The 67,847-nt window shown below is 43.8% G+C and overlaps 1 protein-coding gene across 6 annotated transcripts; it reads left to right on the plus strand.

Annotated features, from left to right (window-relative positions):
• The first annotated feature begins 22,069 nt into the window (after positions 1-22,069).
• On the plus strand, positions 22,070-60,676 carry FGF5 (fibroblast growth factor 5). Of its 6 annotated transcripts, none has more exons than XM_073340481.1 (5): positions 22,070-22,777; positions 40,689-40,792; positions 51,905-52,008; positions 57,894-58,055; positions 58,190-60,291. In XM_073340481.1, the coding sequence occupies exons 1-5, from the start codon at positions 22,468-22,470 to the stop codon at positions 58,329-58,331; spliced, it is 822 nt and encodes a 273-aa protein (XP_073196582.1). In that variant the 5' UTR covers positions 22,070-22,467; the 3' UTR covers positions 58,332-60,291. The 6 variants fall into 6 exon arrangements, 4 of the variants coding, with proteins under 4 accessions (XP_073196582.1, XP_073196584.1, XP_073196586.1 ...); XM_073340482.1 differs by lacking the exon at positions 58,190-60,291 and adding an exon at positions 60,298-60,676 and having other exon boundaries at positions 22,074-22,777; XR_012158440.1 differs by lacking the exons at positions 51,905-52,008; positions 58,190-60,291 and adding an exon at positions 60,298-60,676 and having other exon boundaries at positions 22,074-22,777.
• Positions 60,677-67,847: the final 7,171 nt, after the last annotated feature.

A 67,847-nucleotide genomic window follows, 5' to 3' on the forward strand; every position in this document is an offset into this window, starting at 1 on the left:
TCTCTTGTGTGGACTGGACCGGGCTGAGGTTGATGGTGGGATGGAAATTGTTGAAATCATGGTGGAATTCCTCAAGGGCTTCTTTTCCATGGGTCCAGATGATGAAGATGTCATCAATATAGCACAAGTAGAGTAGGGGCGTTAGGGGACGAGAGCTGAGGAAGCGTTGTTCTAAGTCAGCCATAAAAATGTTGGCATACTGTGGGGCCATGCGGCAGTGCCGCTGATCTGAAGGTATACTTTGTCCCCAAATGTAAAATAGTTATGGGTAAGGACATAGTCACAAAGTTCAGCCACCAGGTTAGCCGTGACATTATTGGGGATAGTGTTCTTGACGGCTTGTAGTCCATCTTTGTGTGGAATGTTGGTGTAGAGGGCTTCTACATCCATAGTGGCCAGGATGGTGTTATCAGGAAGATCACCGATGGACTGTAGTTTCCTCAGGAGGTCAGTGGTGTCTCGAAGGTAGCTGGGAGTGCTGGTGGCGTAGGGCCTGAGGAGGGAGTCTGCATAGCCAGACAATCCTGCTGTCAGGGTGCCAATGCCTGAGATGATGGGATGCCCAGGATTTCCAGGTTTATGGATCTTGGGTAGTAGATAGAATATCCCAGGTCGGGCTTCCAGGGGTGTGTCTGTGCGGATTTGATCTTGTGCTTTTTCAGGAAGTTTCTTGAGCAAATGCTGTAGTTTCTTTTGGTAAGTCTCAGTGGGATCAGAGGGTAATGGCTTGTAGAAAGTGGTGTTGGAGAGCTGCTGAGCAGCCTCTTGTTCATATTCCGACCTATTCATGATGACAACAGCACCTCCTTTGTCAGCCTTTTTGATTATGATGTCAGAGTTGTTTCTGAGCTGTGGATGGCATTGTGTTCTGCACGGCTGAGGTTGTGGGGCAAGTGATGCTGCTTTTCCACAATTTCAGCCCGTGCACGTCGGCGGAAGCATTCTATGTAGAAGTCCAGTCTGCTGTCTCGACCTTCAGGAGGAGTCCACCTAGAATCCTTCTTTTTGTAGTGTTGGTAAGGAGGTCTCTGTGGATTAGTATGTTGTTCAGAGGTGTGTTGGAAATATTCCTTGAGTCAGAGACGTCGAAAATAGGATTCTAGATCACCACAGAACTGTATCATGTTCGTGGGGGTGGAGGGGCAGAAGGAGAGGCCCCGAGATAGGCCAGCTGCTTCTGCTGGGCTAAGAGTATAGTTGGATAGGTTAACAATATTGCTGGGTGGGTTGAGGGAACCATTGCTGTGGCCCCTTGTGGCATGTAATAGTTTAGAAAGCTTAGTGTCCTTTTTCTTTTGTAGAGAAGCAAAGTGTGTGTTGTAAATGGCTTGTCCAGTTTTAGTAAAGTCCAGTCATGAGGAATTTTGTGTGGAAGGTTGGTTTTTTTATGAGAGTATCCAGTTTTGAGAGCTCATTCTTAATCTTTCCCTGTTTGCTGTAGAGGATGTTGATCAGGTGGTTCCGCAGTTTCTTTGAGAGCCTGTGGCACAAGCTGTCAGCATAGTCTGTGTGGTATGTAGATTGTAATGGATTTTGTACCTTCAGTCCTTTTGGAACGATGTCCATCTGTTTGCATTTGGAAAGGAAGATGATGTCTGTCTGTATCTGTACAAGTTTTTTCATGCAGTTGATAGATTTCCACTCCATACGGCTAAATGCAGTGCCTTGCATAATGACAGGTTTCAGAGTAGCAGCCGTGTTAGTCTGTATTCGCAAAAAGAAAAGGAGTACTTGTGGCACCTTAGAGACTAACCAATTTATTTGAGCATGAGCTTTCGTGAGCTACAGCTCACTTCATCGGATGCATACTGTGGAAAGTGTAGAAGATCGTTTTATACACACAAAGCATGAAAAAATGGGTTTTTACCACTACAAAAGGTTTTCTCTCCCCCAACCCCACTCTCCTGCTGGTAATAGCTTGTGGGCAATGTGGCCTATGACAAAGGTTCCGAGCTGATAGTTCTATAAAATAACAAGGGCAGCAGTGCAGGGCTAGAAACAAAGCCAGGGTGAACAGCATCATCCAAGGAGGGAAGACAGGAGCCCACTATTGAAGAAACCACACCATAGACTCATAGAAATGTAGCTCTGGAAGGGACCTTGAGAGGTCAAGTCCAGCCCCTCAAGCTGAGACAGGGGCTGGACCATTCCTGACAGGTGTTTGTATAACCTGTTTTTAAAAGCCTCCAATGACAGGGGTTCCACAACCTCCCTTGGAAGCCTATTCCAGGACTTAACCATCCTTAGTGATAGAAATTTTTTCCTAATATCTAACCCATATCTCCTTTGCTGCAGATTAAGCCCATTTTGTCCTAGCTTCAGTGGATATGGAGAACAGCTGATCACCGTCCTCTTTATAACAGCACTTAATATATATGAAGACTGTTATCAGGTCACTCCTCTGTCTACTTTTCTCAAGACTAAACATACCTAGTTTTTATAAATGAGAGATCAGGGCCCCAGACCTTCCCTCCCAAACCCACCAACGGATCTGGGTAAAACTTCTTGTAACTAAAACATGCAGATTCAAATGACCCAAAACAAAACGTTTTGCTAACTTGTGTTGATTCCACTGAATTGTGTTGGGGAGAGAGGACAGGAGAAGGGGGGGATGGACAAAACAAATTCTCCCCAAATCAAAACATTTCATTGTAACACTGTATAGATGAAACATTTTGATTTTTTCAATTCAAACCAGCTTTTTGTTTTGAAATTTCCTTCCATTTCATTTTCAAACTGGTATAAAAAGCTTGAAATCCAAATGAAGCATTTTGTTCAACCTGAAACATTTGCATGTGTGTGTGTGTGGGTGTGTGTACTTTTTGGTTTGCTGAAATTTTAAAAAATGTTCATTTTTAGCTGATTTGAAATGATGTTTTTTATTATTATTTTTCAGAACAGTCAACAAAGTGAAAAATCAGTTATTTCACAGCTCTACCCACAACTCCATCACGGTGTCCTACTGGGGACTAGCGCTGCTCAGACTACATTTGATTAAATGTATTTTTGTTGAAAAATGCTGTTGTGTCAAAGCCAAAATGTTTCATGGAGATGTATCAATTTCAACAACGTTATCAATGCGAAGGTTTCTGAGATCCAGTACCCTCTGTCTCTTCTGAGGCGCTATCGAGTAAACATTTAAATGGTCCAAGAGAGCTCTTTAAACTTTTCCTTTTTTATTATTTTTATTAAGAGAGGAATTTACAGCAGAAAAAAAAGTGATGTTCTTGTAATATTGATGACCTAACCTGAAACCAAACAGAGCAAAAATACAAACAAGAAAATTAAAGTTACAGCTCAAATTCCATTCTTAGACCTTCCCATTATTCCTAGGTGTTGCTGGCAGTCGATTCTGATCTTTCTTACGTTGATTCAACAAAGTTACTCCTTATTTATGCCAATGTAAGATGATAATCAGATCCAATGTCTTCAACTATGAAGGGTTCCATGCAGCAGAAAATAGCTTCAACAGCTGCTGGCCCATGGAAGCTCCACAAGGCTAATTGTTTTGTGTTTCTTCCAAGTAAATCCTCTGTATTGTGGCTAGTTGGCTGCAGAATGTCTGATTATGCATTCCACATTGCCTCCTTCTCTAGAGCACAATCTCTGGCGTGACCTGTTTGAGTGCAATTAATAGATGACACGTTGGGCTCTTGAGAATGACCTGGAACATGTTTAGGAGTCCTCTAGATGTCCTCTGATGTCCAGTCAGCTGAGAAAGACCTTAAAATTGGAAGTTTGGAGCTGGGCTTTTCCCTTACTGAAGAGAACATGATCCTTGGTTTAGTCAATAGATCACTTTAGGTATCATTGAGCTCAGTAGCAATACATGGATTACATTTTTCATACAACAAAACAGTCCTTGACCAGATTTCCCATTGTATTAACCAGAACCTGTCTAGTCATAGGAATGATAGACTACAACATCTTGATCCCCATTTAGAACTTTTTTTTGTGATTCTACTTCAGACTCTTAGTGTCATAAAACGGCTGTGATATCACTCACTAAGAGCAGCTCCGTTTTCCTGTGCAAGACTGATTGGGATGATCCACCCTTGAACATGTGAATATCCATTGCCCCTGTTCAATATGAAAAGGATATGCAATAAAAAAAACAAGAACAGAGGATGAAGAGGGGGTAACTGAAATCATCAACATGGGAAGACTTTGCTGACAGTTATTTCACTCATTTCCAAACTGTCCAGGCATTATCCATGCACTGCTCACGTCTGTACAATCCACTCCATGCAGAAAATACTTTGTGGCTGAACACCACATAAAGTGTACATTGCACATTAAAGTGCACCTTTTTGTCCATTTTAAAGTGTAATGGTCCCTTTAATGGTAATGGTCATAATGCACATGCCTCTGAAGGAGAAATTATTATCATTTATTCATATCACAGTAGCACCTAGGGGGTTCAGCTGAGATTGAAGCCCCATTGTGCTAGACACTGCACTAACAGACAGAAAGAGAGAGTCTCTGGCTTGAAAAATTTACAATCTAACTAGAGAAGATGGGGACACAGTTTTCAGGAAGGGAAGGAAAATTGTCTCCATTTTACAGATGGGTAACTGAGGCACAGAGAGATCAAGTGACTTTCCTGAGGTCGCACCAGAAGTCTATGACAGAGGTGAGAAATGAATCTAGATGTCCCATCTAGTGCCTTAACTACAACAATAGCCTTCCTCTCATCTGAAAAGCTTAAACCATCTCTATTCTTTGTAAAGCAAAGAGGTTTATAATGGCAACATTCTTGTACCTTTCCTTTTGTTTATAAAAAGAACCTCAATGAAAAGTGTATATTAAAATCACTAAAAAGCTCTAGTTAGCTATTGAAATAATTCAACAATTCTTCCTTTCCTGTATCATCTTGTGTGCCAAATAACAAGGTTGTTACAAAATATTGTGGTTTATTAATCTGTAGACATAGAGTAGATCCCAAAGATATATGCTGTTCCATTTCAAAGGGGAGGGGCTCCATCTGCTTGTATTTGCTTTCAGAAATATAAGAGTATAATGCACGGATGTGAACTTGGGATCTTCCTTGAGCAGAACAGCAGCCAGCCAATACACATCCCACCAGGCACGAGTGCTGTGGGGAACAGAAAGAGGAAAATGTGCATACAATAATCTTAAAAACAAAGTAAACCAGAGTGCTCAGCTGGAACGATAGTTGCTTCAGTCAAACCTAATGAATTCTTGTATAGATGTTTGTCAGGCCCCATGCTAACATGGCATTCAGACTCCTTACCAAAGCATGGCATTTGGGAATTGGATATTTAAAACATATATATGTATTTTATATTAACTAGAGTTGACATTTTTAGTGTGAAATGGCCTCGAGTATTAAAATTGTGACCTTCAGAGGAACATCATGCCCCAAATCACAAAATGAAAGGACTTCCATTAACTTCAGTTTGACATTGGATTAGGCCCAAGCTGACTTCTGCCTCTTTGAGTCCTGTCCCAGTTACAATCAGGGGAAGAGCTCAAGCTAGAGCCACCTGGATTTAAAAGGGAGGCTGGCTGGGTATTCTCCATGATGGCCTCTACATTTTGGAATTCTTTGTTTCTTGGTTCAAAATAGCCACAGTCATTTGACCTTTAAGGCACACTGCAGGGCACATCTGTTTCTCTTGTTGCCAACTCCTGTAATATATTGCAAGTCTCACAATATTGGCTGTTTTCCTTAAAGTCCCAGCTCCTGGAGTCATGTGATTATCTGAATACTTTGGCTATCATATTAAAAAAAAAGTAAGTTTCTATCCCTCATGTTTGCAAAGAAAAGCTAAAAAATGTAAATTTCATAGGCTCAAAAACCAGAAGACAAATAAAAAGAACTCTTTTTTAAAAAAAATCACATGATTTTTAAGCCATTCTGATTATTTGGGGGGGCGGGGGGGCTTAGCTAATGATTTTTTAATGTGGGGTTGATATTCTTGGGTGGTAGAGTGGGTGAATGGGGTAGATGGGCTTTAGAACAGGGCAAGAATTTTTGTTGGATTTTCATTGGCTGCCTGGTTCTTTGTGGTCCTATGGGGATTGAGTTGTTCAGGCTCCCTTCTTTTGTGCATATTCTTTTTACAACCTGCTGTGTTTTCAATGTTATGTATGTAACATTTCAATGTTAAGATATGTATCTCTGATCAAGATATCAGGTGGTAAAGCAGGACATAGGTTTTGTAATATTTCAGTATAGTGCTGTCCTCATAAAAGAATTTTTAGTATGCTATTACTAATCGACAGAATTAGGTCATTTAAAATTGATTTTATATTTATTAATATTAAGGGTGTTACAGTGTTTCACAAGTATGCTGAGGCAGTTTTGCAACTGGAATGAATATTCCCATATGTAATCATTCCTTTAAATGCCAATGGTTAGTGCTGTGTCAGTTCCAAATCCACGTTTAATCCAAAACTCTTTCTCCACTCTGTCCCAAATGCCAGTAATTCTAGACAGTTACCAACCCCGACACCTGTTGAGTGAAACCTCAGGAATTCATTACTCATGGTTTGATTTCTCTGGTGAACTGTTAGTGCGAAGTTTTGAACATTGTCTTACAAAGCGATACCTTTTAAATACTAGCCGCCGATGGATTTTGCATGTACTCAAACAGAAGGACATTTTGTCATTTTCCCTTCTCCCCTGTGGTTTTGACTGGTATAAATATGTTCACAAGCATGCTATTGCATTGTTAATATCATAAGATAAATCTAGTTGTACATAAAAAAATAAAGGAATAAGTAACATTTAAAATGCAGCGTACCTTCTCTGCAAGACCATCTGTTGTAAGATTACCGTATCCTGGCTTCCATTTGAACTGCGGCCCATAATAACATTATAAACACATATACTAGAATCCAGTTGTTTTTGCTATAAGCAGAAATTGTACAGTGAGTGCATGGTGGCTGATACAAATTAAAGTCTACAACATTTCACTAACACTGTTTGAATAGAGCTGTGTTTCTTTTATTTTGATTATTAACTGGATAATTTGTGTCTTGTGACATTTTGTATTTTCTATTATTTTAATAGACTGTCCGGTTTGGCCAATGTACATGGCAGAGATAGCATTGACACCAGTGGCCATCACGTACAGCCCCCAGCTGAAACCTCTCCAGCACATTATTAACGATCTACAACCTATCCTGGAAAATGATCCCTCACTCTCCCAGACCTTGGGAGGCAGGCCAGTCCTCGCTTACAGACAGCCCCCCAACCTGAAGCAAATACTCACCAGCAACTACACACCACACCACAGAAACACTAACCCAGGAACCAATCCTTGTAGCAAACCTCATTGCCTACTCTGTCCTCATATCTATTCTAGCGACACCATCAGAGGACCCAACCACATTATCCACATCATCAGAGGCTCATTCACCTGCACATCTACTAATGTTATATATGCCATCATGTTCCAGCAATTCCCCTCTGCCAGGTACATTGGCCAAACTGGACAGTCCCTACATAAAAGAATAAATGGACACAAATCAGACATCGGGAATGGTAACATACAAAAGCCAGCGGGAGAACACTTCAATCTTCGTGGACATTCTATAACAGATTTGAACGTCGCTATACTTGAACAAAAAAAAAAACTTTAGAAACAGACTTCAAAGAGAAACAGCAGAACTAAAATTCATTTGCAAATTTAACACCTTTAATTTGGGCTTGAACAGGGACTGGGAGTGGCTGGCTCATTACAAAAGCAGCTTTGTTTCTCTTGGAATTGACACCTCCTCATCTATTATTGGGAGTGGACTACATCCACCCTAATCGAATTGGCCCTGTCAGCACTGGTTCTCCACTTGTGAGGTAACTCCCTTCTCTTCATGTGTCAGTATATTTATTTCTGCATCTGTAATTTTTACTTCACGCATCTGCAGAAGTGGGGTTTTTACCCATGAAAGCTTATGCTCAAATAAATCTGTTAGTCTCTAAGGTGCCACTGGACCCTTTGTTGTTTTTGTGGATACAGACTAACACGGCTACCTCCTGCTACTTGAGCAATGGAGTGTTATTTACTAATTTAGGCTACGGGTTTTTTTTTCTACAGTGTGTTCCATCATATGTGCATCTGAAAGGTTTTACGTTAAGTTGAAATACTGGAGTAGCTGACGAATTCAAATGAAAACAAATATAGATTGTAGTTTTATTGTCTGAATGACACTTTAAAAATGTACTTCCTTAACATTTCATTGTGAAGGTGAACATATGTAGTGCACCTTGGCTACAGTTTGGTCATGTTGTCTAAGTTCAGCAGGTGTGGGACATGGCCCCACAGAGAGGGATGACCCTCAAGGGAAACCTTGAGTGCTATAGAAATTGGTCTTCATGATTCAGTAGATGTCATTCTTTCTTCTGAGATATAGTACTGAGAAAATACCCCAGCAGGTTGTTGGGATACTCTGTGGTGGTAAAGGGGCCGTCTTCTAAATGACATGTAAAGTTGAGACCCTGAAAGATTCCATGGCATTTTGATCAAGAACAGGGAAGTTAATCCACGTGTCCTATATAAATTCAAATTCAGGTAACTAAAATCTGCCCATCTAAATTCATTCTGCAGTTTCAGCTAGATACATTATTCTTTTCCACTTATTACCCTAAACTATTGCATAGTATCTCCATGTGATGCTAAACCGTTGTGGCCATCTGCTCCAGGAGTGGCTATATTTTAGAACTCAGTGGTTTCTCTCTCAATAGGAAATCACGTATGCCTAAGTGCCCTTCCAGAATAGGGATGTTTTTCTGAATTGGGTCCCCCTGCATTCTCTCCGAAGGTTAGAACAACCAGAAAAGAAAAGTTCTCAATAAATATTGTTGAAAAGCTCAAGGGCAAAGAAAACGGAGAGACTAAAAGATCTTATAATGGAAAATAATAGAAGATGTTGTAGGGAAAAACTCAGAGTTAAGTTATTTTTCTTAACAGGGGGTTTTTGATCCCAAATCCTAAAGCAAACATATGCCAGTATTATTGTCTTGCCTTTACTATTATATGTGTTTTAATGTAAGTTCTATCTCCCTCAGAGCCTAGCCTGCCCTTCTGCTGATCCTGCAATGAAGTCAGGAGCCTGTGCTCATGACATTACTGTCTTTTGCTTTGAAAGTGATTATGATTTATTTATTCAGGGCCAGATTCTGCCCCAGGCATTCTGGAGGGGGAAAGAGGACCCCCCTGAGGTTGAAATCTCAGGAGGAATTCTGGCTGAATCCACCAGAACTCCTGCTAGAGGCATGTAGATTGCAAATTACTAGCTCTGCCACCCAGACAGCTCTGTGACCCAGATGGACAGGGTCATGTCTCCACCCTTATCCTGCCTCTTCTCAGCTATCTTAGGTGGTTAGCTCTGATAGGGACACTGGATCAAGCCCCAGTGGAGGGACTGACAACAACCTTCATGCTTATTTATTAATCTGATGGCATTCTTCCATTTTCTAAAGAAGTGACTTGGTGGCCAAGGCTTCCATCACTGGTGGGTCTTAACTGACCTGATACCATCATTGGCAGAGAAAAGGAGAGGTCTGGTGGGGTGGTGCATGTTCTGTTTTGAGATGTCGTCTTACCTTTTGGCTGTTCCCCTTCTTTCCTTTCCTTTGGGGCATGTAGCAAAGAAATATGGGCCAGCCCCTCAGTGGGTGTAAATTGGTGTAGTCCCATTGACAGCTATGGTATCAATGGCATCAATGGAGCTATGCTGATTTACCCCAGATGATGGGCTGGGCTTTCGTGTCTTCCAGTTTTGAGAGTTAGTGGAAGGCAGGAAAGTTGGCCTAGAGTCCACCACTTGGACCACTACATTCCTAGGCAACAATCCCTTTCTAGGGGAATCTGGAAATGGGGAAATTCTCCTCTAATTAGCCATTTGGCCTGGGAATTAGCTACAGTGTAATATGTGCTGAAACAAGGGAGAGAAGGAAGGTGGCTATTTTCACTTGGGAAGTGATCCTTTGGTGATCTATTCCATCAGTTGGCTTGATACAGTCATGGAGTGAGGTTTAAACTAAAGTGGGGATGAATATACTTCTTTGGTATTTGACCTAAATGCAAGTACTAACCAGTAGTCTTTGTCAAGTACTTGATATAAATATGAGCAGGAGGAATATGAAAAATGAGAGAAAACAATGGGGTTGTGTACATTTGTTTTCAAATATGCTGTACTACTGGTATAAATCAATTTCTGATAAAAATAATAATTTACAGCATTTCTACAGCAACAATAATGAAGCATATGAATCTCATTTACAGATGCACTAATCTTAAAATACATTCTTCTAATATGTAAAGAATAAAATTTGATTCAAAAGTGTGTGGCTTGCCATGCAAATTCAAATGGATTAATACATTTTGTGATGTGACCGTGATTATTTTTATGACTACTAATAAAAAGCATTCAGTTTGCAGCTAATACAGAATACACCTGCAGTACTTGTTCTTAATTACAGGCAAATTGCATTTTAGAAAAAACAGGCCCCTCTGTATTATCCGGCAGAAGTCAGCAATAATGCTTGGTGACAACTATATCTTCAGCAGAACTGAACAGTTATTCTGCTGGAATGCTGCTTGGTAGAACTCCAAGTAACACCTTCTTGATCAATGCAAGATTTCAGAGCCTGTTTGTATTCTGCTTCCTCCATTCGTCAGTGTTCATGGACCTGACAAGAAATTACTTTGATAGATCTCAGTTCGCACATGCATAGAAGCGGAGGAACCATGGACAAAAGTTCCATTACAATTTCATCCAAGCAGCTCCAGAGACTTTCACAGGCCAGGAAGGGGTTCTTGATGGAGCACTTAACGTCTCTTTCTTTGTTTTTCTGTGGGAGATTGTTTTGGTTTTTTTCAGAGTATGAACACTGAAGTCTGTGACGCTAGCGTAATTTACACCAACTGAGGATCAGGCTCAGTATTTCCATTTTTTTGTTGGATTTATCCCGAAAGGTTTAGAATAAAATCTTGGGTCAAAATTTTCAAATCTGGGTGCCTAAAATTAGGGTCTTAAATCCATATTTAGGTTCCCTAATAAAAATGGCCTATTTTTCAGAGATGCTGAGATCCTAGAACTCCCATTGAAGTTGATGATCAGCAACTTTGAAAGTCAGGTCGCTGTTAAATATTGATTAGGAGTTTCACTTTAAACACTCAGCTTTGAATATTGTTGGCCCTTGGCATCAAACCATTGGATATTGCAGTTCAATTTAGAGGGCACAATTTAAACCATAGAGAAGGGATATACATCAATGTAAATATTGTTCTAAAAATAATATTAGACCCCCCCTCACATTAATAAGGCATCCTTTGTTCTGATTTACTTTGGCTGAAGCATGAAGAACTAGCATTTGATATTTTTGTCATAATTCTGATCTCATAGGCTCCAGTCCTACAAAGATCTGAAGTTAGAGGGATTATTCACAATAAGGTTACTCACATGTTTAAAACTTGGCAGAATCAGGTCCTAAATCTGAAACATCCATGATTCCTCCTCTTGCAACCCTAACTCATACAAGAAGTCTCCATGAAATCATACTGTGCTCTTTGCAGTCAATGGAATTACTGGTAAGAGTCAGAGCCTGAATGAATAAGGGTTGCAAGATTGATCTCCTTAGCCCAGAGTCCTTAAAAACGTGCATTGCAGACAGAACAACAGGATACAGGGTGTGTTATGGTTTACTGCTTTTGTTAACTATTCAAATTCTTTTCATAACTCCCTCTTAGTTTCTGACATATCCCGTTCTGATGGAGACCACAAGGTAGCATTTAACTCCTGGGGCGGGGGGGGGGGGGAAGTCACTCATTTTTGATGGCTCATTTTAATAACCTGAGTTGTGTCTTGTGACATCTTAAACTAGCTCAGTTACAAGCATGCCTGAATCTCTTTGTAACTGTGGAATTTAGAGAGGGTGGAGGATGAGTCTTTAAAATAGATGGCTGGCTTCCAGTACATCCTGTATAATAATTTCATCAGTGGATTGTTGTATTTTAATAAATCATTATTAGTCCAATGCATGTGTATTGTGTGCAATGCAAACTGTGAACACAGCAATCTCGGAAAGCTTTATAACTGTGTATGGTGTTATCTCAAAGAATATGCAAAGATCTATGCCAATCTGCAAGTTCTTGATTGTTTAAAAAAATCTCTCAGAGATGGTTGCTCCTCTGGGCTTGCTGTCAAAATCCTCACACTAAATGAAACTAGCTCTTCTAGGAAACTTGCTAATCAAGTGAGCAGTTAAGACTGAATAGTTATTTTATCCTGCATTGGAATGGATCCACATATCAGCAATAAGTAAAATAGAGTGGTTGGCAGAATCATTCAGCACTTCACATCACACTCTTTTCACACGTCAGGAATCACTGTTTCCAAAAACCTTCTGGATTGTATCTGAGAGTGGTTTTAGAGCACTGAACTGCTGGATACACCACCTTCTCCTGCACGAGGAGAATGGCTTCATATCTGCTACAAACATCTTCCCTTTAACATTAGTTACAAAAATCCTCAATCTGTGGAAATTCAGTTTTTTAGGGCCTCTTCTGGGAAACACATTCATCCACATTTCTTTGGACTTTGAGTGCAGCATTTTGCCCCAAGATACATCCATGCAAGTCCATTTGAAGTCAATGGAAATTATGGATTCATAGCTTCGGGCAGAATTTGGCTCTTTGTGTTGATATCCTGAAAACGGGATGTCAGCTTAGGTTGGTTGCTTGCGCACAGTTGATGGCTTGCCTTGCAAATGTTCCATCTTGACCCTTGTGCTGTAACTTGGAGTTGTGTTGCTACAAGTGATTGGGGCTTTGCAAATTTTTAACTCAGCTCTTGTGGAAGTTGAGTTAAACAATTCCCCCTTGAACGTGGAAAAAGAATAAAGAATTCCCACTCAGAGATTTCTTTTAAATTGATATCCTTCATAGGCTGGCTCAATAGAGAAGATTCTCACCAAGTGTTCTGGGCCTGATTCTAATCTCTTTCCTACTTATTTTACACCATTGATGTCACATAACTATTTCTATTAGTGTTTGTTCACTGATCAACAGTCAAACCCCATTAAAAAGGCATTCCACCACAGTTATGTGTATCTGTGTATATATTTACATACACAGTGGATGCATGCATACATATATCAGCTTATATACAAACAATCTCATCTATGTATACGGGCATGGAGAGCATTTTAATCACAACACACTCGAGAATGTACCCTGTACTAGGATATTGTCACTTGTCAGGTGGCTGCCACTTCTCAGGCGCTTGGCTTTCAACTTCCTGTTTAAACCATGGTTATAGTCCAAGGTGACACACTCTGTGGTCTTACTGTTGAAATAATTCATGGTCAATGTACAGTACCTCTGGCCATCTTACCTAGAAATCAGGTAGCTATCGTAAAACTCAGGGGTAATTAATCAAAGGGCCTTGTTAAAGACAAAGAATCTTGGCTTTGAATCAGGCCACAAAAGATGAGTATGAGAGAAACAATAAAGTTCTACATTCAATCAATCGAAGACGAAGTCTCTTAAATCAAAGCTCGGATCTTAATTATATCTGGCATGATTCTTCATCTTTAAATTCCACCCCAGCCCTTCGGTACAGACCACATCACAACTGCAGCAAGAGCAAGGCTGTTCCCAGTCTGTGTATAAGGGCTGTTGCTTGCTTGGGAAACAGGGAGAGTTTGAGATGAGTTATTATAAGGAACTGCTGCTTGTGACTGAGGTCTTGCAGTTGAGGATTTCCTAGTGTGAGAGCAACTTTCCCATTAGGCTTTAGCAGCTGTGAAAGGACCAGCGAACAACCCTGGCGGGGGAAGAATATGTTTTGTGCTCTACCAGGTTGATGAATGGGTTGTCACTCCGAGGTCTCCTTCTGCACCGTGGCATTACATGACAGTTGCCTTTGTTATCTGGAAGAAATATGGCTGCTATCACTGGTGAAGCACATGGTGTGAGTGTCTGAGGGTTATTACTCCAGTAATGGGAGGACAAGGGGGATCATTATGTCAGAGCCTGCAGAACGTCAGTGCCATTGTGTTCAGACAAGACCTGTCACTTCCCCACGTGTCAGCAGAGGCAATCACCTCTGATAATTTATGGCTGGGCCTGTGGCTGTCCCTAGAGAGATTTGGGGGCCAGTCCAAAGCCAATTCAAGTTAATGGGAGTCTTTCCATTGACTGGGATTTGGATCAGGCCCTTGATTCTCAGGTAAAAGAGACGTTTTATATTTAAAGGGATATCTTTTTTTCTTCCCACACTGGCACTGAAATAACCATTTGCCTCTTGCCCAGCCCAATGTACCTTGGTGAATTATGACCAGAAAGGGAGCAAGCTCCCTTTGCAGCTGCTGGCTGTCATCTCCCCAGAAGCTCACGTCCCCACAGCCTATAGATGTGCAATACAATATCTTCCTCCTCTGCTAAATGTTTTGTTTAGGATCTACAGAGTCCTGGTGGTAGTTAAGACCAAATAGTTCCTAATGCGACAGCAGCGGTAAGGCCAATAAATAGGTAGTTTGCAATGGTAACCTGAAGCCAAGACATGGCTAATTTGTTTCAAAAGGATGGGACAAGTTAATTCTCCAGATTTATACACCCTGAAAGCCCCAGCACCTGTTGCAGGACTTTTCGAGTCAGAGAAGATGACACTCCAGTGACTCCTGATGTCTTTAAATACTCTCAGCAATGACAAGAATCACTTGGTTGGAGAAAACAGTTGATAATGCAAACCTGGGTCTGGCATTTCGAAGCGTGGCTTCCCTTAGGGACCCGATCCTGCCGGCTAACTTGCCACGTGACCCGTTCCAATTAACAGGACTTTTCCCTGCGTCAGGGCAGTAAGATTTGATCATTAAATGGGTTTGCTTGCTCTCCCGCTTTCTGTGTTCTCCTACCCCTTGGTGATAACTGCTAAATCACGGTACTAATGGTATCCGATTCGGGATTCCCCTTCCAGGCCCAGAGATCCCTGTAGGTGTGCAAATCTTAACATGATTTGCAAATCGGGTTTCCTTCACTGCTGCCAGTTTGTTCTCTACCTGGCAATTTTGGCAGGAGAAAGAAATATGCATTCAAGAGCGATCTCTGGCTCAGAAGCTCCTGGTTCTTGTTTTGTTTGAGGAACAGAGTGTAACTCTGCGTAAATTTCCATCTTGCCACGTCTGCTCTGTTTTTCTGTAACTGGGGGACATACATACATGTACCGCTGTAAAACTGCCTCGAGCACTGTAAATTGCTGCTTAGTTTGCCATAAATGTACGGGTGACTTTGTGTGGCCCATTTCCCTCCTCCGGGGTTGATGGCAACGCCTGGCCATGGCCAGTCCTCACCCTGAGATGTTTTTATGCCTCCCCAGTCCTACGCCGAGCAAGGCAGGGATTAGGGGTATGGGGAAAGGCAGGCTGTCCGGAGATGGGATTTACAGAGGGATTTGCAGCTCCCCTTCCTTAAAGCAGCAGCAGCTGCAGCGGGGGGCGGGAAGGTGGGCTTCCCAGGCTGTGCAACTTGATCCACTTTCTTGCATCTTTAAAGACATAACTCTGCGAGTCCGACCTTCAGCGGAGTCAAAGGTCCGAGGGGTGTTCTTCAGAGAGCAGAATGTCACCGTTCGCGGCCAGCTGGTCAACGAGCAGCGCTGGTCCGAGTCAGCTCTAAACTGCCCCCAAAGCGCTGTAAATAATTAGGTCTCCTCGGCGGTACTGTTCACGGGGTGCTGGTTTGTGTATTTTGATCAGAAACACATGTGTGGTTAGATAGATAGATAGATAGATAGATAGATAGATAGATAGATAGATAGATAGATAGAGTGTATGGGGAGAGAGAGAGAGAGAGAGAGAGTGTATGGGGATAGATAGATAGATAGATAGATAGATAGATAGATAGATAGATAGATAGATAGATAGATAGATAGATAGATAGATAGATAGATAGATAGATAGATAGATAGAAAGGTAGTAGCTAGGTCAGACAGACAAACAGGCAGCTAGGCAGATTATATAAAGAGGCAAGTAAATAGATTGGGTGGGAGAGGTGGATGGACAGAAGGAAGGCTAGACAGATAAATCAGATCAACAAACAAGTAGGTAGACAGGCAGAAAGACAGATTAGGTGGAGAGACAGACAGGGTGATGCATCGTATTATTTGATATTTTCTTAATCATGTGAGGTAAATTACAGTAGCGGCTAAGGGCCGGTCAGGAGCTGGCCCGCATTGTGCTAGGCACTTACAAACTCAGTAACACGCAGCCCCGCTGAAGCGCAACGAGATCATTATTTGAATATCTAAGTATTAGTGGACCGGGATACTTTTAATGGCAAAAGCAGTAATAAACCACCTCTGACAACCAGGCTATTATCGGGGGTGGGGGGCGGGGAGGGTTGCTATTAAACTAAATATTCATCTTTCTAATCCGGGTACCCGTTAGCCCCTCTCCGGCGCACGGAACTGAAACCACACGGTGAATAATCCGCGAGACACGGGAACAGCGAGAGGACTTGCAATCGGTTCCGCTCCGTTCTTTCCGAAAGGAATGCCTCAAATCTGGTGCCACTCCTGCGCTCATTAACAGATGTTGTGGCTCTGGGCTCTGTCTCAGAGGGGGTCATTTATTGACTTCTTCTGTCAGAAGTCAATAAGCTGTCATTCAGTCTTCAATAGCCCCGAACAGGTGTCTGCTCCTTTCTGCTGTCAATAGGAAAGTCTCCCAAGATTTGCCCACTGACAGCCCCCAAGTCGCTACTTAGTGCTTCCATTGACAGGTGTTTCTCTCTGTAACCAGACAACAGGTGCTTCCCTGTGTATCCTGCCAAGTGAGAGGGAACCACAGTGGAAAACAAAGCGCATTTGCCAGCGCTGATGACTGTAATTAAGGGCTGTAGAAACCCATATTGCGGAGGGAAGGGGAAAAATAAGCAGGAGAAATTATAGCCAACAAATCATCCTGGGGCACACTGCTTTGAAAGGCGGAGACCGTTCAGCCGCTAATATTTCCTGATGGTTGGGTAGCTGCCCTTTTAAAAGGCCGATCTAACAAAGGGATTTGGGGAGCGGGGGACTTTTCTCTTTTAAAAATGATCAGGACTCAGTGTCGGCGTGTTCCCAGCTTTCTGTGTGTGGCGTCAGAAATCACACTGTCAACAAGACTTTTCCATGGTCCTAGCAAAGCTAATTGTCAGGCCAACGGTTTATAAAACCAGCGTGTCCGTAACAATGAACTGGAATGGGGGGGGGGGGGCGGGGGGGCGGCTCGATCTTGCACCCCTTGGCTTTAAAGGGAGCCGGATCGCTGGGACCAAACCACCTCTGGCTTAAGTCACCCTAGAGACCGTTGTGGCCCCGATCCAGTTCCCACTGAAGTCTATAGGAGTCAATCAGTTGACTTCAGTGGGAGGTATATATAATGAGTGACATCCTGGTCCCAGTCAAGTCGATGGCAAACTTCCCATTGATTTTGGAGCTAGGATTTCACTAATGAGCTTACCTGGGATTAAAAGTGACGGGTTTGAAGTTAGCTGGAGGGCAAGGAAAGTATTCTTGTTTCATTATATGCCGCGTCAAACTGCCTTCTCCAGAGATAACAAACGCGGATCTGGGAAGAGGAAACAGAGTGAAAACAATTCGGAGACGTGTTCTAACAAACGGGTACATGTCTGGGGTGTGAATCCAGACATTATCAATATTTGTCAGCCACCAGTTATTTTAATGGACCCAAGAGCACCTTGTAAAATACATCATTCCAGGCCCCCCCCCAATAGAAAATAACCCCCTGGCCCTCTCCCAAAGAATCCAGATGGTCATTTACTACTGGGATACGGATACTGATGACTAAAGATTAGTCATCAGTAATCTAGTAATGATTACTTAGAGATATTGATCCAAATCCTCAGCCGGCGGAGGTGGGCTATTGAAGCTAGAGGGACTCTGCTAATTTACACCAGGGGAGAATCTGGCCCCGTGGCTACTTTAAAAGGGGCTGGACGTGTATTCTGGTGAATGTACAGCAAGCGCTTTCCTGGCACACTGCGGGGTGGGGGTGCTGCTGCTCCCCTGCTTTAGCGACAGCTCTCTGGCTGCGTGTGCGTGGGCACCGAATGCGTGATGTCTCCTACGGGCCCAGCCCGAATTATTCCCTCTGCTCCCTGAAATACCCCCCCCACCAAGGTGCAAGGCACCGGCCGGGGTGGCTGGCTGGCTGGTGGGGGGCCACGGGGAAGCCGTGTGCCTGTATCCCCCCAGGAATCAGTAGGGTGTCTCTAGCCTGGACTTAGCTCTCCCTCCAATGCTTTCGCTCCCCCTCTCTTTGTGTCTGAATTCCCCCTCCCCCTGGGTGGGTGCCCTCATGCTGCTGCCAGGGTGGTGGAACCCAGGCATCGGGCTCGACCGGCCGCCCCCAGCTGCTTCTTTCTCCGGTTCCCGTTAGAGGCGGACCCGGATTAAAAAGACCTCCCTGCTCCGGCCGGGCCGAGACACACGCAGCCACGCGAATTCGGAAACGCGTAGCGTGCTTGTGAATCGCCTATTTGGGGGGGGGGGGTCAGCGGTATTTCTGGGGGGTTGGATCGGGGCATCCTTCACCAGCTGGAGCCGAGATGGGGGCGAACGAGGTCTGGTTTATCCCAGTGAGAAGCAGAAGGTAACTGGTTGGTGTGGATCACCTCCCACGGATGATTTCATTGTGACTTCTGTTCTCAAGGCTAGAGATGGGCCAACAGAACAGGGTTAAACATAGGCTGGAAAACATTCCGGATGAGGATAATGGCAGTTCATTGATCCAATAGCGGGTAACAGTAAGGGGCTTGTTTTGCAGCTGCTAATAGTCTTTTACATTTTAAATTTTTCAGGTTGGGGTCTTGAGAAAACTGCCCCTGTGGGTTAATCCTTTCCTCTTTTCAGGAATGCATTTCCAAGGCTACTTTTATATTCCAATGAAGTTGCAATTTGTAGACACTTGTTTAACACAGTTCCGATTTGAGATCAACATTATTACCTTTCGGGGGATCTATAGAATAATCTCTGGAAGAATTGAATTGCATTCCTAGTCTTCATTTCAAAGCAATTAAAATGTTTAAATCAAAGTAAAATTGGGAAGTGTGACTAGGAAATGTACAAATGCTTTCTTCTTAAAGATACATTGTAACTAACTCTAATTCTGAACTTCTCAAGCCGTGATGATGCAGAAATGGACATTTTTAACTCTGATCTCTCTACAGGAATTTGAGATATAAGATGTGAGCTTTAAAAATGTCAGAGCTTCTATTTTAACAGGAAAATTGGTGATTGTCTGTGTCATTGTATTGATACATGGAAAGTGTAGTATAAGGAGTATATATATGCACGTAATGACATTTTGTGGGTGAAGAATAGGCCATTTACAGACTTCTTTTGTATGTATTTCATTTATTTTAGGCTGCTGTTGTTTGGAGGTTTAACAGTAATTTTGCCACCACTTACAAGCACAAAAGTTGTGTTATCAAAAAGTAGCACGGCGCTGGAAAATCACCTTCCAGCGCTCTATGCCTGATCTGACTTTTCAAAAGGAACTTCTGTTCTTTGGACCAGATTTATTGTTGCAAAATGGGATTCAAAAGTGTCCATTCAGAAATGGGTCTGATTAATTTACCACTGCATCGTATGCACATCCAGCTTGTTTACTTTTTTTAAGAGCAGACCACGCAGGGAATGAATTTAGTTTGCATTGACGTGTGTGGCATGTGAACTGTGGGAATGAAAGTGTTTGGGTTTCCCTTTGCTCTTCCCAAGGGGAAATAAGACTTTGCAAAACTTTGGCGTTTCTATTGTGTCGCTGCTAAGTGGTATCCCTTTGGAGGGTGGCACTCTGGGCCCCATTAAAACCGAAGGTAAAGATCCCATTGGCTCCTAGATCAGGCCCTATATGGGATTTGGGGGCTGGGAGGGGTTGTGGAACTAATCCAAGCTACCGTCTCCTGGCTTGTGACTCCCGGTGTGTCTGTAAGTAGGAGCTCCCAAGACAGACAACGCTAATTTTGGTCAATGGGCCCCATCTCGCAGTCCTCAATCGGGTAGTTGGCCAGGGCTTGCAGAAGGGGCAGCAAGATACGGAGAACTTGATCTTGCAGTCCTTACTCAGGCAAAACTCCCGCTGCAGTCGATGGGAGACTGGCCTGGGTCAAGATTTCGGATCGGGCCCTCTGGGACTAATTCAGTTGTATCAACTACATTAGCTGATTTAGAATCAGGGAGGTAGGACTAGAAGAAACTCAACGACTCTGCCTTACAAAACGCTGGTCCCGGCCCTTCCCCAGGCGATGGCCCTCGATGCCAATTAATAAACACACCTGAAGCAACCCTTGGCGGGGGGTGAGGGGCGGCGGTGGTTACACTTTCCTGAATCGACTGCACAAAAACCCCTTTCAAAAGCTGCATAAACAACAGACACGAGAACACTCCTCCCGGGGGCATACTTGCATTGCAAGGAGCTTCGTGTTTATTTTATTTGCAGGAGCGTCTCTGAGCCGCTTGAAGCCGTAATATTCAGACCATACCTGTTGTTCAGAAGGACACAAAATCTGAAACAGACTGCAGTGGAAAAACGCAGACTTTTACTCGGGCGGTAATTTTATAGAGGGGTGTGTGTGTTATGTATGTAGGCATATGTACCGTGTTTGTACATATACACACATTATACATACATATCTGTATATATTTTATATACATACGCCATACATACAGGCATATATACTATGTATATCTTGTTTTAATCTATCTATACTTCATATGAAATAATTTGTGGATGTCGGAATACACACACTCACCTATACACACCTCATGCATCTGGACATATTACTATATATATGTGTGTGTGTGTGTATTATATATATATATAATTCATATGGAATAATTTATGCCTGAACTCCTATACCACGCGACGTTCCTCACACCAGACTCTCACGAAGGTTGGGATCCTGCATTATTTCACACTGAAATAAATACCCACTGGTAGCCGTGAGTGCAGGACTGCGTTTCTCTTTTTCTCTATCAACACACACACACCCGCTTTCTGATAGCAGCTTTGGCGCTTTGCAAGTACAGTGATGTCTTTTTTTAACTTGGTTTACGTCAAGCACTCTGCCAACAGGAGCATTTCAGATCTAGAACATCGGTATGTCCTTTATATGCTTTTCTTTACTGAAAGAGGAAGCTTTAAAGCCGTGCTCAATAATGCATAAGGCCGTGTCTGAGTACCCTCCACGGCTTATGTGCCTTGGCGTTCCCGGGCAAGAGCATGCCCTTTTCACGAGCGTGCCAGAGGAATAATGGCTCAGAAGTACGGCCTCAGACTTTCAGCATGTTTCCAGGCAGAGCCATTCCCAGCATGCCAGGAAGGTATATTTCTCCGGTAAATGACAGGCGGGCGTTGCGTACAGAGAACCGCGCTATTCTCAGGTTTCTTAAGGTTGAACCCAGTGCCATTAATCACGGCAGTGTGGTCCCCGGCACGGCAGAGCCGCAGGGGGAGACAGCTCCCACGCGCCTGCTGCAAAGGGGCCGCGGAACCAGGGCACGCACCGGAGAGGTGCTGTGCGCCAGGCCCGCCGATGGGGGATGCATGGACGCCTGCCCCTCCGGATGGGCACGCGCTGAATAACCACTTGCCCGGGTCTGTCACACCGAAGGTAAGCGAGGAGCACGGTCCCCCGGGAGGCGCACCGTTGGCGTATGTAAGTGCCCCTTGCGTTTTGCAAGCCACCCCCAATTCCGAAGTTAGCCCCTCCACACTCCCATTCAGCCCCCCCTCCCATTCGCCCACCCCCACCCCGCCCCAGGCAGCTTGGCAGAGCATTGCGCGCCGGAGTGGAAGCTCTCCCTTGGGTCCCTAATGCACAGCCCGTCCGAGGATCGGCAAAGCCCCCCGGGATCCCCCCACTCCGCCGCGGGCCTCTAGGAATCATTTGGGGCCGGTGCTTAAAATCCCAGCCGGCATCTTTAAGGGGGAGGAGGGGAATGAATCTCCCCCCGCCTCCGCCCCCCAGCCCTATGGAAGCGACCCAATCCGCCGCCGCCTCTCCGGGGAGCCCATTTCGCCGTCCCCGTTATGAATTATTTGCAGCCTTTGCCCTTGGATAGGAATTAGCGCGCTGGTGCGTAAAGAGCCGCTGGCGCAGCCGGGCCTCTGGTGCGATCCGCACCCCCGCAGGGCCCATGGGTGCTGCTTCCCCTCCGCCCTTCGCCTCTTCCTCGCGGGGCTCCCCCAGCCCCGCAGCCGGGAAGCGGCGGACGGAGGAGAGAGCCTCCTTTCGGCTCCAGGCATGCACCGAGCAGTGAGATCACCCGGGTTATAAATATCTCTGTGCCGCCAGCGCTTAGCCTCGGATCTCCCTAGCGCGCCGCAGCGAGGGGGGCGATGCCTTCCCAGCGCAGCTAGCCCGCGCCGCGCCGCAGACGGAGCAGGAGCCTGGCTCGCAAGATGCGCTGGGCACCCTCCCGGCTGGAAGAATGAGCCTGTCCTTCTGCTGCCTCCTCTCCCTCAGCCGCCTGATCCTCAGCAGCGCCCTGGCGCCGCTGCCCCCCGGAGCGCAACTCGGGCAGGCGGCCCGTGCCGGCGGCGCCTCCTCCGCTTTATCACCTTCCTCTTCTTCCTCCCCCTCCTTGGGAGCCAAAGGAAGCGGGCCGGAGAGAAGCAGCTTCCAGTGGAGCCCATCCGGGCGCAGGACGGGCAGCCTCTATTGCCGGGTGGGCATTGGCTTCCATCTGCAGATCCACCCGGACGGCAAAGTCAACGGCTCCCATGAAGCCAATCTCTTAAGTAAGTTCTGGTCTCTGCCCTGGGGCGGCCACTGTGCCACGGGGGAACCGAAAGCGCCAGGGGAGCAAGGAAACCCTCCCCAGAGCCTTGGTCTTGGGTAGGATTCCCTCCCCCTGTCTGTAGCTGGGTCTAGAGCGTGGTTTGGGCTAGCGGGGAGCAGAGGCCATGTTCTGCCTTTATGGCCTCCAAAAGATCAGCTAAACCCCAGCCCCGCAACTGGAGGGAGCGAATGTAAACATGACAGATTGTCTTCTTCCCAGAGCTGGGGGGGGGGGGGGGTTCTTTTCTGTCCTCGCTTGATCCCTTTCCTTTTTTTCCTCTTTATACTCCGGGCTACAGATTAAGCAAAACAACACAAATCTGCGTCAAATAAATAGTAATTAGAAGAAGTTGTAAACATACAACCATTTGACAGGACAAATACCAGCAGTGATGGTAATTTAAACCAGGTTGAACGTTCTAACTAACAGTGATGAGAGTATGCTCCAGAGAAGTGAAGTGCAATAACCTTGTGATGGCAGTAGTGTGTGTGTGTGCGCGCTTTCCTGTGAGGGAAAGAGTTATAAGAAAAGTTCAGAGAAAGGCCAGGCAACAGAGAGAAGCCAAAACGTGTATTTGAACTACTGGCGCATGGTGTTCATAACGCTATTTGCACGCAATAAGGCTTGCATGTCAAGTTGCAAAATTGGGCAGAGCTTTTAAGTACTATTTTAAAAAAACCTCCCAAAATAATGGATTTCACCCTAATTTCTCATCCTCAACGAGTGCATTGACCCAGGAGGACACGCTCATTAATATATACTGTGAGTAAAGGCGCAGGATCTGGCCCTGCAACTAGCCTTGAACAAGTACTCTTGGGTTTGATTTCTCTGTTTCACTCTATACTTAACGTTTTGACTTTACCTTTGCCACCGTAGCGTGTCTCGTTTCGTTCATTTTTACTCATTAATAACGGATTTGCTGCGCAGAGGCCGGATCCAATTCCCCCTGAAATCATTGAGAGATACCTTTGACTGACTCAGCGATGGATCGGGCCCCAGCCTCTTTGCCTCTGTGGGGCAGAATTTACTCATGTAGCCAACCAGGAGGATTTAGTCTACTGTTGCTTGCTGAAATGTATATGTGTGTTTGATAAATGCAAACTTTAATTCCATAGCTCCATCTAACCTATCTTGATACAGATACACATATACACAATATTATATATATATATATACTCTGAAACCTCTCTCTCCATATACACTACATGGACATATATATAGATATATATCTCCCTGTAGTGTGTGTGTGTGCGTATATATATATATATATATATATATATATATATACTACATGGGTATAGACTATATGGATATAAATTAGATTAAATATAGATTAGGTGGCTATAAATAGACATAGATTACGTGTGTTTATATAAAATATTCTCTGGCCAGTGTTTATACAGGAGATCAGGCTCGACGATCACAATGGTCCCTTCTGGCCTCGGAATCTCTAACATAGACTGTGTGGTTATAATTCAGATAGACGCTGTGGGGATAGATTATATGGGGGTAAATTAGGCTAGTTGCAGACTCTGTGCCTGTAAAGAGCTGTGGACTAGGGCGCTCTAAATTCGCTGCAGACCGTGGGAAGAGGTTATATGGCCCTGCAGCAGGTATCGACTCGGTGGCTAGAGGGGATGCCCGTGAAACTGGGATCTAGAGGCGCTGGAGGCAGGGAAGCTTTGCACGGGTCGGGAGAACGCAGTCTGGGGGTCCTGTTCCTGCAGGCCGCCTGCTCCCCGAGCGGGCTGCTCCCCCGAGGGGCAGTGAGTCGCAGAGAGCTGGGGGCCGTAATTATTGGAGCCACTCTGTGAGCGGCCGGGGCAGCGGGATACAACGAGCCAGAGCTGAGGAAATGCAGCGGGAGGACGGGACGGTCTGGGTGAGCCCGCCCGGGGCCTCTGCTCCGTAACCTGGGGGCTCAGCCCCCGCTGCGGGCTCCCCGCTGACCGCGAGCCCCAGCCTCCTCCCCTGGGTTTCAGCTGCGGAAGGATCGGGCCCGCGGCCCAAGGGTGGAGCGAGCCTGCGATCGCTGGGCCGGGGGCCGCTGCGAGCTTGGGGCGGTTGAAGCTGACCCGGGCCCGGGCAGGTGCAGCCCCTGGACGAAGCCAGGGGCTCCGCGTCCTTCCGCCCCCCACCAGCGACCTACTGCAGCTTTGCTTCGGTTCAAGGCGCTTCCCGATGTCGCGGCGCCTCTGGAGCAGGGGTACGCGTGCCCCGCCCGCTCCCCCCGAAAACACCCACCCCGCTGTCTGCTCGCTCAGCCTGTGACCTCCCTCCGGTCCTCACTTCGCCTCTTGCCACCGGGCCCAGCCAGGTATCCCTTGCCTCCGCCCCCAACACAGGCTCCTGGGCTCCTTGTAACCTAGAGCCCCCTATGAGGAGAGACCCCAGAGTCTTTAGATCTAGGTCAGGGCTCCCCGCGGTGAAAGGCTCTGGCAAAGCAAGGCGAAGAGGAGGAAGGAGCAGAGCATGGGGAGAAAGGGTGTATAATCGGAGCGAGTCCCGCACAACAGCTGGAGAGGCACCCGGCCCCTTTACCAGCCTATCGGAGTAAGGGGGCGTGCAGGAAGGGGTCAGCTGGCCCAGCATCTGACCCACAAAGAAGAAAAACGGTCGAGGACTCGCGGGTAGGATTTTCAAAATAACTAACTGCTCCCATTGAAATCACTGGTGAAACTTCCCTTGATTTTAATGGGAGTAGAATTAAGGCATGGTGGACCGCGTATGATCAAGACCACCCACGGCTCCCATCACTTTTCCTGAGACTTTCCTAGAGTCCAATACATTTTCTGGTCAGGATTTCATTTATTTAGTTGCTGTTACTCATTCTAAATTTTTCAGTCTCTTGCTTTCATTTTATGTCTCTCTCCACCTGATTGCCTATTTTGGATTCTTTCCCCACAGCTGTAACAGTTTACCTTTTCCCTAGATGAATCTCTTTATGTCTCTTGGTATTATTCTCCCTCTGTCTTTACTGGTGTTTACAGTTTCACTCAATTCATCTGTTATTTTCATAAGAACACTGTTTACCCCTTCATGCAGATCATTAAAGAAGAAATTAGATAATGTAGGATTTAGTAATACCTAGCACATGTGTAGATAGTCCTTTGCATTTTCAAAGCACTAAAGGGTATTCAAAATGTCCTTTAAAAAATGACTAGGTAAAATATTACCTTCTTACTCAACAGATCTGCTCTCCTCCTATATTCAAAATTGTAACTAAAGAAGTGTGTGCTCCTTGTTAGCCTCGGACAGCTAAACCAGAGGGAACGGTGCTCTATTTCTGTACAAGTGCATCCGCAACAGAATTGTGCTCTAGGTTTCAATCAGTTACATCTATGCAACCAGAGTGAAAGCAATGGTGTTACACACTTGTCACCACAGGCAGACCTGGAAGACAACCTGGTTGCACGGGTATCACTAAGGGAAGAATTTTGCTGCCAGAACCTCTGTTACAGATGACTGTAAACAAGAGGGAAAGAAGCCACTTTGATTTCTGGTTCCTAGGTTCCATCTGCAGGGCTCATAGTAAGAGAAAACATCATTTTAATAGTGAACAGTACACATTTGATATGGAAATAACTAAGAGACAACAAACCCAGAACCCATCAATGTCATCTTGATAGTCACTTTTCAGACTAGAACCCCATTTCAACTCATTAATCCTCCAAACAGCCATGTGATGAAGCAAATATTAGTCTCATTTTAGAGATGAGAAAATTGAGGTGGAAAGTTTAATAGCCCTAGCAACTCCAGTTGATGTCCTGAGCACTCACAATTGCCACTGACCTCTGAAAATGAAGCTACAAGCATGAGATTTTCAAAAGCACTCTGCACTGCCTTAGCTCTGCTTCCATTGAAGTCAATGAAAACTGAACTCTTTTGATCATCACACCCCAGATGATTTGTCCACCCCTACATCACAAGCCAGTGGCAGTCACTATTAGACTTTAGGAGTTCCTGACATCTATTCCCATGCTCAAACCACTAGACCACACTGCCACTTAAACTCTAAACAGATGCGTGACTTTCTGTCCTGTCTTTCAGAACTGCCTACTTGTAACAGAACTGCCTACTTTGTCATTCTTCCCTTTATGTTTTGTATTGTTTGAGTGAAGCAACATGATACTTTTGTTTAAACCTAAAACTCAGAAGAAATGCCAGGCCTCCTAGAGGAGCTCCCGTCTTGCTGTTATTGGCTTTGACTGATGTTCAGGTCTTACTATTACTGCGCAAATGTCCTAGTCTTGGAAATCAAAATGGCAGAAAGAGTGGTGGTGCTTTAAAAAGAACATTAAAAAACATAGGGTGTGGTTCTGTATCACCTCTGGATGTGGAATGCTGGTGAATTCAAGTGGGAGTTCTGCCCACAGAGTACTTACAGAATCTGGCCCATAGGGAATAATTTAGGCCCTGATCATGCAATCAGTTCTATGCAGGCACAGGGCTCCACCTGGGCATAGCTGTTTGCCTCACATTCTATTCACATTCAGTGTAATTCTTCCTAAAAGAAAGGATAATTTTGCACTAATTAATAGCAGAACTGTACTAAAAACTGTGATAAAATCTCATATTCTGTCCTTAACTTACCACATTTTTAAAAATATAGTTATTGCACTTTACCGAGGGCTCCATTTTGGAGGCTCATTCACAAAACATAGATGGTTGTATGCATGACCAGGAAAGCCAAACTTATAGTGTCTGTCCCTTTAATCTTTTCCAGGCATTCGTGTGTGGATCTGCCGGTGGGTGAAATTATTAGCTCTGTTTCAACTCAGAGTTTCCAGCTAATGCACCTCTTGAGGAGAGAGTGTTGGGGGTTCCAGAGGAGGTGGGTGGGGAAGTGAGGCATCTGAACCCATTGATTCTCAGAATCAGTGGGGAAAGAAGCACTCAGCCAGCAGAGGAGCTATCTATCCACAGTTCTGTCCAACCTTCCTATCCTCCTGGGAACATAGGTACTCCAGGAGTCATGTTGCCATTAGCTGTCCTGCCTATAGTTGAGCAAAATCACCAAGAGGGGTGCAGAGTGGAAATTAGTGCTGCCAGGATCAGCATTAATTCCATGTGGATATCCACATGGGTAACCAGTCACTCTTTAGTACCCTCCAAAGCATGTTTTTCTTCCTCCCCTTCTCTTGATTCACAGACCCACCAGCCTAGTGGCCAAGTTGCTTCCTCAGGCTCATGTGTGTGGCAGGGAACATGTAGAAGTGTCAATCCTTCTCTTTCCTGTCATCACCCACTCTTCCTCTGCAATCCCCTCTTCCTGCACAGGTGGAAAAGGTGTACCAGCATCAGTGTTTGACCCATGCATACGTATACTATGTGTATATATATATATATATATATATACACACACATACACACACACACACCCTCTGTAGCCCCTGCAATACATCTTAGATCGATGCTTAGACAAATGGAATCTCTAATTTCCTTCACTGGACATAATATACCAACTGCAAATAGTATTCTCTGGAGTTCAGCCTTGTTTGTTCTGTTGCTTCTTACCAAGACAGGATCATCTTTTAAATGATTTGATTAAGACTTGGAACATGTTCCCTTGCACCCATAAATAAGGCTACGATTTTGTCATGGTTATTTTAGTAAAAGTCACGGACAGGTCACGGGCAATAAACAAAAATTCACAGAAGCTGTGATCGGTCTGTGACTTTTGCTGCTGCGGCTCCATGGTTTCCCCTGCCACCGTGGTGGCTGGGAGCTGTCGGGTTCCCCCTCTGGCCACGGCAGGTGGAAGTTGCAGGGGGTCCCCCTCTGCCAATGGTGGCTGGGAGCTGCAGGGGGGCCATATTTCCCAAAGAGAAAAGGGGACACCCCCAGCTGCTTGCCCGAGGCATCCCCCTTCCTTTCCCCTGCATGAGGCTGTCTCCATCACTGGAACCCTGAGGAGGGCCCCCTCAGGAATCTGTCACCTGCCCCTGGAACCCTGCAGGGGACCCCCTGTTGCCTATCGCTGCTGTCGCCAGAACCCTACCGGGGTCCTGCTGGGTGCTGGCTGCAAGCTCCAGTCCTGCAGCCCCTGGGGCTGAAGCAGACAGTGTCATGGAGGTCACTGGAAGTCACGGATTCGTTGACTTCCATGACCTCTGTGACATAAATGTAGCCTTACCCATAACTGAAGCTTCATCGCACAAGCTGCAATATAGGAGAGCATCTGAGACACTCATGGCCAAAGGGATATTTTGAGTGACTGAAGCTCATCCTCAGAATTCTTCATCAGGGAAGTTCCAAGATCCAGTGTGTTTTCCTGAAGCACCATGGGGGATGTGAGAAGAGGGTGGTGAATTTCAGAGGCATTCCACAGACAAGGTTGGTCACACAAAAAGTAAAGGTCCGTAGACTTGCCAAATAACTGCAAAGGATCCATGAACAGAGAAGGGCCCCTGTGCAGAGATCTCACTCTTCTCAGGTGGAATAGGGGCTGTAAGCTACTTCCACAGCCACATTCCCACCTTCTCAGTCACCCAGGGGAGGAGGGTTCTAAGATCTCTAAGTGGGGAAGGTCTGAACCAAGGGAATTAATCCCTCACAAGAAGAAGTCAAGAAAACTTAATTGACATGGGGTGAAAGGAAAAGTACTGCCACGCATTAAAAACTGGCCAAGAGACAAGAAATAGGGATCAGTTTTGAACATGGCAAAAGGTTAATAGAGGCTGCCCCAAAGACATTGTTTAATATATTCATTAGAGAACTGGAAGAGGGGTGGTGTAGCGCTGTGATGACTCACTGGTGTGGCACCTCCTGCTGGTTATCCTGGGAATTAGCTTGATTCCAGCTTGGAGTACCCTCTGCTGACTCATCTGTCTTTGGCCCCATGTCTTTCCCGGACCCTGGAGTTCTGCTCCCAGCAGTCCCCACATCCTGGGTTGCCCCTCCCTGGGGAACCCCCAATTCTCTATCCCCACCTTGCCTCAGTGGCTACTGCCAGTCATCATCTAGCCCCCACTCACTGGGGCAGACTGCAGTGTAATGGCCACTCATCATTGGTAAGGGGTTAGGACCAGCTGCCTCTGCCTATTCCCAGGCTGCACCTCTGTAGCCCCAATACCTTCTTTAGGCCTTGCACAAGGCCTGCAGCCTGGGGAATTACCAGGCTGGAGCTCCCCAGCTCCTTTTACCTTTTCCCCAGCACAACTCTACCTCAGATACCCTTCTCTCTCCAGAGCTAGAGAAAGACTCACTCAGCTCCTGGCTCACAGCCCTTTTATAGGGCCAGCTGTGGCCTGATTGAGGCATGGCCCCAGCTGTGGCTGCTTCCCCAATCAGCCTAGCCTTTCACAGGAGCGGGGTAACTGCCCTGCTACAGGTGGACAGCAAAGTGGCAAGTTTTTCAGCTGACTCTAAATTATTTGAATGATCAAGACTACAGAAGATTCTGAGGAACTTCAGCAGGACCGTATACATCTAGATTAATGGGTCATATGAAAGACAGTGTTGACAAAGGCAAGATAATGCACATTGCAAGGAATGGTTTGAGTCTTTCTGGGTTCTGAATTCAGTGTAACCACTCCAGAAAAAAGACCTGGATGTTATTGTGGGCAGCCCGATGAAAACCTCAGCTAAATGTGCAGCGGTGTTCTAAAAAGGAAACAAAAAGTACAAATGGATGAAGAATGGGATAGAAAATAATACTGAAAATATTATAACACCATTTTATAAATTGATGTTCTGCCCTCACTTGGAATATTGTGTTCAGTTCTGGTCACACCATATTAAGAAAGGAGTAGTGGAAACAGAAAGGGTTCAGAGAGAAACAACAAACGATCAGAGACTTTTTTATGAGGGGAGATTGAAAAGACTGATATCATTTAGTTTAGGGCGGAAATCAGAAGGACCTTAGTCTTGAAAGCTTTTCCCTGTGGGTGGACGTTAGGGCTCCCCAAGGACACAGGGGTTCACTCACATAGAGCAGTTGTTAGGATGAGGCCCTAAGAGGCAGCATTATAGAGGTACACAAAATACCTAAAAGAAGTACCCAATGATCAGGTGCTCTTATCTATCTCTTCGGAGAATTCAAGAACAAGGCAATATTCAATGAGACAGAAAGGTGACAAATTTACAATTGATGAAAAGAATTGGTTTTAAAAACAGTGACTAATTAATTGGTGGAGTTCATTGCCACAACACATCACTGAGGCCAAAAGTTTCAAAAGTGACAGGTGATATTGAGTGCCCAACTTGAGACACTTGAAAGAGGTCAGATTTTCAATAAATGCTGAACACCCATCCCCTCTGAGGTATCTCAAGGTGGGCACCCAAAACTTGAGGTACGCAATATCACTAGAGACTTCTGAAAATCTCCACCTAAGAGTTTAGTAGGATTCAGGAGAGGCTAAGATGTTTATATGGATAATGAGTACATGCACAGTGACCGCTGGTAGGTTAAATACATTTTTTAAAATCAGCAACATACCATATCAGGCATAAATCACCCACTAACTGATGAGATATAGGAAGCAGATTCCCATCTGAGCATTACTGGGTTGTTTCAGCTTCATCGGAAGCACATGGTATTAGCTAATGTCAGAGACAGAATATCAGACTCAATGAATCACTGGTTTGATCTAACTCCTGTGTTTCTAGGCATTGGCTGGGCGGGACCAGGTGGCTTGAGGGGAAGTGCACCTTGTTAACCCACAGATCCTGCACAAACACAAGGGGAAGGTGAATACAAGCAGAGGTTGTATTTACTTCACAAACCTCTCCATGTTAGTGATGCCCAAGAGCAGGTGCAGCAGAGGAGGCTCCTGCAAAGAGGCTCCAACAGAGCTGTGTGGCCAGGAAGTGGTGGGGCAGCACTGGGGACCCACACCTCGATTCTCAAAGGTATTTAGGCTCCTAACTTCCATTGATATCAATAAAAATTAGGAGCCTAAATACCATGGAGGATCTGAGCCCCAGAGCCAAATGGAGGCACAGGGTCTCAGTGTCAATGCCGCCTGTGGATCATGAGGCTTGGGAGGTGGAACCACAGCTTGTTCTATGCCCCTTGCACAGAGTTTATTTCCCCTCTTAACCTTCTTCTGAGGGTTTTTGTCATGGGAAGTGGTGATCTGGTCCTGTCTCCAGTTTGTTTCATTATGGCTACAAATCTGCACTGGTTGCCACCTATGAGATTGGCAATTGCTTCCATTCACTAGGCTACACGCTATCTCTGGTCCACAGCACAGTTCCTACATAGAAGAAAAACAATGGACTGAAGGCAGCATATGGCTGTTTTTTTGGCTCAAAAACTGTCTGTTTCAAACAGCAGCATGCAAATAACTTCTCATGTTAGCAAAAACAATGAGGAGTCCTTGTGGCACCTTAGAGACAAATTTATTTGGTAATAAGTTTTCGTGGGCTATAACCCACTTCATCAGATGCATGGAGTGGAAAATACAGTAGGCAGGTATAAATATACAGCACATGAAAAGATGGGAGTTGCCTAACCAAGTGTGGGATCAGTGCCCCTCTGCCATGTACATTGGCCAAACCAGACAGTCTCTATGCAAAAGAATAAATGGACACAAATCAGACATCAAGAATTGTAACATTTAAAACCAGTAGGAGAGCACTTCTATCTCCCTGGACACTCAATAACAGGCTTAAAAGTGGCCATTCTTCAACCAGAAAAAAATTCAAAAACTGACTTCAATGAGAAACTGAAGAACTGGAATTAATTTGCAAACTTGACACCATCAAATTAGGCCTGAATAAAGAGTGGGAGTGGCTGGGTCACAACAAAAAATAATTTTCCCTCTGTTGATACTCACACCTTCTTGTCAACTGTTGGGAATGGGCCACAACCACTCTAATTGAATTGGCCTCATTAGCACTGACCCCCCACTTGGTAAGGCAACTCCCATCTTTTCTTGTGTTCTGCATTTATACCTGCCTCCTGTATTTTCCACTCCATGCATCTGATGAAGTGGGTTGTAGCCCATGAAAGCTTATGCCCAAATACATTTGTTAGTCTCTAAGATGCCAGAAGGACTCCTCGTTGTTTTTGCTGATACAGACTAACATGGCTACCACTCTGAAACCTGTTCTCATGTTCTGAGGCTGAAAAAGGTTAAGGATGGGACAGGTACTGTCTGAACATGCTTCTGATACAGAACTACTCTGTCCTTAAATCTGAATATCCTTGTTGATGTGGGTTCAATCAAATCTCAAAGGCCCAATCTTGTATTTTTCTTGTCTACCAGAACTCTCACTGAAATAAAAAAGAGATGTGTATACTAGGGGATTGCAGGATCAGATGGGACCATTTATGATATCTAAAATAGCTTTATAAAAATGGGTTTATTTTGTTCATTTTTAAAAGCACATTGTAACCAGAATATTGCCATGGGCAAAGTTCTCTCTTAATCAGAAAGGCGTGGTGGCAAGCATAGCATGTTCCTCACATTTATTTATGTACAATACAATACACTATTATCAGTATTGCACCATTATGTAGTTTATATAATTTCTTCTGGCACCGATTACAGTGTGATCAGCAGGGTTGCTGATCGATGCATTCAGTGGCTCTTTGCACAGTGAAACTATTGATTAGGCTTTTAGAGAATTATGATCTTATATAAAATGAATTGTCAAGCTTGCCTGTTTCGGGGGGTCAGATTCTGATTATTTATGCCAGTTTGAAACTGAAGTAACTATTGACTTAGTGGAGTCACTCCTGATTTACACCAGTGCAAGTGAGATCAGAATAAGGCCCACCTTGTCTTTGGGCAAATTCTGATTCAATTAATTGAATTAAGGATAGCAAGTTTTGGTCCATCTGAAGTGACCTTTGAAGGTAGAAGTTGTATGAGGGCCTCTGGTCTCGTATGCCTTTAAAGTGAAATATCCTAATCATTTTAAGAATAATTGGCATCATTCAGAAGTGAGCAAACTACGGCCTGCGGGCCACATCCGGCCAGCGGGATCCTCCTGCCCGGCCCCTGAGCTCCTGGCCCGGAAGGCTTGCCCCCGGCACCTCCCCTGCTGTTTCCCCTCCCCCGCAGTGCCATGCTCTGGGCGGCGGGGCTGCGAGCTCTTGCTGGGCAGCGCAGCTGCAGAGCCCGGCCTGACCCGGTGCTCCATGCTGCGTGGTGGGGTGGCTGGCTCCAGCCGGGCGGCACGGCTGCCTGTCCTGGTGCTCTGGGCGGTGCAGCTGTAGGACTGCCAGCCATCGGTGCTCCAGGCAGCGTGGGAAAGGGCCAGGGAGCAGGGGGTTGGAGAGAGGGCAGGGGAGTTCGGGGTGGTGGTCAGGGGGTGGGGGTCTGGATAGGGGTCGGGGCGGTCAGAGGGCGGGGAACAGGGGGGTTGAATGGGGGCAGGAGTCCCAGGGGGCAGTCAGGAAGGAGAGGGGGTTGGGTGGGGTGGCGGGGGGCAGACAGGGAGAGGGGTTCCGGGGGCAGTCATGGAGAAGGGGTGATTGGATGGGGCAGGGGTCCCGGGGGGGGCAGTCAGGAATGAGAGGAGGGGTTGGATGGGGCAACGGGGGGCAGTCAGGGGTAGAAGTTCCAGGGACGATCAGGGAACAGGGAGCAGGGGTGTGTGTGGATGGGGCAGGGGTCCTGGGGGGGCCGACAGGGAACAGGGCGTGGTTGGATGGGGCAGGAGTCCTGGGGGGGCCATCCGGGGTGAGAAGCAGGGGGGGTCAGATATGGGGTGGGGGCCAGGCCATGCCTGGCTGTTTTGGGAGGCACAGCCTCCCCTAAGCGGCCCTCCATACAATTTCAAAAACCCGATATGGCCCTCAGGCCAAAAAGTTTGCCCGCCCTGGCATAGTTGAATTAATATACAGTAAGGATCAAATTAATCCCTTAATTGATAAACAGAATGCCCATTGTCATTAGGCGTTGAAATCATGGATGCAGGCTTCATTTTGTACCATATTGCATGAAAAACTCATAAAAATTGTATATTTTCTGGTGTTTGTTTTTAATATTTTTTGTTCTTAAAAAATGGGCATAAAAATGTCAGCTGACATCAAGAACTAATCTCCTGGTTTTTTTCCAAGTTTTGGGAAGGGAAAAGGAAATCTGAAAAAAAACATATGTTTTTTTACCAGCTCAGTAAATGTCTATAGATTACATTTTTTATGTATGTGTATGAAAAATCTGTGTACACCAAGCTGAAAAGTTACAGTCTCATAAATTTTCAACAGCCAAAATAATAGAGGGTGTATAGATGTAGAACAGAAAAAAGGAAATATTATTGTTATAATGAAAATAAAGGGCCTGATTCTCCTCCAACTTACATCGCTTTTACACAGTTGTATGTCCATTGACATCAATGGTGTTATTCTTGATTTACACAAATGTTAATAAGTGCAGAATTAGGTCCAAATAGTATATATACCCATTTGCTTTTATACATACATATGTATTTTGGTTTGTTAATATATAGACAGCTCAATTCACTTGAAGGGAAACCTGGGCTGTAATTCCTTTCTTGTGGAGAAAGAATTCCTTTCTTATCTTTGAAAACTCGTGGCGAACGGGGGAAGTCCCGGATGACTGGAAAAAGGCTAATGTAGTGCCAATCTTTAAAAAAGGGAAGAAGGAGGATCCTGGGAACTACAGGCCAGTCAGCCTCACCTCAGTCCCTGGAAAAATCATGGAGCAGGTCCTCAAAGAATCAATCCTGAAGCACTTACATGAGAGGAAAGTGATCAGGAACAGTCAGCATGGATTCACCAAGGGAAGGTCATGCCTGACTAATCTAATCGCCTTCTATGATGAGATTACTGGTTCTGTGGATGAAGGGAAAGCAGTGGATGTATTGTATCTTGACTTTAGCAAAGCTTTTGACACGGTCTCCCACAGTATTCTTGTCAGCAAGTTAAAGAAGTACGGGCTGGATGAATGCACTATAAGGTGGGTAGAAAGTTGGCTAGATTGTCGGGCTCAACGGGTAGTGATCAATGGCTCCATGTCTAGTTGGCAGCCGGTGTCAAGTGGAGTGCCCCAGGGGTCGGTCCTGGGCCCGGTTTTGTTCAATATCTTCATAAATGATCTGGAGGATGGTGTGGATTGCACTCTCAGCAAATTTGCGGATGATACTAAACTGGGAGGAGTGGTAGATACGCTGGAGGGCAGGGATAGGATACAGAGGGACCTAGACAAATTGGAGGATTGGGCCAAAAGAAATCTGATGAGGTTCAATAAGGATAAGTGCAGGGTCCTGCACTTAGGACGGAAGAACCCAATGCACAGCTACAGATTAGGGACCGAATGGCTACGCAGCAGTTCTGCAGAAAAGGACCTAGGGGTGACAGTGGACGAGAAGCTGGATATGAGTCAGCAGTGTGCCCTTGTTGCCAAGAAGGCCAATGGCATTTTGGGATGTATAAGTAGGGGCATAGCGAGCAGATCGAGGGACATGATCGTTCCCCTCTATTCGACATTGGTGAGGCCTCATCTGGAGTACTGTGTCCAGTTTTGGGCCCGACACTACAAGAAGGATGTGGATAAATTGAAGAGAGTCCAGCGAAGGGCAACAAAAATGATTAGGGGTCTGGAACACATGACTTATGAGGAGAGGCTGAGGGAACTGGGATTGTTTAGTCTGTAGAAGAGAAGAATGAGGGGGGCTTTGATAGCTGCTTTCAACTACCTGAGAGGTGGTTCCAGAGAGAATGGTTCTAGACTATTCTCAGTGGTAGATGAGGACAGGACAAGGAGTAATGGTCTCAAGTTGCAGTGGGGGAGGTTTAGGTTGGATATTAGGAAGAACTTTTTCACTAAGAGGGTGGTGAAACACTGGAATGCGTTACCTAGGGAGGTGGTAGAATCTCCTTCCTTAGAAGTTTTTAAGGTCAGGCATGACAAAGCCCTGGCTGGGATGATTTAATTGAGGATTGGTCCTGCTTTGAGCAGGGGGTTGGACTAGATGACCTCCTGAGGTCCCTTCCAACCCTGATATTCTATGATTCTATGATTCTATGAAAGTCCACCTGAAAAGGAGAATGGGGAGATCACAGAAATACATGGGGACTAAAACCTCCACTCTCCAGGGGACCCAGAGCTGGTTGTCCCAACCAAATAGTGGATGGTGCTGGACAGAGAGGGAACATGGATAGGATGCTCAGGAGAACTGATCCAGTCCATTTCCAGGACAGCTGGTGGGTTCCTGCGGAGATATGGCTCTGAATTAAAACTTCCTTCCCCTGCCAGATTCCAGCACCTTGCTCTGGAGATAACTTCTCCTCCATCTCAAATTAACTGGTCAGACCCGGCACAGAAGGAATCAAATTCCAACCTTCTGACCCAGCAGGAGTGAACCAAGTCCATTGTAATTAAAACAACAAAAAGCCCCAATGCACAAAAATTGTTGTGTGCTTATAAGTATTTTAAAGCAATCCCTTTTTTAATCTGGAGCTGAGCAAACAAAAAAAGAGCACTAACAAATTAAAAAAAATCTCACTGAGGTCAGTATATCTACTTTTGACATTCTATAACAGTGATCTCTTTGCAGAGCACTTAGTCAGCCTAGAAAGCCACAAAGTCCTGGGAAGGCATCCTGACCTCTCTTTGTTTGGCCGTGACATTGCATCCTCACAACACAATGTCATCACGTATTCAGGCAAAGCAATGAAGCAAACATTGCAATGCAATGTCAAGTGCACACTTCATAGTTACTTTGTGGCTCTCTGGGATGCCATTCCAAATAATATCTCCTATAGTTCTCCACTCTCCAGATGCTTGAAGGGACAATGAATGACCCAATCCATTACTCAGTATGCATTACACTGTTTCAGTGTGTCAAGCGGCAACAGAAGCACTCTGTGGTAAGTACTCTGGCTAATGTCAGTCTTGCAACTTTAATATGGGCATCAGGGGTTCAATCCAACTCCCATTTAAATCTACCATTGACTTTGGTGAGAGTTGGCAAGGGCTCTCCATGCCCGGAACAACCACATGGTGCATTTCCCCTACTACTGTTTTGCAAATGTGTGTATAAATTATTCCCTCTCAGTGGAAAGAGGATGCAGGGGAGGATTGTTTCAGGTATGGGGTATATACTTTACAGATGAACCACAATCAAAACACCAGATCTGAACATCCCCAAAGTTTGCGGTATTCAACATTTGGATCCAAATTGTGAGTCCTGAGCACATCGTTTATGTATTTATATAGAGAGAACTAGAGGTGAAATATTATTGTTGTTCTTGTTTTAACCTCAGAAATAAAACAGAATTTACAATTAAACAGTTAAACCTTTGATTACTTTGTATACATTAGGTAAAAAACTCACACAGGGCCCAACCCTGCCCTTTAATGAAATTGCAAGGATCTCTATCCTGTACAGGAAAATCCCTGTCTGGGGTGGAAAGCTCAAAGCCTATTCCCCATGCTAGTACATTAAGAAATGTGAGGACCTTGGGAAGACTGCAGGAAGATGGAGCTAGATCAGTCACAGATCTGGAGTTACTAATTTTTTTTGTATGACATCCTATGCTGTCTAACCATATTCATATAGCTGATTTCTGGGGGTGAGGGGTGGGGAATGGGCAGCAATCCCATAATTCCTTACTAGGAGGTTGGGTACCTGGGTGACATGCACACAGAGTGGCACCAACATTGGGCAATGCATTCTGGGGTGTCCTACCACAGCTAGGAGGAAAGAGAACAAGTTACACAGTCAGGGAGTCTTGTCCCAAGGGAAAAAGCAACGTGCCAGCCTGGTTACAGGATGCCAAACATGCCAGTCTAGGACAAACACTGTTATATCTGCCATGGTTACTAGACATGCAAATAATATTTAAAGCCAGTTATGTCAATACCTGGTTACAAACTCAAGGTATGTCTAGACTGCAATCAGGTGGTGTGTTTGCAGCACATGTAAAGATACCTGAGCTAGCTTTGATCTAGCTAGATTTAGCTGGATCAAAGGTAGCTCGAGTAACAATATCAGGGAAGCTATGGCAGTATAGACATTGGCTGCTCGAATGTGTACTCAGGGTCCTCAGTGGGTGGGTGCCACCAAGGCTTTGCTGCTAGCTTGGGGATGTTTACATGTGCTGCAATCACATCTCTGGATTGCAGTCTAGATATACCCTGCCTCAGTTAAAAGTTCTAGTGAGTCATGAGCCTAAGGGCTGAGCCTTCCACCTCAAGAAGTAGTTCTGATAGTTTGTAAGCCCATTAGGAGTCCGAGGGTCAGTGCCCGCAATTCCGAGTCAAGTTGTTAGATCAGCGATGTCCTGAAGCTTTGCAAAGAAGGAGATCCATTTCTTGGTTCAAACAAATCTGAATAGGCCTGAAACTTTACACTTGTCTGCCTGTCCAAAATTTCCCTGGAGACACCCAATATTATGAATAGGATGAACAGAACACCCATCTGTACATTTCATTGGCTTCAATGGGATATAAGCACATGCTTAATGGCTTTGCTGAGTTAGTGATGGGATTCCCTATGTGCTCAGGTGCTTTGCTGAATTGGGGCCCAAGTCCTCAAGCATGAGATTTCAGTAGAAAAAGAATTGAGCCCAGTATATCTCTCAGCTTTCAAAGGCCCAAATGTGGCCATATACCTTGATCCTTTACTCAAAGAAGGAATTCAGATACCCTGGTGACAGACAGAGTAGTTCCATGGAAGTCAATAGGGAAAGGGAAAAATAAATTTTATTCCCTTAGGGCCAGATTCTGCCATTCTTAGTCAAACTAAATAGTGTATTATTCCACAAAACATCCCATTGAAGTCAGTGGGAATGCTTGCTGAGTAGGATTCTACTCAATGTAAGTAAGTGTATTAAAATCTGACCCATACGAATCTTAAGAAGACATGGAATATATTCCTTTAGCATAATTATATTTGCTGTAACTTTGTTTCCATAGTGCAATATACCAGTAAGTAAGGAGGTATGGTTTCATTTTGGATAAAATGGGGCAAAATTTAAAATGCTTTATTTTCACTGCTTTTCCCTTTAGCCAAATTTAATCCGCCCTAGTTTTGCATATGTTAAAATGAGAGACATACCCCAATAGGGTGTCTTGAATGGACACACTAATACACACTAATGTTATCCAGCTCGATAAGCCCTGCCAAAAAAAAAAAAAAAAAGATTTTGACCTTGTGCATGCGTCTCCAGCTCCGAAGTAACTACACTTCCTCTGAATCAGAATGTGTCATCCAAAATGCAGATCAGTTCTACTCCTGTATTTCTGGTGCAAATCCTTTATAACAATAAATGTGAGAGACTAAATTTGTGTGAACTGGAGGGAAATTTGGGTCTGAAATAAGGGACATCACCGAAAACCAGGGACAGCTGAGATGTATTTGGCCAAGAGGTCTCCTAACAGGATACAAATAATTGCTTTGATGGCATGACACAGTGTCAGTGAGCCATATGGTTGAAATGATTGGCCTCTGCTGGTTTGTGTCATAGCCGACTTTGAACGGAACAGAGTTTGTTGGGTTTTTTTGGTGTGTTCATAGGAAGAGAGGTCTGTTAAGTTTAACAGAGATATAGGCTATTGTATGGGCATTTAGCCCTGATCCGACAAAGACTTATGCATATACTTAACAGTATATACATGAATAGTCCCAGTCACATCAGTGGACTACTCGTATGTTAAAGGTTACGTACATTCGTAAGTTTTTGTGGGATCGGGACCCAACAAAAGACATTCTCTGCATTTCTAATGATCATGTGTCAGTCATCTGAAAGATGACTTAAGGTTTTAAAACAATCTTAAGACATATATAAATAAATGCACATTTCCAATAAGCAAAGCAGTAAACAATCAAATGTGAAATTATTGCGTAAACCAAGGACGATGGGGTTTTTCAAAAGGAAACTACGATTTCTTTTTGTCAGAGTGATCTGAAAAGTATTGTGATTTATTCTGGGATTTCTGTCATCCTAGGTATTTTGGAAATATTTGCTGTGTCTCAGGGGATTGTAGGAATACGAGGAGTTTTCAGCAACAAATTTTTAGCGATGTCAAAAAAAGGAAAACTCCATGCAAGTGTAAGTAAAAACTGAATTACCAGTATATATTGTTTGTTAAAGGCATTGTGGCAACTTCACATGTACCCGGTAGCAAAAGCAGTTTTCCTGGGGCTCAATCCTGTAAGGTGCTCAGCACCCACGTACTGTGCTGAGTGCCCTCAACCTCCATGACCTCAATGAGGAGTGCCTTTCAGGATGGAGCCATAGGTAGGTAAAAAACAGACAATTAGATGACAGGTAGATATAAAAATTGGAAGCTCTGGATAATATTTATTACATTTTTACCAAAGAATTTTATTTTTTGGCAATCAGATTTCTGTCTTCAAAACAGTAGGCTCTTTGTTCAATAATGTCTTCTCATTAGAGAAAGGAAGTAGATTTTCACAGTTAGTTTTATCCATGTGTTTCCTTAAGAAAAAGATGAGGAGACACAGAACTGGGGTCAGATCCTATATTTGTTGAAACAGATGGAAATTAAGATGCAGACTTGGCACTTCAGCTCAGTTTGCTCTGAGGGCATATGATGGAATGGAGACATCCCAGTTGTAATAGCATGTAATACCACGCAGAGGGAGAAAGAAAAGGAAAGAAGAGAAAATACTATGTCCCCAGTTCAAGCAGGTATCCCTATTCAGAAAAGCTAGGTCACTGAGGGGCCTGTATTTTAACCTGGAGTATGTGTTTGACCTTAAGCGCACCCTTTAACTTATCCTCATGCTTAGATGCTTTCTTTACCTGGGGCCACCATGCACTAATCCCCTTACCGTTAGTCCCTGATTTGGGGGCTAGTGATTGTTGCAGAATACAGCACACAAGTGCGCATAGCCCTTCCTTCTACCACTTTCCCAAATTCCTCATACAGCCACATAAGTATTAAGTGGCCCCTCTTGTCCCACTGAATATAATGGCAAAACTCTTACTGATTTCAATGGGAGCAGGAGCAGGTCTCTGCTGATTGCCCTTTTGCAATGTGCCGTGTGACCTTAATTTCCATCGACTTCAGTGAAAACTATGAGAGTTGAGGGCACTCAGCACCTTACAGGATCAGTCCCTAGTAATGTAAGCTGTGAGATTTCAACAAAATACAGACTCCCAAAGTGAGAGCATTATTTCTATTTTTTAAATCAGAGTAACATTTGACTATTTAATTTCATTTAAAAAAATATTTTCCCCTTTTGTTTTTCTACATATTGGTTATACTATAGGTTCCAATATGCTTTTCCAGATATCTATAACCTTTTTAAAAATCAAGGATATTCTGTCCTTTTTGCTTTTGCTATTATTGGGGACAAGGGAATGTTTATTAATGTAACAAATCATAACATTTACTCTGCTAATGTAAAAATAACACTTCCTAAAATGTATATATCCTAATGGGTAAGTCCTAAAAAAAGAAAATGTCTTTAACACAGAGGTGTCATACAAACAACCTGTGATCTGGATTCAGCCTAGATGATGCATTTATGTGACCCACATAGTAAATCCAGAATCTGAAGAATCTAAGCTTTTATTTTAACAAAAAGCAAGTTTCTAGCTCTCAAGGTTATGAAGAAAATCTCCCAAATAAAAAGCAAGTGTTACAGAACCAATTACACTGCCTGAGTCTGCAGACAGCCTGAAACGTTTAGAGGTCTGAACCCCCACAGCCTCCCATTAATTTCACTGATTTGTTAACTCTGAAACCTAATGCCAGTCTAAGCATTTCATTGCTTATTTTAGCAATTGGAATGGGGTTGGGAGTGTAACCTACAAGTGAAGAGAAGGGAATTGGGAGTTAGTGCAGGGAGGGAAATACAGAGGGAAGAAAAAAGGAGAGACACAAAGTCAGGGAAGAGGAAGAGAAGCATACAGAAGAAGATAGAGAAAGAAGAGACACTTAGAGCAGAAGTAATGGTGATCTTAAAGGGAGCAGATTTTCCCTTTGAGTAATACTGACTGCAAGGACAAGGTATCGAACAAATAATAAAGAACAATAATGACTACAAGTGTAGTTTTTTACCTAAAGAACACATTGTATGTACAAATCTCCCATCACAATCAGTGGGAGATTCATAGTGGATTGAAAGGAGTCTTCAAATTTTACCCCATTCAACTGACAATTATTTAAAAAATGAAATTCATAGATTCCAAGGCCAGAAGGGATCACTGTGATCATCTAGTCTGACCTCTTGTATAACCCAGGCCAGAGAACTTGCTCCAAATAATTCTTAGAAAAATATCCCATCTTTATTTAAAAATGGTCAGAGATGGAGAATCCACCACAACTCTTCATAAATTGTTCCAATGGTTATTTACTCTCACTGTTAAAAAATTTATGCCTTATTTCCAGTCTGAATTTGTCTAGCGTCAGCTTCCAGCCATTGGATCATGTTATACCTTTCTCTGCTAGATTGAAGAGCCCATTATTAAATATCTGTTCCCCATGTAGGTACTTACAGACTATAATCAAATCACCCCATAACCTTCTCTTTGTTAAACTAGATAGATTAAGCTCCTTGAGTCTATCACTATAAGATAGGTTTTCGAATCCTTTCATCCTCATGGCTTTTCTCAGAACCCTCCCTCTCCAATTTTTCAACATCCTTCTTGAATTGCGAACACCAGCACTGGACACAGGATTCCAGGAGCAGTCGCACCAGTGCCAAATGCAGAGGTAAAATAACTTCTCAGCTCCTTCTCGAGCTTCTCCTGTTTATGCATCCCAGGATCGCATTATCCTTTTGGCCACAGCGTTGCATTGGGAGCTTATGTTCAGCTGATTATCCACTATGACCCCCAAATCTTTTTCAGCGTTACAGCTTCCCGGGATAGCGTCCCCCATCATATAAGTGTGGCCTACATTCTTTGTTCCTAGATGTACACATTTACATTTAGCTATATTAAAATGTATATTATATGCTTGTGCCCAGTTTACCAAGTGATCCAGATCACTCTGCACTGGTGACCTGTGCTCTCCATTATTTACCACTCCCCCATAGTTTTGTGTTATCTGCAAACTTCATCGGGGATGTTTTCTCCCAGGTCACTGATAAAACTGTTAAATAGCGTAGGACCAAGAACCAGTCCCTGCGGGACCCCACCAGAAACACACCAACTCAGTTGATTCCCCATTTATGATTACATTTTGAGACCGAAGTTTTTAATCCATTTAATGTGTGCCATGTTAAGTTTACAGTGCTCCGTTTTTTTAATCAAAATGTTGGTCGTACCAAGTCAAACGCCTTGTAGAAATCTATGTGCCTGACATCAACACGAGTACCTTTATCAACCAAACCTGTATGCTCATCAGATTTGACCCTCTCCCCAAAATGAGTCTGACACGTCTGCTGTAAGGAGACCAAATCCACTGGTAAGGGCTTCTAGCAAGGTAACAATGCGGGGCTCACAGCAGCAGAGCTCCTTCATTTAAGCCTGATGGGGGCATCAAGCGAAACGTATGTTGTGTATCTGACTCTTTGTCACTGTGCTCTCTGAACTGAATGAAAAGGCAAGAAGAAACACATTAATAACTGACTGCTGGGAGCTGATTCACCACTGGGCTGCTGCAGACAATAGCAACAGGGTGCTCAAGTGCCTTGAGCTTGCTATTGCATTTTACAGAGGACTACAGGATATCATAGGTATTTATATGGTTCCCACCACTGTACTGTTTGAGCACCTCACCATCATTAATGTATTTATTCTCCCACTACCCCTGTGAGGTCGGAGAGTGTGATTATCCCCATTTTACCTACGGGGAGCTGAGGCACAAGGAGGCTAAATGACTTGTTCAAGGCTGCACAGAAAGTCTGTGGCAGAGGAGGGACTTAGATCCAGGTCTCCAAAGTCCTACGTTAGTGCTATACTCACTGGAGCATCCTTCTCCACTGCTCTGCCACCATTACTCCCACTGAGAAGTCCTTGACTGCATGGGGAGATGTATTGATTTCGGCAGGATGACAGAGCAAGGTATTACTGAACATGAGTAAGAGTGACCAAAGTGTGTCAGGCCAGCCAGGGTCTTCCCACAGCCAGAATACCCACGAGTTCTGCTAATCCAGAGGCCACAATTTAAAGCTGGTCTTCCCTTAGTAGATGGCAATGGTATCACCACTTGGCATCACAAGGTGGGGCAAACTCTTGGCTGAGAGCAGCTGCCTCAAGGGGAATACCAAGTGCCTGCATGCCACACTCCATCCTGAGGCACAAATCAAGCCCTGGTTTTTATTGTCATTTATAAGATAGGCTGCCTAGCACCTACAGGCATAAACATGATTATTCTCTTTTTATTTAATCATCATGCAATAGGAAAATTCAGCATGCTCTAGGAAAAATATGCTGAATAAAACCATTCCTCTCTAAGAGGGATGGCCTTTTGCTTTAAGTAAAACACAGGTGCTTTGTAAAAAGAAGAGTCTTCAGAAAAGAAAGATAAAGGCACCTACAATTACCATAATAGGTTTTCCTTAACTGCAGCTTCAATGTTAAGAGGATGTTGAAAATAACACTTTTGTATAAATCTCAGGACAGTCAAGTAACTACTGGCTAGATTATGCTTAAAAATCTGTTCTTTTCAGTGGCATCCAATACCTTCATTATTCCGTTTTAAGTTTTGATTTATGTCCCGGCATTAGCAGAAATTAAATTAAACCCTTGTCAGCATATGGTTAATTGTCACCAAAAAAAACCCCACAGTGTTATAAATGGACACCAATTAGACAGGTCAGACTGAAAGGTTAGGACACATGATTCCTCAGTCAGATGAAAGCAACAAATTTGTAGAAACTTGACCCAAATGTCTAAAGATTGCTGGGCTAAATAATGCAGATAATGCAAAAACAGCATCTGTTGTTCTTTCCTGTCCTGGCAGGATAAAGTTATTTCTTGGCCTAATGAGTTTTAAACAGTACAAAGCAAATCCTGCGCCTGTCACTCACTGCACCTCTTTGATATAAAAGTCATTCCGATGACTTTGAGCGAACTGTAGATAAAAGTAATTCCTACAATTATTTGGGGTCCTTCTAAACCAATTCTCTAGGACCTGTTTTCTCTTATCTGAGCTTAGTGCTTTAAATTAGCCGTCTTTCTTTAGATGGCAACTTAATTAAATTATAAAGTGGTTCATTTTTAAGGAAACTGGATTCAGAAATAATATTAAAACTAGCAATTATCAGTTCCATGCACAGATGGGTTCTTTCTAATTTTTAAGTCCTCAGTTAGATGTTTCAACATTATTATCATTAAATGGCTGAGCTCTGGTTTGGTCTTGATCTCAAAAGAGGGTTTGGTATTAGCATAAATGCAGAAATATTTTCCTACAGGGTTGAAGGTAATTTTCCTTTGTTAAGAATTGTTCTAAATTAATAATTATGGGCTAAATGCTTCAGTCCTCACTCAGGCAAATCTCCTATTGAATTTCATTTAAAAATTGAATTGACTTTATGACTTGTCCCTATAGTTCTATTTGTATTTCCTATGTAACAGTTTCTGAACAGGTGCCAACATTCAGTGACCAAATGATACGTAGAGTTGAATAGAGTCGTTGCAGCTTTTTAGATGGAACATGCTTTAGTTAGATATTGCTTTTCAAAATTGAAAACGTCTGGTTTTGAAAATGCAAAATGTTTTATTTTTTAAATTTCAATTTTTGAAAAATGGAATGGGAGGGGGTGGGGCAGAATCATAAAAAATAATTATAATCAAAAAAGAAAAAAACAGTGAATTGCCAACCCTGCAAAATGAAAACAACTTCAACATTTTTCAGAAAATCGGGTTTTCCTTTTTTTGCCCTGATTTAAAGTTGTAAGACAGTCTGCCTGGGTAAAGCCCCTTCTTAGCAACATTGTTATTCTTTGTTGATGAGATCCTCATTGTACTCCCATACATTTATTTATGGAAACGACTTGGTATTTCAGCTCACTGCATTGCTGAACTGCAGGCCCATCAATGGCTTTTCAGTGTCACAAATGCTTTCTTGTTCAGATTTCAAAAATCACTTCAAGTATGTGGACTCCACTTTGAATCTCTATTGACGTGTGCTGTTACACTGAAAGTCACTGGGCAGCTGGCAAACAATTCAAGTGCTGTATCTGACCCTGATGTGTTTGTCAGGGGAAAGAGAATCAGATTGGAAATATTTTAGTATGTGTTTGTTTGTCTGTTCTCTTGCCATGTTGGACGCGGAGAGTGGGACTTGTAAAAGCGCTCGGCATCACTCTGTCCCTATTGAAATCAAAGGGACATTTCCCAAAGCGGGGAGAGAGAGCGATAGGGAAAATAAGGGAGTGAAAGGGAGGAAAATTGAAACAAAACAAAACTGAAAAATCAAACGAACCATTCATTTTGAATGAAAAAGTGAAAAAAAAATTGTTTTGACCCCATTTGATTGGAATGGAAACATGTTTTTAGCTGTGCCATCAAAAAAATCAGAAGGTTCAGTGAAAAAATTCACATGACATTTGTGTGAGACGTTTCACAGAAAATAATTCCCATTTTTCAGCTAGCCCTAGTCATCCCCTCTGAGGAGACATTCAAAGGCAGCAATGGTGGGTGCCATTATAGGAACCAGACAGACAGATTAGATGGGCATGCATGGGGGTAGATAGAACCTTTCATACCAGAGGTGTTTCCAAAGTTTTGAAATAAAAGTTTGATGCCCATAGTGAAGTCATTATATATTATTGCTCAATGTGAAAGCTATTATAGACTCAGCGACAATAGCTTGCCCAAACCCTTGAACAATGCAAGCTCTTTTTTTGAGAAAGAGAATGTTGTCCAGGGCACTGGGGTTATTCTTTACTCTCTTTTCCAAAAGGTGGCCAGGTGTTATCCGGGAACCACAGTTCCCTTGGGAGTTCCAAAGAAATTCCAAAGGAATGACAAATGAGATTCCCAAAGCTCCCAGACCCCCGAGATCTTTAATTTCCCACTGAACAGATTTCTAAAGGACAGATTTATTTCTTCAGATTTATTATTCAGACAAAGGGCAAAACTTCTAGCTATGCAGCCTGCCCCTAATACTGTACAGCATTGTCAATGTTGGGTATCTTCTCGAGCCCGCAATCTTCTAGCCACGCCGACACATACTCTAATATATTTATTGACCTTCACAGTGAACGAAGCCATTTTAAGCTTAATTTGCACACCTCTGTGTATGCGTGTATTAGTAAGTAATAAGCATCCACCAAATATTCGCAACAACTCATAAAAAGAAAATGAAATTCAGGTAGAGGCCTCCCTATTTCAACCTCAGGTTCTACGGGTTCGCTCATCGTTGATTCCAAAGGCAGTTGAGCAAATGTAATGTCCCAAAACACAAAGGGCCTGTTCTTTTTGTTGATTCAGATCCTGGCAGGAAACAGAGGACCTGCTTCAGTGCCCTCAATTGCATCAATACTTTTAATTCCTTTGTCCTAGCCTGTATGGCCAGACTTATAGTAGAGAAAGAAAAAAGAAAAAAAGAAAGAAAGAATGACTCTGACCTTCAGAACACATGTCTGGTGTACTGAATGTAGCCACCTTTTATACTCTCTTGGGGTCCATCACTCAGGATAGGATAGTGTTAGAATCCCAGTAATGTATGTCTCCAGCCTTGATCTCCCCTGCTTGGAAATAGTAAAGCTGTAACAAAATTTGGATTGTGCTAGTAGGCCAGAACTAAGTTGGTGTCCAGAAAAAAATAACCAGGTGATAATACAACCCAGGAAAATGTCTCCGAGTACCCACACACTCTGAGTGCAATCAATAAAATACCATTTTATTAATAATACTAAATTAAAAGCACAGGTAAGTAAGGACTGGGTCCTGCAGTACAGTGATTTCCATAAGTGTTTTGTCTGCACTATGCCTCTATGGTTTCAACTTGGATTTGATCCCAGAAAGAAAGAGAGCTAGAAGATAGTATGGCCACTATTACTCAGGTGGCTGTGCTTGTCTTTTCCCAGCCCTGGAAGGATGATTCATGGATATGGAGGGCTGAGGATAGAGATTGGGTAGGCCGGGTGAATCGAGGTTGTGGGAGAGTGGTTAGGGCAATACTGGGCATGGTGAGCATGGGAGAATATTGTCCCTTACTCCAGCCCTGTGGAGAAACGCTGGGGAGGATGATAGCCGCAGGCAGTGCTATCTTTTCTAAGGCCCCCTCCCTGGAAGTCCCAGTGGCAGCTGTTGGCAGCAATCTGGGGGACACTGGGTCAAGACCTCTGCACAGATAGCCCTGACTTCCTGCATGGATCCCTGGAGCCTGCCAGCAGTGTTCATGGGCCCCCTGGTCTTTTCTGTGGGGTGCAGGGCATGCTCCATCTTCTGAATATGCAAAGTGGGGAAGTGCAGACATGTCCTCCTCTGAGACACCACTGGTAGCCCACTGATTGTACTATGACAATGGGTAATCTGGGCCTCTCCGGTGCGTGCAGTTTCTCTCCCCCTAGGAACTAGCAGTGTGGAAGTCGCATGTCTCCACAGTGGCTTCCAGGTGCCTTGGAACTGACCCATGCTGCCAGGCTTCCCTTGCTGGTGGATGCACCCAGAAATCCCCATCCAGGGGTATGCCAAGAGCAGAAGTGATTCTTCACAGCAGTTGGTGCTGTCCCAGAATGCATTGAGTTTTACTTGGATTTACCACTGGTATCCTCTGGGATTAACCAACGCATGGCCCTCTGTCCCTCTTTTCTCCTGAAGTTCCCTAACCCCATAACTGTCTGTGTTGGGAGAGATCCATGCAAAGACAGCAACCTCAACAAAGAAATCTTCAGGGGACAACTCCTCCTCTTTGTGGATTTGTCTCTTTTCCATCTCAATGCTGTATCCTTCTCAGGGTAACAGATTACTCATGTAAGTAAGGGTTCCAGGATTCAGTGTTTTAGAGAGTGGCTAGGAATTTAGCTCAAGCCTTTATTTCTGGAAGAGGAATGTTCATTTATGTATAACACATCATGTTGGATAACAAAAGGCAGAGAAAGCAAAAATGCATAATTAAAACAATTCTTTCTTCTTTCAAGCAAAGACCTAAAGGAGATTAAAGTGAAGTTGTTATGGAAAAGATGCAATACAGGTCAAGGACATTGCCATTTGAATTCTAGAATTCAACTCCTTTAAACAAAATATGGGTTTAATAATGCGATATCAAGCAAATCTGACCATTTTCTAATTGATTCTAAAACATTGTTTCTTTTTGCTTTGCACTGCATCAGACTTTTAAGTTAAAAAGCCCAGCATCCCTTTTAAAATAAATAGATTTGAATAATCTACTTTGAAATCAAACTTTGTTGCACTTAGAAATCACTTTAGATGATCTCAGGACACCAATTAACTCTCTCATCATTAGATTCGAGAAGTGGCTAATTCCTGGAGGGCTGCTGCTTAAGAATATTAATAAATAAAAATCTTAAAGGTGTGTGTCTGAAGATTATTAAGGCCCTATTCTGTCTTTTTGTATTTATACATACATCTCAGTATCCAGCCCTTCCATTAGGAAAAATGCACTATGATCTCCTGTGATTTCATCTAGGCGGAGATTTACTTAGCTTACATTTCACAGCTGCCCTGATGTCTGACCATGGCAAAACGTCAACTTCTCACTTTTTATGGCTGATGAACTGACTGGCCTTATTCCTGCACTCTGTTAACACACGCAAGAAAGGACTTGTTTCAGTGTTCTCATGAAAAATTATTGAGACTAGGGTTGATATTTTCAAAGTTCACTAGGGGATTTAGCCACTCAACTTAATGGGAGCTGGTGATTGAATCCTCCCATCTGCTTTGAAAATCTCTGCCCAGCTCTAGAAGGCCCTGATTCTGCAAAGACGCACATACTTAACTTTTGTGCCTTGGCCACATGTGCCCATCGGGAACTATTCCCAGTGTGTGAAATTAAGGACATGCATAAATCTTTGCAAGGTCTCAGCCCAAGAGAGAAACTCTTTTGGGATAACTGTCAAAGCCAGGGGCTCATCCAAAGCCCACTGAAGTCAATGGAAGCCAGGGGTATTTAGGGCCTAACTCTCATTGATTTCAATGGGAGCGAGGAGCCTAAATACTTTTGAGGATTTGGTCCTTAGTGCCTCTGGCAAAAGATTTAGCACCTACAATTTCCTTTATATGTTTATTTTCTGGAAAGGAACAGAACCTGCCTTTACATCAACAACATGGGAGGTGAGCTGAGGCACTCTGAGACTGGATATTCCGCGGAGTAGTATTAGAATTATACACTAAAACAGATTAATTTCCACGGAAGTGTAACATTTTCCATTACATCATTTTCTTGTTATTAATTATCTTTTATTAATAAAGAAAGGGTTATTAATTACCTTTTATATAGCTATACCTGGTATTGTATAAAGGTATCTGGCACCTTACAGATGCAACCCCATTCTTGCCACTATGTGGATTCAGAGCCGTCCGTGGACCTTCCTCTCAGATTGCGCAGGGTTTGTTTCTCAATGGGATGTTCAGATTTACTCTGACAGTCTGGGGCCTGATCCCTGGCGCCTGAAGTCCATGGAAGTCTGTCTGCTGGGAAACGGTGCACAACCAAGACAATTACTCTGCAAGGAAAAATGCTCTTTGACTGAAAGGCATTTTTAAAGGTTATCAAGCGACAACAAAACACCCAGCGTTAAAACAACGGTGTGATCAAGACTATGTGCAGTGAAGCGATGAAAAGCTGCATGCAAATTGTCATTCTGGATTATTAAGTGGCAATGCAGCAGAAAGCAATTTTTGTGAGGGCAGGAAATTAGACACACCAAAGAGAAAAAGCTAATATTCATTGAAGGAGCTGCTGCAAAGGAGACAAGGAGGCATTTTTCCTTTTGGTGGAGGATAGCGGAGAAGCAGAATGGGAAGGTTACTCCTGAGGCAGATGATAGATACCTCCAGCCAAGATTTTTAATAATGAGTGCCTCAAGTTAATCTCCTAAACCTACATTTAGACACATAAATAACCCAATTTTCAAAAGTGCTAAGCACCCAAGCAGCATCAATGAGTTGTTGGGTGCGCCTCACTTTTGAAAATCAGGCCACTCAAGTAGGCAATTATATAAGAATTGAGGAGTCTAAATTATAGGCACCTATATTGACATTGTTGGACCTCCTTTCTTACCTGGTAAAACAAAAATCTTTCAATAGACTTCTATTTGTTTGTTTTCCTAGGCCAAATTTACAGAAGACTGCAAGTTCAGGGAGAGGTTTCAAGAAAACAGCTATAACACATATGCCTCGGCAGTTTACAGGACCGAAAGGACTGGGAGAGAATGGTATGTGGCTTTGAACAAGAGGGGCAAAGCCAAAAGAGGCTGCAGTCCCCGGGTGAAACCCCAGCACATCTCCACCCATTTCCTTCCAAGGTTCAAACAGTCGGAGCAGCCGGAACTGTCTTTCACCGTCACTGTTCCTGAAAAGAAAAAGTCACCTGCCTCCACCCCAGCAAAACCAAAGGTCTCTTTGTCTGTGCCTCGGAAGAACCCCAACACTGTTAAATACAGGCTGAAGTTTCGCTTTGGATAGCCGTTAAACTGATCGTTAGAGAGGAACACTTTTCTCAGGAGCTGCTGCGTGCGTGTGCGAGTCCTTGGCTTACAATGGCAGACAGGGCCTTGATCACACTTAGCTGCATTAGGAGGTCAAAAGGGAGATACCCATTTGTTTCAGTTTGACCCCAGCCAAATTGCTTTTTGATAGTCAAGAGTGTTAACTGAACTGGAATTCTTCATCTGGCCCCAGGGAGGAAAGCAGTGGTTCAGGTCAAATGAACATAAAGGCTTTTGTTTTTTGCCTTAAATAGCATTCTCACTTTCCTACTCTCCAAAGCATTGAGACTGGACTGTACATTTTGAAACAATGTCTGATGGATCAGTTTAATTTTTTGCTTTCCAAAGAATACACTTTTGGTGTCGATAAAATATTTTATGAACTTCTGTTTATTTTGGTTGTCAGAAGCATCAAAAGGGTACCTCTACATTGAACATATTTTCTTACTTTCACTATTTTAACTAATGACATTTTTTACAATCATGTTCATCTGAGCAATTTGTTCAAAGTTATAATTGATAAGGATTTTTTTCCCTGCATCTTCTCTTTTTGCTGCACTTTTTACTTCTGATTGTACCTCAAACTCGTATATCCAAGTCTGTCTTTTTTTAAAAGTTTGATTCCCCTCCTCTTAGAATTCAACTCTTTAAAACAAACAAACAATGCATCCAATGAAGCGAGCTGTAGCTCACGAAAGCGTATGCTCAAATAAATTGGTTAGTCTCTAAGGTGCCACAAGTCCTCCTTTTTCTTTTTGCAGATACAGACTAACACGGCTGCTACTCTGAAATCCGTACATTGTAATTTGTGCCATGATGTTGAATCCTTTCTTTTTTTTTAAACTTGGGAAGGGTTTTCTTTTATTCAAGGGAGATAATGAGTTTCAAGTTTATGGAGGGGAACACTTCATTTACAAATGACCCTGATTCCAGTCCCCCACTCCTACTCTTTCTTGAACAGCTGGAAGGATAAGTCTTATTCTGTCCATCAAACTATCATTTCGAAGTCTGTGTTTAAAATACCTCTGTCATGACCCTGTGGCATTCCTGCTATTATAGGTCCACAGGGATGGAGCTGCTTTTCAGGGGAAACAAAGGGAGGCAAGAGCCATTCCATAGGTGTATCAGATAACAGCCATCAATGTCATGGCCTATTATCAAATGCTGTCATCATTATACTCAGCAAGTAAAACCCTCTCCTGAGACTCCTACTCCAAAGGTAAATGATTCCTGTGAGTGCATCTGCCTTTTGTAACAAAACGATGGGCTGTGAATTTAAAGACTGGTCATGCACTACAGGAATCAGTCCTATTCCGAGAACGTGTGAGTTGCTGTTGATAACCAACCAGTGGGCCAAATGAGGTGCATGGGTGTAACTAAAAGCAGAATTAGGTTCTTTGGGTTGGATCCTAAACTGGTGTAAATCAGCCTCGTTCCCATGGACTTCAATGGAGCCATGTTGATTTACTCCAACTGAGCATTTGGCTCATTATCACTCCAAATGGAAGATAGTTCTGCAAATGTTTTAACTCATATGATTTATACGATTTATTTATTTAATTGATTAATATACACTCCACACTGAAAAATGTTTTATTTGATCTTAAATATGGCAATGTGGCAATAAACAATATTATAGCTACTTGAACCTTTGAAAGTATTTTTTCCAGTTATGGTAGAGTGGTGTAGATTTTAAATGTCAAGAATTATTCATTTATATTTTTTCTAGTAACTAAATATGCATATAAAAGAATTTTGGACATACACACAGATCTAGCTGTGTTGTGTATGTACAAAAAATACTAGAGTGGAAACTGATCACCAATTAAGCCTTAACAGACTTTACAATGGCTTGCATTAGTTGAATCAAAACGCCCACATTAACTGTACTAACATATTTTAGTTGCATATCAGTAATAACAAAGCCATGTGCTACTTTCAAATATTTTACCAAAAAATGAATGATCATACAAAACATTATTTCCCTTAAAAGCTTGGCTTTTCATCCGTCATTGTTTCGAGTTGAGTTCAAGACCTTTTCCCAAACATTTCATTTAACACAGTATAAATATTAGCATACTGTGTAGTGTCTTTATTTTTAATAATGGGAATAAAGAGATTTTGCACACATGCATACACTCTACATACTACAAGAGATGGTGCTGCCATAATCAAGTATAACTGTGTTTAATTTTAAAACATAGTTGTGTAATTTCTCCTTTCTTCTGTCAACTATCCTACAACGTTTTGATTGAATATGAAGAATGGATGTTGCTAAATTGGCTACGACACATGTTTCTATTGAAGGGTTTGGCAGGAGAGAATATTGTTGACAGTGAAGAGTGAGGCAAAATGGGGATACATGCTCCTTTTGTACTACATGCTCCACCTATTTTAGATGATGCCAAAAGAACCCAATCACTTCTCTTGTACACTTATTTCAACTTGATTAGCAACAGCAAAGTTAAAGTGGAACAACAAAGATGTGTTATGCACGCCCGTGCTCATTAATTTCAAATGCTAAACTAAAATTAAATTGCACTTCTTATCTACAGTTTACCAGCCATACACAATTACATATAATTAATGTTCAGTGAAGCATAGGGCTACCTAAATTAACTAATTGAATGAACACATTTGCAGAAGACATATATAATACAATACCTTCCTAATCCTCATTACCCGGAGGGCCTACACATACAATACGTGGATGGTTATGTCTGATGTCAATAAGCAGAACTGTCTTTACTGATAGAATAATAACAAACAAAATATAGTCAGAATTTTTTATTACATGTAATTGTCTTCTATCACAAAACACAAATTAAAAAAATTACATTGAGGGAAGAATCTTTGCAGATAGCCCAGCTTGTACAACAAAGAACACTCTTCTCTTTTATCTATGTATTGCCCCTCATAACAAATCCAAAATCCAGCTGTAACTTTAGCGTCACATTTTAGTAATAGCAGCTACCAGAATAAACAGATCTCTGTGTCCCTGGCAAAAGAACTCATTTAGGATTCTTTCAGAGATAGCCCATATCCTGCCACAAGAAGGACCACCAATGTTACCAACTAGGTCTCCCATCCTGCAAGCACTCATGTGTATAACTTTACCCATGTGAGTAATCCAATGGAGATAATGATTATTTCTATGACTACAAAGCTAAGAACCTCAATCAGGGCTGGGGGCACCGTGGTACAAAGAAAGAACAAAAGGACAGTTCCTCCTCCAGGGAGCTCACATTCTAAGATAAGCCATTCTGTTTCACTGTCAAAGTGACAACTCTTTTGCTTAATAAGCTTTTGAGTCCGAACAAACTGACCAACACTTGTGGAACAAAACAAAACATAGATTTTGAAACCAAATGAAAATTGACTGTTTTGTCTGTTTCTACTCACAGTGAAATTTCCATCCCTTCATCAATCCATTGGATAGTTGCCAATGGTTGGATTCCATTTAAGAGACCTTGATTTATAGGGGCCACCTATTTATAGCATAAAGGACAACTTTTATCCCTGTACTAGAGAACTCATGTTAGGCTATGATGCTGCAAACATTTAAGCACATGAGTTACATTACTCACATGTGCAGTCCACTGAAATAAAGGCTCTGACCCTGCAGCCCATAGGAACTTGGGCATGATTTGTCATCAAGGGAAATCTTTCCAGTGGTTGTAATAGGAGTTATACTGGGCCCTGAAGAAGTCCCAGATCAGTGGGACTACTCCCATGAGCAAGGGTTGTAAGATCGGACCCACTGTCATCACAACGTCTGCTTTGTTATTTTGCGAGCCGTATAAACTGTTCTGTTGGAATATCAGAAGGCGTCTGAAGAAATTTTACTTTTAATTTACTAGTCAATGTGGTTAATTCCACTAGACTAGAGGCCCCCCAGCACACAGAAGAAGGGATCTCTCTATATCCCACAGAGAGATAAGCAAACATGTAATCTCACAGTTATAGGTCCAGTTCAAATGTGTTTCTCATTAAATTCTTTGCTATTCCCTCTGTGGGAAGTGGAGAATTTATCAGATTTCAGTGCAGTCAGGTGAAATTCTGCTGAGGAAGCAATACCATGCTTCTTTTTTCTCCAGGGTACAATTAAACCAATGCTTCCCTAGCAGTGTTTTACCTTACTGTAGGGTTCTTTCTAGTGCATTTAAATTCCACAGAGTTCAGTGCCTTTTTACTGGATGACTGCTGTTGTTGCTCCCATGGCTCTGTTAATCCGGAGCACACATGGGATTACAGGTGGGGTTTTATGAGATTATTAAAAAATGTTTCAACAAGGATACTAAACCCCGCAAAATGTATGATGAATACAACTGTTAGGGGCACAGGAAGGCTGTCCATATGGACCCAATGCCTTCACACCACCTCCATTTCCACTCCTGGAGCATTTGGCTCCATTGGAGGGCCGGGATGTGAGGGCTTCTCCCTGCTAGTAGCTGTGCCTAGAATCCCTCTCCAGGGAGGTTCTTTAACTTGGAGGGGACCCTCTCTGCACTAAAGTTAATCTAGCCTCAGGCAGAGAAAGTCTCTACAAGCTACCCAGGAGAGGGATTAGTAAAATCTGTGGGAGATGATGCATAGTCTATTAGTAGCCCTACCCCCTCCCAATCCCTTTCTTTGTATCGATCTCAAGGCAAGGGATGTCTGAATACAGAATACGGAGTTTGGGTGCAGGTCCAAAAAAAAAGTTTCCTTTGGTATCAGTAGAAACATTTTGTTTTGCTTTTGAGGCTGTAAAAAAATGATTTAAAAAATAATAAAATAGTGGGAAATTCCCAAACCAAATGTTTTTCCAAAATGACAAACTGAAACGGTTTGCTTTGGAAATACTGAAACGAACTGTTTTGACATTTACGAATCCTCCCCCACCCCCACCCCCAAGTAATTGACCTGAATTCATGTCCACTTCAATCCACATTCTTCAGGAAAAAAAGGTTTCACACGAAAATTTTGTCCAGCTCTACTCAGGACCTGAGGAAGGCTCTTAGGAGGAAGGGGGAATTATGCCATGGGAGGCATCTGATACATCTTGCTCTGTGAGGGGGAAGCCGAGGCAGTACTTAAGATGTTCTGCTTGGCAGTATGCTGTATATTTTGTAAACGAATTCATGTTACCATTTTGAAAAAAGCAAGGACAGAGATTTCTCCCAGAAGCACATAAAATTAATTGAGCCAAGCAAGAATTCAACAGAGTTCCCTGTCTGGCGCCTGGGCTGAATTTGGTCCATATTCTTCCCTACAGTAATTATTACTATGTGATGCTGAATAAACAGACGTTTGCATCAGCAGTGATGAAGTTAAGATTCAGGGCCAGATTTACTAAGTCCCTCACTATTGCCCTGCTCAGTGGTCGAAGGTCCAAATTTCTAGGCAATATATTACCTAGCTGTATTTGCATACCAGAGCCAGGTAGATGTTAGGAAATGGGGACATGTAAAAGCTTAATATATGACATTTATGAAAGCCCCAAAGTGAGCGCTGGCTGCCAAACCGAACAGTGGACTTTAAGCTGTGGGAAGCAGGTCAGTCCCTCTGCAACAATGTCAACCCTCAAACAATTGTCTTACACAGTCTGTCACCATCTTCATCAGTTGCAGCTCTGGCCTGTACAAGGACTTTCTCACTGCCCAACACAGTGCTGGAGACAAAAAAGGAAACTCTTTCCCGGTGGATGCCCTACTAAGTCCAGTTGGCTGGGGTAATGAGATTGAACACACTCTGTCCCTGACTGCTGAGCTTTATCCTCCAGACACAGAATGGTGAGTCAGTTCTGCCTCTGTGCTGCATTACCTGTGCACGGGATCTGATCGGGATAGGAGAAACTTAAAGGGGTGGGGGAAAAAGCCCTCTATTCCTAGCATACACAGACCCAATCCATTGCCTTAATTCTCAGGCACAAAGGACCCCTAGAGAGCAGCAGAAGCAACTCTGGGGGAATTCTGTCTCCACAACATTCTGAACACACGCCACCTACGTCAAGGGGCAACCTTGAGCTCTGCAAATGTATGCTGGACCTAGAGATCCTAGAGCGATGAAAAGGAAAGGAGAAACAGGAGAGCCCTGCCATTTGGGCTGGTGATAGCCCTGGGAACATTTGGTGCTCAAGAGGTTCATGAGACTCCCCCTTCCCCCGACCCCAGAGACTGGGAAAATGAAGAGCAACAACCAACAAGTTGCTGAACTAAGCCAAACTGTCTCCATGCCCTCACCCTATCCCTGCTCCTTTGCCCCACAGATTCCATCCCTTCCCCCCATCTCCTCCTCATCCTCTCTCCTCTCCACCACCACATATTAGCCCCCATTGCCAACAGGCAGCTCCCCTGACTCAAGGTGGATTTGTAATTGTAGTAAAGTGGTCATGATAGGGTTAACTAGGTTCTCCAGAGTATTATGGGATTGAGCCATGCTCCACCCCTCCTTTACTTCTTGTTTTGTGGGTGGGAGTTTTTCCTCCCCACTCTGTTATGATGCTGTTGAATAAAACAGCACGTTGCCAGCTTGCCATCGAGTGCACTGAGTGGCCCTTTGATAGCAGTAACCATCTGCACAACACTCACCTGCCCTCTGGGCTGCTGCTGCCGGGTGCCTGGCTGTATTTCCAGATTATTTTTAACCCCTTCTTTGGCTGTGGAAAGCAAGGAATTCCCTGGGGACTGGAGCCACCGATGACTTTGCCCACAGAATGCAGAAGGTGAATGCTACCATTTCCCAGAGCGCTGAGCTTTCCCCCTTTTCCCCCTGTCCCTTGCACCACTTTGTCAATTTATTTTCAAGGGAGGAGCAGTTTTTTCTCTACAGGACCTTAGACAAAATCTTTTGGCAGAGTCCAGCTGCCAGTCTGAGTTTGGCACCAACTTGTATTTTTCCTTTCAGATTAGTGGTCAGGAGGGGCAGGAAAGTTGTGAGCGGGGGCTGAGGCATCACTACTGAAGACAGAGAACAGTCATAGCATGGCCTAGGAGAAGGTTGCTTCAGCTCCACCTTTAAATTTCAAAATGGAAGCTCCTCTCTCTCTAGGCATCTTGAGAAACGTCTTTCAGGGCCAGCTAGGCAGTGGGCAAAGAGGTGATGTCATATGCTCGTTACCACATGGTGCCAAAAACCAGGCAGAACGGTCCTAAAGTAGGCCTTTTCATTTTGCCCACTCTTTCCACTCCCCAGCAGAAGGTGAAGTGGCAACATCCCGGTCAGAAGTGAGATGTCAGCAGCAGGGCATTGGAAGAGGAAGAGGGGGCATGCTTGCGGCAGGATATTTCCAACACAGAGATTGATGTCACTGATGAGTTCATGAGCAAGCGTGACCTGTACCATACTGGTGCCACATGAGCAATCTGTTGATGACTAGGATAGGCAATAGGAGGAACTGCGGATGAGAATGACTGCGGTGGGTGGGCACAGGAGAGGACACCAACATAAAGTGGAAGTTGCCACAAGAAACAACAAAGGGAATTCTGCATGAAATTGCACTGACAGAGCGGGGCCATATGCAGGGTAGTGCAGCTACTTCCAGGGTTATGGGTATGAGAGTCCATTATTTCTATCAAAGTCACAATGGATGAAGGAGGCCTGGCAACCTCTCCAGTGCAGAGGAGGCCAGACTGTAAGTCAGAATTACAGTACATACCACACCAGAGAACACAGTGGATGTGTGTAAACACCACAGTTTAGTATTGCTGTGCGCAGTCACTTGAATAAGGTTTTACTAATGGGCACAAAGATGTCACTTCTCCCATGTGCTGTTTGAAGTTCTTGAAACTCAGCACCCACTGCAATCATATGCTAGTTCACTTATCAGGCCCACCTACTACCCTGCCCCTCTGAATTCTCCCCTGGCTTTTCCAGGACAGAGGTGTGAAAAGAAGTTTATGATCTCTGTGATACCACATGGCACTAAAGCTCAGGTTGAAGGGCCCACAGCTGCCAACAAGCTCCATGGGTCTGTTCCAGCTCCACAGAGTCCATGCTGTTCAGAGAGATTAATAATATTTTTCTCATACTTAGGACAAAGCCCTAGAAGAACAAAGCCCATCTCCTGATGGACCCCCAAGAGCAGTAGTGCTGAAAGAACAAGTAAAGCAGAGGGCCCTAAGAAGGAATGTAGGAAACGTGGATCCATTTAAAAGAAAGTGATTTAAATCATTAATTTTAATCATTGTGTACATTAATAGGTGGGAGAGTCATTGATTTTAATATTGTTTTGCAGTTGTATTTTGCAGCTATGTCCCTCAAGAAAGATTGAGTCTCATTGGTTGGTAACCATTAAAACATGGTGATTAACAACTAAATATAGCCTTTGTGCTAAATTTGGTATTTCTTTTTGCTAACCAGGAGGTTACACTATACCTATCTATATCTATACCTATATCGAAACACATTTATTTAAGCAATTACGTAGCTTAACTTGCATTTATTCAGATTCTTAATTTTTACATTTATGTTAGAAAATGATGACAGGCGCTATTCTAGATGAGGATTAACTCTTTTACTTGTGGCTTGTGTCAAGCTCTATTTGGATAAACCTTTAAATTCAACTAAAATGCAAAAAGCTAGTATTTTTAATTTTTTTAACTAATTAAATGAAATGACCTTAAATATTTTGTACCTAAGGAGAAAAAGCATATCAAAAATGTATCAAAACATGTTTTGCATTTAAAACTAACTGAATGACTATAGAAAAGAAGTATTATCTGTAGTCAGTGAATTGAACTGATTGTTCCTGGTCATGATGCTCTTCAAGATTTTAGAATTAGTAGATCTCATCCCCTCACACCTAGTTTTTATTCATAGACTGGAAGAGGAAAACAAGCCTTCTTGCTTTTGTAACTCTCCATTGGTTTCTTAACTTTGAATCTACTAGTCATTGAGCTGAACTAGTTGAATAAATTGAAATGGAGAAAATATTCTCTCTGCACCTAAAGAAGAAATGACTGCTGTCAATGGCTGGTTTAGCACTTCAATAAACTCTGGTTCCAGCTGGTTAGCCAGTGGCTTCCGCACTTCAGTGATTTTGCTTTCTTTAAAATTTGGCAGCAAATTTTAAATTTAAATTTAATTTAAATTTTATTTTATTTTTAAAATTAACTTGAATCATTTTAATGGAACATAGCAAATTTGGGCCTCAACACAGATTGCCATAATTTCACATTTAATTTTAAATAGGTTTGTTTTTAAAAATAAATAAATAAACCTCTATTGAATTGAAATAAAAAATCTGAGTTTTTAATAAAAAAAGATATATTTTTATCCACCCTGAAGGCAGGGACCGCAGCTAACTTTGGACCATCTCTTCCAGCCTCCTCAGCACTGGGTGGTCCAGACAGACAGACAGACAGACAGACCTTCTGCACAGCAGTCCTGCCCAGTGAGCCTCTGTCTCCTGCATCTGTATCAGATGAGGGCAACTGGGACTAAGTACCACCCAGGAAGAGAGAATTCATGGAGATCCTAGTTACTCCAGATGAGTCCACAGTGCAGAAATTAACACAATTGCATATGTGCTCGTATAGTTGCTGGAGTGCCTGGGTAGTTCCAACAGCGTGACCAGTGTAAGCTGTGCTGAGCTGAGCAGAGTGAGGCTATTTCTGCTCTACATGAGAAGCAGGACAGCCAGACTGCAGTTCTGACTAGAAGAGCAGATGCAGTCCTGCTAATGGCTACCCTGTAGCCATCACCGTGCAGTCACAGGTGAAAACAAAGTTCCTTGAAAAAGATGAAGATCATCCAGCCTTCCTCTCAGGAAGAAAGTCCTTTAGATGAGTTGAGATGAGTTGCTGGCAGTTCAGGGGATGAGGTGGGATGCAAACTGGGATGGGAAACGAGAGGGAGATTTGAGCGGAACTGATCTGAACAGTATGGGTCTTTTTTCAAAATCTCTTTCTCGGAACCCAAAAAGGGGAAAAAGTGAACATCATAGTTCCTCTCCCTCATGATATTGTCCACCAGTTAGGTCTAATATCCATCACACCACTATTGGTCTATTAACTTCCAAATCTTCTGTCTTTACCAAGCATAATTTCAACAGTCCTTAGATGATATCAATGTGGCCTTTTGGGGTTAGACTAATCCAGCTTCTTTGTCTGGCTCTTTTGTACTTGTTACAACATTCCACGCCGTAAACCACTTGACCTATTTTCATGGTTATACTGTGTCATAAATATAAAGGGAAGGGTAAACCCCTTTGAAATCCCTCCTGGCCAGGGGAAAGCTCCTCTCACCTGTAAAGGGTTAAGAAGCTAAAGGTAACCTCGCTGGCACCTGACCAAAATGACCAATGAGGAGACAAGATACTTTCAAAAGCTGGGAGGAGGGAGAGAAACAAAGGGTCTGTGTCTGTCTGTAGTCGTCTTGGCCGGGGACAGAACAGGAATGGAGTCTTAGAACTTTTAGTAAGTAATCTAGCTAGGTATGTGTTAGATTATGATTTCTTTAAATGGCTGAGAAAAGAATTGTGCTGAATAGAATAACTATTTCTGTCTGTGTATCTTTTTTGTAACTTAAGGTTTTGCCTAGAGGGGTTCTCTATGTTTTTGAATCTAATTACCCTGTAAGATATATACCATCCTGATTTTACAGGGGGGATTTCTTTATTTCTATTTACTTCTATTTTTTATTAAAAGTCTTCTTGTAAAACACTGAATGCTTTTTCATTGTTCTCACATCCAAGGGTTTGGGTTTGTGGTCACCTATGCAAATTGGTGAGGCTTTTTATCCAACATTTCCCAGGAAAGGGGGGGTGCAAGTGTTGGGAGGATTGTTCATTGTTCTTAAGATCCAAGGGTCTGGGTCTGTAGTCACCTAGGCAAATTGGTGAGGCTTTTTACCAAACCTTGTCCAGGAAGTGGGGTGCAAGGTTTTGGGAAGTATTTTGGGGGGAAGGACGTGTCCAAACAGCTCTTCCCCAGTAACCAGTATTAGTTTGGTGGTGGTAGCGGCCAGTCTAAGGATAACGGGGGTAATATTTTGTACCTTGGGGAAGTTTTGACCTAAGCTGGTAAAGATAAGCTTAGGAGGTTTTTCATGCAGGTCCCCACATCTGTACCCTAGAGTTCAGAGTGGGGGAGGAACCTTGACATGGTGGCACAGTGGTGGGATTAACCTGAAATCATTTTGAGATCCAGTTGAGATTTTTTGAACTAGAAATACAGATTTTAAAAAAGGAATTTTTAGGAAGTCCAGAAGGCAGCTTTGAAACTGAAAGCAGCTTGGTTTCTCTCTGCTTTGTGGCCAAGCAGAGACAAAAGGGGATTATCTTGTGAATTGCAGGTTTTCTTTGCCTGGAGGCAGGGTACTTAACTCCTGCAGGGAAATTCACAGTCTTCCAACCCAGAGGTTTTTTTTTTTTTCTTTTCTTCCTAAAAGTAAATAGGGGGTGTGTGCTCTACCCATTTGCCTGGAGACAAAAGTGGCAGGGTTTTTTTTTAGGATTTTGATTTTTTTTTTTGTTTTACAAGGAGCACAGGTTTGAAAAGAAATTTTTTTTCTTCTTTGGGCTGGGTAAGCAGGTTTCCAAGTAGTTGGAGGTTTTTTGCTTTAATTTGGGCCCAGAGCAGAGACAAGGGAATTGTCTTTTTCTGTAGGCTGACAATCACTATCAGAGAATAGGTATTCTATTCCAGCACAGCAAAAAATTACAGCCAAGTTTTGTTTGTTTATTTCTAAACCTCGGGTGTAAAGTTAGTTAAAAACAGAGAGGTTAGAATGGCCAAATCCTCAGCTCGACTACAGCTGGAATTAGCCAAATTTCAGGCTGAGGAAAAACAAAGGGAACATGAAAGACAGATAGAACTCATGCGGCTGAAGAAGGAGGAGAAGGAAGAAGAGAGGAAGCATGTGGAGGAGGAGAAGGAAAAAGAGAGGAAGCATGTGGAGGAGATGGAGAGGATAAAGGCCCAGCAGAATATACCAACAAACCCTAGCAATCCTTCTCCAGGTACCACTTCCCATCCCAGAAAGTTCCCCACCTACAAGGCAGGTGATGATACTGAGGCCTTCTTAGAAAACTTCGAAAGGGCCTGCCTTGGGTACAACATCTCTACTGACCAATACATGGTAGAGCTGAGGCCGCAGCTCAGTGGACCCTTAGCTGAGGTGGCAGCTGAAATGCCTACAGAACACATGAACAAGTATGAACTGTTTAAATCCAAGGCGAGAGTCAGAATGGGGATAACACCCGAGCAGTCTCGTCGGAGGTTCAGAGCCCTAAGGTGGAAACCAGACATGTCATTTACCCGACATGCCTACCACATTGTAAAACATTGGGATGCCTGGATATCAGGAGCAAGTGTTGAATCTCCAGTAAATTTGCCCTTCCTAATGCAAATGGAACAATTCTTAGAGGGTGTTCCTGAGGAAATAGAAAGATACATCCTAGATGGGAAACCCAAAACTGTAATTGAGGCAGGAGAGATTGGAGCCAGATGGGTGGAGGTGGTAGAGAAGAAGAAAACTGGTCGCAGTTGGAGCGGAGACCAGAAGGGACCACCCCAGACCACACCATATTACCGGGGGCCGCCCAAAGCCCCACCTACCTCCCAAAGAACCCTCCAGACCCCTTATCGTCCCACCACCCCGTTCTCCAGCAACCCTCCTCGCCCCAGTGACCTGTTAGCTGGACGATGTTTTAAGTGTAACGAGCTGGGGCATGTAAAGGCCAACTGCCCCAAGAACCCCAACAGATTACAGTTCATTGCACCGGAATCACACCAGAGGTCCACAGGCCCAGATACCTCCCAGATACCCTTGGAGCGGAGGGAAACTGTGAGTGTGGGTGGGAAGAAGGTCACCGCGTGGAGGGACACCAGAGCACAAGTGTCAGCTATCCATGCTTCCTTAGTGGACCCCAATTTAATCAACCCAGAGATCCAAGTGACGATTCAACCCTTCAAGTCCAACTCTTTCAATTTGCCTACAGCCAAGTTGCCTGTCCAGTACAAGGGCTGGTCAGGAATGTGGACTTTTGCAGTCTATGATGATTATCCCATCCCCATGCTGTTGGGGGAAGACTTGGCCAATCATGTGAAGCAGGCCAAGAGGGTGGGAATGGTCACCCGCAACCAGGCTAAACAAGCTGTGAGGCCTAGCTTTGTTCCGGAAACTTCTATCAGGACCCAGTCAGAGGTGATGGACCTGGACCCCAGGCCAATGTCTGCAACAGCAGTAGTGGATCCAGTCCCAGAGACCCAGACGGAACCAGTCCCAGAACCGGAACCAGCCGAACAACCAACACCAGACCCCGTGTCAGCACTGAATCCAGTACTTGCAACCTCAACACCAGAGGGCCCCACCGAACCTGAACTGGCAGCAGCCGATAACCCTACACAAGAGGCTCAGCCGGAGCCTGAATCCCAACATAGTGCACCAGCGGAGAGCGGTTCACAGTCAACAGAAACAGCTCCATCCCCTATATCGCTTCCAGAGGGACCAAGCCTAGGTCCACAATCCCATGAGGAACTGATGTCTCCAGCATCAAGGGAACAGTTCCAGACCGAACAGGAAGCAGATGAAAGCCTCCAGAGAGCTTGGACGGCGGCACGGAGCAACCCAGCGCCTCTCAGCTCTTCTAATCGATCCAGGTTTGTTGTAGAAAGAGGACTTTTATACAAGGAAACTCTTTCTGGGGGACACCAGGAAGACTGGCATCCTCAGAGACAGTTGGTAGTTCCAACTAAATACCGGGCCAAGCTCTTGAGCTTAGCCCATGATCACCCTAGTGGCCATGCTGGGGTGAACAGGACCAAAGACCGTTTGGGGGGGTCATTCCACTGGGAGGGAATGGGCAAGGATGTTTCTACCTATGTCCAGTCTTGTGAGGTGTGCCAAAGAGTGGGAAAACCCCAAGACCAGGTCAAAGCTCCTCTCCAGCCACTCCCCATCATTGAAGTTCCATTTCAGCGAGTAGCTGTGGATATTCTGGGTCCTTTTCCGAAAAAGACACCCAGAGGAAAGCAGTACATACTGACTTTCATGGATTTTGCCACCCGATGGCCGGAAGCAGTAGCTCTAAGCAACACCAGGGCTAAAAGTGTGTGCCAGGCACTAGCAGACATTTTTGCCAGGGTAGGTTGGCCCTCCGACATCCTCACAGATGCAGGGACTAATTTCCTGGCAGGAACTATGAAAAACCTTTGGGAAGCTCATGGGGTAAATCACTTGGTTGCCACTCCTTACCATCATCAAACAAATGGCATGGTGGAGAAGTTTAATGGAACTTTGGGGGCCATGATACGTAAATTCGTAAATGAGCACTCCAATGATTGGGACCTAGTATTGCAGCAGTTGCTCTTTGCCTACAGAGCTGTACCACATCCCAGTTTAGGGTTTTCCCCATTTGAACTTGTATATGGCCGTGAGGTTAAGGGGCCATTGCAGTTGGTGAAGCAGCAATGGGAGGGATTTACACCTTCTCCAGGAACTAACATTCTGGACTTTGTAACCAACCTACAAAACACCCTCCGAACCTCTTTAGCCCTTGCTAGAGAAAACTTACAGGATGCTCAAAAAGAGCAAAAAGCCTGGTATGATAAACATGCCAGAGAGCGTTCCTTCAAAGTAGGAGACCAGGTCATGGTCTTAAAGGCGCTCCAGGCCCATAAAATGGAAGCATCGTGGGAAGGGCCATTCGTGGTCCAGGAGCGCCTGGGAGCTGTTAATTATCTCATAGCATTCCCCACCTCCAACCGAAAGCCTAAGGTGTATCATATTAATTCTCTAAAGCCCTTTTATTCCAGAGAATTAAAGGTTTGTCAGTTTACAGCCCAGGGAGGAGACGACGCTGAGTGGCCTGAAGGTGTCTACTACGAAGGGAAATGTGCTGGTGGTGTGGAAGAGGTGAACCTCTCCATGACCCTTGGGCGTATGCAGCGACAGCAGATCCAGGAGCTGTGCACTAGCTACGCGCCAACGTTCTCAGCCACCCCAGGACTGACTGAACGGGCATACCACTCCATTGACACAGGTAATGCTCACCCAATTAGGGTCCAACCTTACCGGGTGTCTTCTCAAGCTAAAACTGCTATAGAACGGGAGATCCAGGATATGTTACAGATGGGTGTAATCCGCCCCTCCGAAAGTGCATGGGCATCTCCAGTGGTTCTAGTTCCCAAACCAGATGGGGAAATACGTTTTTGCGTGGACTACCGTAAGCTAAATGCTGTAACTCGCCCAGACAACTATCCCATGCCACGCACAGATGAACTATTAGAGAAACTGGGAAGGGCCCAGTTCATCTCTACCTTGGACTTAACCAAGGGGTACTGGCAGGTACCGCTAGATGAATCTGCCAAGGAAAGGTCAGCCTTCATCACACATCTCGGGCTGTATGAATTTAATGTACTCCCTTTCGGGCTGCGAAATGCACCCGCCACTTTCCAAAGACTTGTAGATGGTCTCCTAGCGGGATTAGGAGAATATGCAGTCGCCTACCTTGACGATGTGGCCATATTTTCGGATTCCTGGGCAGACCACCTGGAACATCTACAAAAAGTCCTTGAGCGCATAAGGGAGGCAGGACTAACTGTTAAGGCTAAGAAGTGTCAAATAGGCCTAAACAGAGT

The sequence above is a fragment of the Lepidochelys kempii genome, chromosome 4 (assembly GCF_965140265.1).
Source record: "Lepidochelys kempii isolate rLepKem1 chromosome 4, rLepKem1.hap2, whole genome shotgun sequence".
NCBI lineage: Eukaryota > Metazoa > Chordata > Testudines > Cheloniidae > Lepidochelys > Lepidochelys kempii.

What these genes read in the sequence shown, in the direction of transcription:
- FGF5 (XM_073340481.1), top strand. Translation starts at nt 22,468, where the DNA reads ATGAGCCTGTCCTTCTGCTGCCTCCTCTCCCTCAGCCGCCTGATCCTC. An exon ending in CCATGAAGCCAATCTCTTAA is followed by an intron (nt 22,778 to 40,688) that starts GTAAGTTCTGGT and finishes CTGTCATCCTAG; the next exon opens with GTATTTTGGAAATATTTGCT. An exon ending in GAAAGGACTGGGAGAGAATG is followed by an intron (nt 52,009 to 57,893) that starts GTATGTGGCTTT and finishes CATCAGTTGCAG; the next exon opens with CTCTGGCCTGTACAAGGACT.